Here is a 72,089-nt window from a genome sequence, read left to right as displayed (position 1 = left end):
TCCGCATCTTCAAGCTTGCCTTCCACGACAAGGAAAGTCCCATCCGGACACGGGACGAAGTCTTCAATCTTGTATCTTCATAGTCCAGGAGTCCGGCTGGAGGTATAGTCCGGCTACCCGAACACCCCCTAATCCAGGACTCCCTCACCAGCCGAGGTGACGCCAAAGGATATAGTCCGGCTGGATCATTTTCCTGTGCACAAAAAATAGTGCAAACCGGAGATAATAGTAATAATAATGAAAATAAAAAAATCGTTGCATAATAAATAATTTATGCAAAGTGAGTAATGAAAGAAATATGGCCTGGTGCCGAAGTCAATGTCGATGCAGGGCGTCAGCGTGATGCGGTAAAGGCGTGGCAAAGCCTGAATTCACAGGTCGGTCCGAGTTCTGGATGCGGCGTTCGCCGGACTATGTATGGAAACTGACCGAACCACCATGCGATCGTCATTAATACGGCCACCATTTGATAGACCTGCGTACATATGATGGACAAACCAGAGTAATAATTCCTTGGGAAAAATGAACCCAAGCAAGCAAAAAAAATACTAGGATTAATAGCACCTGGTTTATTTGTTGTAGCAATCCGAAGAAAGGTGATTCCCAAAATTGGGACTCGATCCGCACACCCATTGCCTGATGGGCGATAAAGCGACGGTATGGCGATGCTGGCAAAGGTTGGCTCGCCGAGGCAAAGCCCTCGGTCCAGCTAACGTGACGGAGCTGGTCGGCTAGTGACGCTGAAGTCTCCGGAGTAGGTTGATGAAGAGATGGCGAAGCCCCCGATCCAGCCGAGATGTCGAAGCCTCGATTGTTAGCCGATGAGTCGAAGTAGGTCGGCGTGATGGACACCAGCTTGAAGAAGCAATAGTGTGGCCCTGCCGATGCAGGTCGTGACGTGGTCGATGTCGGCTTGATGAAGTGACCGTGCGGCGATGCCGGTATGCCCGCTCCGTGTAAACCGTGTGGCGGCGATGTTGGTGATGATTTATCCTTCGCGATGCCGGACTCTTGTTCGGCTTGCCGAGATGATGATCCGAAGAAGTTGAGCTCGGCTTAACAAAGTGACGACGTGTCTAGCGCAGGTCGGCAGTCTTGGAGCAATATTGCCGGACTGGCTTAAAAATTTACAGGCACATGTTTTAAAACAACGCACAATACCCTAGAAGAGAATTCCTCTAAAAAGGTTTTCCAATATCACATTCATAAAGAAACATGAATTCGGGTCGGATCTGTATTCGCGCAGAAAACGGATCCGAAAATTGGTTCACTCATCGGAAGTTTCCTGGAGTTTGAACCGTCGGATCGAGCTAAAATTTGGAGGGATGGTAGATATGGGAATTCCGCAGTAGATGAATGGTTAGATCTTCCAAAGGACCTCCGAGCTGGGCTCTGGAGACCACGCCCTAAACTCGTCCAGATTCCGTTCAGATTTGACAGGGCTCTGGTATATCGTAGACTGTCGGAGATTCCTCCATCGAAACTCGATGAAATTTTGCATGGCTGTTATAGACGTAATTCTGCATTATTCCACTGAAGCAATCGCCAAACCGGCGCTCGAGGAGGTGGTGACGGCGAATACAAGTTCGCTGTCCATAAAAACAGCACGGCCGCCCGAGGGCAATGTTGACGTTGAGCCCTCGAGCTCCATGGATGACTCCTCTGTGATCATGATAGAGATCGGAGTTGATGTTGAAGAAGGCCCCCGTCCGAACATGATGATCGGAGATGGAGCATGGTCCTCGGTCGAGCCAAGGTGACCAGTCGAGCTGGCGACGAAGATGCCGGCGTCGCAGTTGACCTGCGGGCGAGCCATTGATCCTTTTGCCGATCACACAGCGGAACTCTCAATGAAAGCACCAATGTCGGTGTCAAAACCGGCGGATCTTGGGTAGGGGGTCCCGAACTATGCGTCTAGGATCGATGGTAACCGGAGGCAGGGAACACGATGTTTTACCCAGGTTCGGGCCCTCTTGATGGAGGTAAAACCCTACATCCTGCTTGATTTATTCTTGATGATATGAGTATTACAAGAGTTAATCTACCACGAGATCGGAGAGGCTAAACCCTAGAAGCTAGCCTATGGTATTATTGTTGTATATGTTCTCTATCGACTAGCCTGGCCTCAGTTTATATAATGCACCAAAGGCCTAGGATAACAAGAGTCCTAGCCGAATACGCCGGTGGGGAGGAGTCCTTGTCTTGATCACCAAGTCTTGTGGAATCTTCCTTATATGCGGCAGCCGTCCGGACTGGCCCCTGAGTATATGGCCATGGGGGTCCTCGGCCCAATGCAACTGATCGGGAGAGGACGTGATGAGTACCCCCTAGTCCAGGACACCGTCAATCTTTGTGGAATATGTAGGAACCAATATGAGCATCCAGGTTCCGCTATTGGTTATTGACCGGAGATGAGTCTCGGTCATGTCTACATAGTTCTCAAACCCGTAGGGTCCACACGCTTAACGTTCAGTGACGATCGGTATTATGAGTTTATGTGTTTTGATGTACCGAAGGTAGTTCAGAGTCCCGCATATGATCACGGACACGAGGAGTCTCGGAATGGTCGAGACATAAAGATCGATATATTGGAAGCCTATGTTTGGACATCGGAATGGTTCTGGGTGAGTTTGGGCATATACCGGAGTACCGGGAGGTTACCGGAAACCCCTGGGAAGTATATGGGCCTTATTGGGCCATAGTGGGAGAGAGTAGAAGGGAGCCTAGGAGGGGTGCCCCCCCCCCCAAGCCCAGTCCGAATTGGGTGGGGGCGGGCCCCCGTTTTCCTCCCCCTTCTCTCCCCCTTCCTTCCTCTCCTAATCCAACTAGGGAAGGGGGGAATCCTACTCCCGGTGGGAGTAGGACTCCCCTTGGGCGCACCATAGAGGGACCGCCCCCCACCCTCCTCCACTCCTTTATATACGGGGAGAGGGGGCACCCCATAGACACACAAGTTGACAGTTGTCTTAGCCATGTGTGGTGCCCCACTCCACAGATTTCCGCCTCGGTCATATCGTTGTAGTGTTTAGGCGAAGCCCTACGTCGATAACTTCATCATCACCATCATCACGCCATCGTGCTGACGAAACTCTCCATCGGGCTCAACTGGATGAAGATTACGAGGGACGTCACCGAGCTGAACGTGTGCAGATCACGAAGGTGTCGTACCTTCGGTGCTTGGATCGGTCGGATCATGAAGACGTACGACTACATCAACCAGTTGTCATAACGCTTCTACTTACGGTCTACGAGGTTACGTGGACAACACTCTTCCCTCTCGTTCTTATGCATCACCTAGATAGATCTTGCGTGTGCATAGGATTTTTTTTGAAATTACTGCATTCCCCAACACAACTACCTTCAGAAAAAATTCTCCATTGCTCTCTCTCTCTCTCTCTCGTGTTCTTGCTCTCAAACCCGCGGATTTCGATCTCTTTACTCGAAGCTCCGTTTCTGAAACTGTTTCGGGGGATTGTTGCTTGGTATGTGACTCCTCCGTTTGTCCAATTAGTTTTTGTTTTAGTTGTTTATATTTTGAACAATTAGCTAGTCTTGGTGCTATTGTAGATGACCTTGCATCACTGGTACGCGTCGGTGCTATACAAACGGTTTTTAACCCCTTTCCGTGATGGCATTTGGGACCGTCGCCAAGTGATGTGTGTGATAGGGTGTCCTTCCCACACGACCCAGAAACCGTCGGGGATATGGAGCAGTGATCCAGAGGCCTTCCAAAATGTAATGGTGTGTGATACAACACACACTAAATTCTTTTGCACGTGTGGTATTGGTGATTAAGCGTTTCTAATGACGCAGCGAAACCATACGGTCTGTCATAATGAACCGTTTGGGAAACAGTATGTAAGGCACACAGGCCAACATATGAACTGTGTGCGATTTGTGCCCCATCGCACACGAGTTTTCTGCGTAACCCGTCTTCCATGCTAGACTCCATCGCACACGTTTGCCAACAATTACCGTCTACAATAATGTTCTATCACAGATGGTTCAGGAGCCCCTTCGCAGACATACAAGTGCTACAGACCGTTTGTGATTTGTTGGGTATCACCGACGGTTGCCGCAAGAGTGACGTATGCTTTTTGTTTGGGATCCCACACATTTCTTGAAAAAATTACGACTGAGATTGTATTTTGCATTGGGCACGGTTTCCTCCTAGTTCTCGTGTGCGATAACGCTATATCACAAACGGTTCCGGAGACCCTACGCACACGTAGTAGCGATGCAAATCATTTGCGATCTGCTGTGTATCACCGATGATTCCGCTACGATTGACGTATGCTTTCCGATGTGGATCGCACACACTCATTTAGTTGAACCGAGTGTGGAGAAATTGCCAGGTTAAAAAAATATCCCATTTTGAATTGGCACGCAAAAAGCAAATCCACCACAATATTCAATTAAACAGATAAACAAAAATATCCCATTTTGAATCGGCACGCAAAAAGCAAATTTGCCACAATATTCAATTGAACAAATAGTGTCCATAAGAAGAACATTCATCAGATTTCGCAACAATTGCAATTGAACATATGGTAGCTAAATTCCAATGATTTGTCCACACATATATGCATTACATAATTAATCATAGTGTACGAAATACGAAGACTTCATCAGATGGAAAACAATGGATCCATGTGTTATATGTTTAGCGGCTAACTCTTACTCAATGTTTTAGGAGAAGGCATGCTGAAATCTTCATTATCACCAGTGGGATTGATGTAGTGATCCAGGAAGAAGTCGTTGATAAATCTCCGAACCATCAGCAATTCACCAGCCGAGAGCGGTTCAGGGGTCCTCGGTTTTAAGATGAGCTGCGGTGTTTTTAAGATCAGAATGTGCCATATGAGTGGAGTAGAAGATATTAATTAAGATAGACTTACTGGTAGTAATTCGCGAGGATCGTCACAACTATCAGCAGATTTGCAGATGGAGATCATGTGTCTGCAAACATAGTATCCACAAAGGTTGGTCCCTGCTTCTTGCTGAGGACACTGAAATTTTTTGTACAAAACTGGTCATGTATTTGTCCTTTTAGGAACAACCTAACTGGTGTTAGATGTATTTTTTTCTTTGGACAAAATAGAAAGAGGTTTATTTAGAAGATTGAACATTTGACTAGCATAAGGAAAGGTATTTGCAGACTGTTGGATAAATTTTCCGAAAATAACGGATTTCGATGTGTTACCGGAGAAACAATCTCGTGCTGCAGAGGTAGTTCCCTCTTGAATAGGTTCCCTGGTGTAGTTTTCCACAATGCGAGCACACTGCAAATGATGATGAATTTTGACAACATCAATTATTGAACCAGATATGAATGCAAATTAATTTCAACATCATAGAATTCAATACCTATCCATGAAATGTTGAAGATGCGTCAGATCCTGAGCGTTTGTTGACTCTCTGAGAGAATCGATGTAGTAAATTGTATTCTTGTTTGAAACAATGAATACCAATATCCAGTGATCGCTACATATTAAGAAAGCCATGAACTTACGAATTATGTCGAAATCTGAAAGACAATAAGTGTATGCATGGTTGTTTACTTGACTTATCGTTCATGATATGGCCAGAGAAATGATTTTGCATGGGACGTGTTTTCGAAGAGACGGACGACCGTGTTAACGGCCCAGTCCCGTAGGTCCTTAGCATGTATTGTTGTGCCATTTGCTAATTCAGGATCTATGAAATATACATCCTCCCTTTTTCTTCTCTACGCGTTCAATCCCCTAAGAGGAATAAAATGCAGTTAGCTCTTTATCATTTACAGCCTTGTATGGAGAAGTTGATTAGAGTTTGTTAAGTACTTACAAAATCAGGCATCTAACAAGAGTGGCATCAAGCACGTTGAAGTTGAAGAAGAGATGTAAGTCCTCGAAACTCACATTGATGGAACCAACATCATGTCGGAAATGATCTCTATTGTAGTGGACTAGCAAAGCATGATGACCTGCTGACATTTGATCCATGCAATATTCATGTAACTCGTGGCAACTGGAGTTGCACTCATCAAAGTATTCACCAATAAGAAATGGTTGGCCATGGACGTAATTGTGTGCTTCAAGTACGCCTGCTTTACTTTTAGCAAGCAACAAACATACTTCTCCATCATCCATGGCGTCAGAAATAATATTACTCCCTGATTCGAACAAGCTGCTGTTAATTTGGTTCTGGGCAATGAGTGCTTTAAGTAAGAGGCAATCGTTCTCTTTCCTCTTCACTCTCCCGTTGCGCTTCCTCATGGTCGTGGGTGCAGCCTTTTTGGCCACTTCCTTCTTGGTACTTGAAGCATTTCTGGCAGAACGTCTGGATGCCTGCAAGGTAGACTATCGAGCAGACGGTGAAGCTTGGACAGACTGCTTAGCAGATGGTTTATCTATGCCAGACCGCTGAGCTAGCGGTGCTACTGTGACGGATTGCTGGGCTATAGGAGAAGAGGCATCGGACTGCTAACCATGTGTTGAAGCTATGTCGGGTTTCTGCGCAGGTGGTGCCAACTTGTTGGTGTGCTAAGGAGGTCGTGCCAATGTGTTGGTTTGCTGAGCAGGAAGTGCTGACGCATTGGTATGCTGATCATGTGACTGCGGACCGACGGACTGATGGGCAGTCAGTTCTGGACCTACAGACTGCTTAGTAGGCGGTTCTGAAGCATTAGACTGCTTAGCAGTCTGTTCCACCAGGTTGGTCTGCTGAGCATGTGCTATAGCTGGGTCTCCCCCCGCTGCTTCAGCGACCGACATCTGAACAGGTGGTGCGTCTTCAGCAGTTGTAGGCCTTGCCACTGGCTGCTTTGGGGCGGAGGATGACATGGCATGTACGCCACAAAGTCGAGCCGGCCACTGATCACAGGTTGATGCATTAGCCTGTGAGAGCTGTTGTGGCAAGGAGAGCGTCACCGGTTGAGGGGCGACAGTGGTTGCTCTTGGCGGGTCTTCAGGGATCTCATCGATGAACTCTATTTCCTTTCGTGGCCATTGGATGTGATGTAACAGTGTTTCTCCCAAGGTCCTTTGCTCATCGAAGTCTCCTAGGACATTCTTCGGGGCAAATTCATTGAATCCAGGCTTTACTTCAGTCACATAGCACTTCACACAGCCCGGCTTCAATGGCACATTGTCCAAGAAGAGGCCATCTTCCAAGAAGGGTGGGCAAACCCAAGTTGTTGCACATTTTAATGTACCTTCATAATGTGTAAGCATGGCCTTCAGTCTGTCTTTCATTCCAGATAGATCAGATATAGCATCATCATGAGCAGCTGCAGTCTCAGTGTCGTTGGGGTCAGCTGATGCACAGCTACTCTTGTGCAGTGTTGTCCTGCAATAAGCAGCATCCTCCATGCCCGCCTCCCCTCCCATCCGCTGGCTATCTGTCAGTGTTAGAGTCTTTTGCATCATCATTGACTCCTCAACATCCTTTCCAACAGCCGGATAAATCTCCTTCCTCAACCTTTCATACAATGCATTATGCTTCATTTCACTCCTCGCTTTTTTCATGCTGAGCCTCTCTTCTTTGCTGAGCCTGAAAGCCCTCTTGTGCGGGACATTAACACCTACACCCCTTGCACGGCCAGGGGGCTCTTTTGTTTCCATAGCAATGGACAGAATGTCATATGGCCCTTAGTTCCTGTAGAACCTTCCAGAGATCTTGGAAGCCTCTAACGTCACTTCATACAGTCTGGCGTCACGTGCGTTTTCAAAGTAATAAGTTCCGTCATCACGCCTCTTTGCACATGCCCGCAAGTAGTCTCTGGCGCGTTCACCCTTGATTTCACTAAAGGATGGATTCCCACCCGCCGCTATTGCTTCTTTGTCCTCTTGTTCCCATATCAGTTTCATGTTGTAGTATCCTGCCACACCCATATGGTGGGGGTGTATGTTCTTCTTCTAAAGTTCTGATTGCTTGAAACTCTTCTCAGCAAACTCTTTAGTTTCCCTGACCCTTTTGAATTATGCCCAGCCTGCCTTTGTAATTTGGGGGTATGCGGGGATTGGGTCCTTGTCTTCACTCAAGTACTTCTTGTACTGCACGTGCCTCCAGTTTCTTTAAGCATCCCTAGCCTTCTTTAGTGCAGCGTGTTCCACCTGCATTCTCCACTGCTCTGGAACGTTGAAGTGATCCATGATCTCCCGGACTATCCTTCGCCGTGTTTCTATGTCAACCTTCCGAAACCCCGGCAGATTAATGTTGAGCCTTGCCCTGCCAACAAATCCACACACACACACACACACTCCTGAACCTCATGCATGCTTTATCTGGTTTAGTTGGAGCCCAAGACTTTACATCAATCTCGGTTACTTCATATACACCTTTAGGCTGGTGTGTGGGCTTCCTTGGAGCGTTCCTCTGTGTCCTGACCAGAAGGGTAATTGCTGCAGCTCTATCCCATTCAAGACTACTTGATCCCTCACAATCTGCTGAAGACCTAGGGTTGTCTGAATCAAATGAAGATACATGGCCTGAAGCATGAGTGTTATCGCTGCTACTCGGCATCTACAGAGAACACATGCGAAACTCGGGAAAGGAGGATAAGCATAAAACTAACAACTTAGTATCAAGCTTTCTAAACATGCCATGCAATAATTTAGAAAATGTACGACTAATTTGTTAAGTTTGTGTGACTCGGGCGCCCGTGATCAGTAAATAGGCAGTAACTTATTGGAACAAATACAGCTTATATGTAGTAAGGAAGGTAGATAATGAACATATATATGCTCTCTGTTATTTTATAAGCAATTTGGTAACATACGGAACGAAATTGGAAGAGGGATTGCGAGGAAATATACCTCACCGCGATGGAGAGCGGTAACTAACAGGCTTCTTAATGCAAACCACAGGAGAAGCGAGGGTTACTGCATCGATATGCTCGAGGGTGGCTGGTGACCAAACGAAGACGGCAAGGCACGGGCTGCCGCGTGTTGGGAACGACAGTGGAGGTAGGCTTGACGCTGAAGAGCGGGCACACAGCCGGGGTGAGCACGGCGGCGCTGGAGAGGGTTCTGCTATGGATCTGGGGGAGGGGGAGCTGGCGAAGGAGATTGGGTGGACTAGTTGAGTAAAACGCGGGCGGACGGTGGGGGTGTTGGGGACTCCGGGTGTTGGCGGCCTAGGTGAAAAGGGTGAAAAATATCCCCGGTCGCCGCGCGCGCGGAAAGGCCTATGCAAACAGTTGCCTCTAAGCGCTCGTGTGCACAAACAGAATAATTTCGTTTGAAATGAAGACATACTAATTTTGAAATGAAGACATGAGTTCATCGTTTTGCCTTTAAATTTTTCCCGCGTAAACCAATCACAATTTTACCACGTGTTTGGTTTGCTGGCGCATTTCAGATCTCGTGTGCTATATGTAAGACATTTTTTGGCATTTACCGTGCATGTTGGCATATAAATCAATTCCTAGCCGGACTGCATTTCCTATCGAAAGGGATGAGGATTGTCGTTCGATCTGGGAGCATCCAACAATGCAGACATATGATCCGTGGGGTTTGGGTTTTGGCCAATCAGAACGCATGACTCAGATCGCACGCGCAGCAAAGGGGGGCATCGGCCACGGTTTGGTAGGCACACAACTTTCGTGTGTGAACCGTGTGCTATTTGAAAATATTTTTGGGGGAGGGGCTATTTTAAAACATTTACATGTGCTGTTGAAAGGGATGAGGATCACCGTTCGATCAAGGAGAATCCAACGGTGCAGACGTACGATCCGTGGGGTTTGGGTTCTGGCCAATCAGAACACACGACTCAGATCGCGCGCGTGGCAGAGGGGGGTGCATCGTCCATGGTTTAGTGGACACGCGGCTTTCATGAGTGAACCGTGTGCTCTTTGAAAACATTTACATTACCTAACATCATATTTTTGTTCGAATGAAAACATGACTTCATCGTTTCGCCTCCAATTTTTTTCCACGGTAAGAAATCACGAGTATAGTGGAGAGTGTCATATACTAGTATCATGAATATACAGTATATATGATACTAGTGTATGATACTACTTTTAATTAATTATAGCGCATAGTATGAGGCTGGTTGTAATGCAGAGTATCATATACTAGTATCATGCATATGATACTAGTACATGATACTATCTTTCTAATGCATAGTATCATATATTAGTATCATGTAGTACTTTATTTATTGCCATGCAAGACACATAGTAGCATAGCATTTATTATGATAAGGTATCATGATATGATACTCAACCCTCTCTTTTTTCATTTAATTCTATGACACCTCATCAAAATTGCCTAGTTGGCATGCATGATACTAGCTATGATACTACCATTACAACCAGCCTAATACATAGAGTATAGTATCATATATAGATCATATTTATTGCCATGCATGACACAAATTAGCATCGCATTTAATATGATACGGTATCTACCTATATGTTACTCTAACACTCTTTATATATATTTAATTCTTTGCCACATCAGCATACTTGCTATTTTCGAGTGCATGACATCGTCAGCTATGATACCACCACTATGTCCAACCTTATATAGTGGGGAGTATCATATACTATATATATAGTATCATGCATATGATACTAATGTATGATACTACGTACGTACCTTCATAGTGCATATATAGTATCATAGAGTAGTATATATCATAGATGACCCTATCTACCTATGTTACTGCTTCTTTGCCACATCATCATATTTTCTATTCCCGAGTGCATGATACCGGCTATGATACCCCCACTATGGCCACCCTAATAAGGTTGGTCGTAATATGGGAGTATCAAGCGGTATGATGCATGCCAACTAGACTTTTTGGATGATGTGGCACACAGTTAAATGAGGAAAGAGAGGGTGTGGTATCATATCATGATACCGTATCATATTAAATGTTGTACTACTTTGTGTCATGCATGGCAATTAATAAGGCAACCTAAGATACTAACTTATGATACTATGCATGCGTGCATTACACAGGTACTGTCATTCATATACTAGTATCATGCATATATACTCCCTCCTTTCCGGTTTATAGGCTTATCTCAAAATTTTAGTTTTTCCATTTTATAAGGCTCAATTTGGTTGTTCCCCATAACATGTTCAGATTCCAAGGTGCATTAAATCATTGCATGTAATTATTAAGAGAAAGTTGACCAATGCATGTACTTTATGCATGCATGTATTGCAATTAATACATTGGAAAACATAATTTTTTGAGGAAAACAAAAGCATTAATTGGGTGTTTTTGCAAACTACAAAAAATATTCCACCACTCACCATCTACCTTGGTTGGTGAGATTTTTGAATTGAGCCCTATAAGGCTGGTTGTAATGGGGAGTATCATATACTGGTATCATGCATATGATATATACTAGTATATGACACTACTTCCGTAATGCATAGTATCATAAGTTAGTATCTTAGGTTGTCTTATTAATTGTCATGCATCACACAAAGTAGTACAACATTTAATATGACACGGTATCATGATATGATACCACATCCTCTCTTTCCTTATTTAATTGTGTGTCACATCATCCAGAAAGTCTAATTTGCATGCATGATGCCGCTTATGGTACTACCATTACAACCAGCCTAAATCGGAAAGGAGGGAGTAATACTAGCTAATCTATGATATACTAGCTACCTCACTAAGAGCATGGTTAATAATACAGCCAAGGGTCAGCTATAAGAAGTTGCCATGTCATATACAACCAACCTCTTAGCAGGCATGTACAATAATAAGTTTTAAATGCGTACTAGTTTATCAATAGTTAGCCCACCTTACATCCTCACAAAGTGTCTTGGGTCTCATGTTGCAGCTGGCTCTACTAACCAAGAGCCTGCTTCTCTTCTCTCCTATTCTCTTTCCTCCAACTAAAGCACATATATATTATTCTATTCCTTATAGCCTGCTTAGACTACCCACAGTGGGAGTAACATATATAGGTAGTAACATCACACGTATCTAGATAAAATAGATGATGTGGCAAGCAATAAATGAAGAAAGAGAGGAAAGTGGTACTCCCTCTGTCACAGTTTAGAAGGCACAGTTAAATTTGCGTGCGTTTCCACAATAGACAAGGTTTAGGGCGCATTGCATTTATTTCTAGTAGCTAATTAGTACTCTGATATACTATTTCTATATGCATGCGTAGTGTGAACGCTATTTTTTAGCACATCCCACAACCAATAGATAACCACCTAGATCCCAGAGAATTTCCAAGCACGCCTTCTAAACCGTGACGGAGGGAGTAACATAGCTAGTTACTAGTAGTATGAGTAACATCACACATCTCAAGACAAGATGAGTCTATAGCCTAATAAATGAAGTGTTGCATGTTACTACACATATGTTACTCCCCACTATAGAGGTAGTAACATAGACTAGTAACATTCTATGTTACTATCCATTGTGGCTAGTCTTATGTCACTCTGTTGTACTTGCTCTAATGCATAGTATCATAGAGTAGCTAGTATCATATGTAGTACTTTATTTATATTGTCATGCATGACACATAGTAGCATAGAATTTATTATGATACGGTTTCATGATATGATACTTAACCCTCTATTTCTTCATTTAATTAATTCTATGATAGCTCATCAAAATTGCCTAGTTGGCATGCATGATACTAGCTATGATACCCCCTTACTATCATCCTAGCAAAGAAGGTGTACAGATCATTTGTACATTGCTTTGTGAGTTTTCATCCGTTTGTTCGAGAAGCGGGGAGAAGTTTCAAACATTTCGGCCGCGAGGTGCGGCCACGGGCGTAGGCCTAGTTGGTATTTTAATTACAGGAAATTTAGATGGAGTTCGGAGATCATCAAAATCGATGTGCGTGCTCTCACGACCCCGTGGAAAAAATTGGTAAAGTTTGGCACAAATTTTGATGACCGCTCCTTCCAAACCAGAGCTTCTCACATGAAGGAACATGGTTTTCCAAAAGGAGACGTGTCAATTCAAACTCCTATGGCCAGTGACTTCATCGTTTGTCCTCATAAAGATTTCCACGGTACGCAATCACCATTATACCATGGGTTTGATTTTCTGGGGCGCATTTCAGGTACCGTTATTTATATTTAAGACATTTTTTAGATTAACGTGCATTTTGTGCATAAAAATAAAATTACAACCAGAACTGCATGTGCTGCCGAAGGGGGTGAGGATCATCGTTCGATCTAGGAGCATCCAACGGTGCAGACGTACAATCCGTGGGGTTTGGGTTCTGGCCAATCAGAAAGCACGACTCAAATCATGGGCGGGGTTTGGTCGGCACACGACTTTCATCAACGAATCATGTGCTATTCGCAAACCAGATTGCACATTTTTGTTCACACATACTGTAGTGAGATCAATTGAGTGTGCTACCTCTATGATATAATAATAATAATAATAATAATAATAATAATAATAATAATAATAATAATAATAACAACAACAACAAAAAACAGTTCATATTCATTGCCTGAGCTGACATCATATCAAGGTCAACATATTAACGGTTCTTACATCAACAGAAAACCGGGCATAACTCACAAATTCAGTACACCCGGCAATTCTAAATTGAACGAATTAAGTTGCAGGGTAGGCATAAGGACTAGTCTTACGGCTTAATTCCCATGTACATGGGGGAACTGGGATCATTAAGTTGACACCGAATGAACTTGGGGTTTTTGATGATTTTACGCTGCTCTGTTACATGGGTGTGTTATCCCTTGGCTGGCAACTCATCAAATTCATCATACTCATCCTCATCGGCAACATCGTCGACACCAAGTACCCTTCTCTTCCCATGCATCGCTAAATGGAAATTCTTATGCAAGGGGCCTTCCACAAAGAAAATCTAGGTAGCATCGCTGGCAAGAATAAATGGGTCCGTGTGATATGCCATCATTGTCCTGTTAACACAGGTCTTCTTGTACTCATCAATCCTTACCTGACCAAGAGGGATCCATGCGCACCTGAATAATGCCACCTTAACTTTCACATAGTCAAGCTCCCAAATCTCTTTGATGGTTCCATAGTATACCCTTTTATCAGCTTCATTTACAGTCATGCATTCTATTCAAACAGAGCTGTTCTGATACGAGGTCTTCTGATCACGTTCCTTAGTGTAGAATGTGTATCCATTTATGTCATATGCTTGGTACGTCAACACCGTAGGTGATGGCTTTTGTGCCAACCACATTGCAATGTCATCAATGGATCCTTGTGCCAAATGATTCTTCAGCCATTCGGCGTAGTTCTTAGTGTGCTCCTTCATCTCCACATCCGATGAAGGCACCATTGGTAAGAAGCTTTGGTGTATCTCTGCTAAGTCTTCTTCGGCATAAGCGATGAGAACTGGGCTGTTAAGTACCGTCAAATGGGCTTTCTCTGCCAATTCTTCGGGTGCAGCCATTTGCGTGCCAGCAAGGACCGGCTTACCTTTCAGCCTTCCCTCGTGGCAAGAGAGGGGCAAACCTATAGGTCTTTGTTCCATGTATTCGGTGCAAAACTCAACCACCTCCTTTGCGATATAACCTTGCAGGATGCTTGCCTCTGGATGGTTTCGGTTCCGACAAAAGCGCTTCAGTATTCCCATGAACCGCTCGAAGGGATACTGATAACCCACAAGTATAGGGGATCGCAACATTTTTCAAGGGTAGAGTATTCAACCCAAATTTATTGATTCGACACAAGGGTAGCCAAAGAATATTCTCAAGTATTAGCAGCTGAGTTGTCAATTCAACCACACCTGGAAACTTAATATCTGCAGCAAGGTATTTAGTGGCAAAGTAATATGATAGTAGTGGTAATGGTAGCAAAAGTAATATTTTTGGTTTTATAGTGATTGTAAAAGTAGCAACGGGAAAGTAAATAAGCGAAGAACAATATATGAAAAACTCGTAGGCATTGGATCGGTGATGGATAATTATGTCGGATGCGATCGGTCATGCAACAATTATAACATAGGGTGACACAGAACTAGCTCTAGTTCATCAATGTAATGTAGGCATGTATTCCGAATATAGTCATACATGCTTATGGAAAAGAACTTGCATGACATCTTTTGTCCTACCCTCCCGTGGCAGTGGGGTCCTATTGGAAACTAAGGGATATTAAGGCCTCCTTTTAATAGAGTACTGGACCAAAGCATTAACACATAGTGAATACATGAACTCCTCAAACTGCGGTCATCACCGGTAATGGTCCCGATTATTGTCACTTCGGGGTTAACGGATCATAACACATAATAGGTGACTATAGACTTGCAAGATGGGATCGAGAACTCACATATATTCATGAAAACATAATAGGTTCAGATCTGAAATCATGGCACTCGGGCCCTAGTGACAAGCATTAAGCATAGCAAGGTCATAGCAACATCAGTCTCAGAACATAGTGGAATACTCGGGTTAAACTTGACGAGCCTGGCATGTACAGACATGGCCTCGGAACACCGGAGACCGAAAGGTCAAATGTGAATCATATAGTAGATATGATCAACATAGAGATGTTCACCATTGATGACTACTCCATCTCACATGGTGATCAGACATGGTTTAGTTGATTTGGATTACGTAACATTTATATGACTTGAGGGATGTCTATCTAAGTGGGAGTTCTTAAGTAATATGATTAATTGAACTTAATTTATCATGAACTTAGTCCTAATAGTTTTTGCATATCTATGTTTTAGATCAATGGCTCGTGCTACCGTTTCCTTGAATTTTAATGCGTTCCTAGAGAAAGCTAAGTTGAAAGATGATGGTAGCAACTACACAAACTGGGTCCATAACTTGAGGATTATCCTCATTGCTGCACAGAAGAATTATGTCCTTGATGCACCGCTAGGTGAAAGGCCTGCTGATATGTCTCCAACGTATCTATAATTTTTTATTGTTCCATGTTGTTTTATTATCAATCTTGGATTTTTTATAGTCATTTTATATCATTTTTTGGTACTAACCTATTGACATAGTGCCCAGTCCAGTTCATGTTTTTTACATCGTAGGAAATCAATATCAAACGGAGTCCAAATGGCACGAAACTTTACGATGATTTTTTATGGGCCAAAAGGAAGTAGATGGGCCCTGGTTGCACCTGGGGGGTGCCCCGAGGGGGGCACAACCCACCAGGGCGCGCCAGGAGGCCCTGGCGCGCTCAGGTGGGTTGTGCCCACCTCCGGTGCCCCCGGACCGCCTCTGTGCTCTATAAATATTAAATACCCAGATATTCCCAAAACCCTAGGAGAGTCGATGAAATATTCATCCAGCCGCCGCAGAGTCCAGAAAACACCAGATCCAATCTAGACACCATCATGGAGGGGTTCACCACTTCCATTGGTGCCTCTCCGATGATGCGTGAGTAGTTCTTTGTAGACCTTCGGGTCCGTAGTTAGTATCTAGATGGCTTCATCTCTCTCTCTCTCTCTCTCTCTTGATCCTCAATACAATGGTCTCTTGGAGATCCATATAATGTAACTCTTTTGTGGTGTGTTTGTTGGGATCGACGAACTTCGAGTTTATGTTCAGATCTATGTTTTTATATCCATGAAAGTATTTGAGTTTCTTTGATCTCTTTTATGCGTGATCTCTTATAGCCTCGTATTTCTTCTCCGATATTTGGGTTTTGTCTGGCCAACTTGATCTATTTATCTTGCAATGGGAAGAGGTGCCCGGTAGTGGGTTCGATCTTACGATGCTTGATCCCAGTGACAGAAAGGGAACCGACACGTATGTATCATTACTACTAAGGATAAAAAGATGAGATCTATATCTATCGCCATATAGATAAACAGATCTTGTCTACATCATGTCATCGTTCTTATTGCATTACTCTGTTTTTCCATGAACTTAATACACTATATGCATGCTGGATAGCGGTCGATGTGTGGAGTAATAGTAGTAGATGCAGGCAGGAGTCGGTCTACTAATCTTGGACGTGGTGCCTATGTAATGATCATTGCCTAGATATCGTCATAATTATTTGAAGTTCTATCAATTGCCCAACAATAATTTGTTTACCCACCGTTTGCTATTTTCTTGAGAGAAGCCACTAGTGAAACCTACGGCCCCCGGGTCTTATTTCTCATATATTTGCCTTTGCGGTCTACCTTTTCCTTGCTTTTATTTTCAGATCTATTAAACCAAAAATCCAAAAATACCTTGCTGCAATTTATTTTATTTGGTGTTCGATCTATCAATATTAACAACTTTATCTCCCATCACACGTCGTTTTTGGCGCCATTACCCGAAAGGGATTGACAACTCCTTTAACACGTCGGGTTGCGGGGTGTTGTTATTTGTGTGCAGGTGCTGCTTATGTTGTGTTGCTTGGTTCTCCTACTGGTTCGATACCTTGGTTTCATAACTGAGGGAAAACCTCTACCGTCGTTGTGCTACATCATCCCTCCCTCTTTGGGGAAGTACCGACGTAGTTCCAGCTGCCATCAAGGAGAATTTCTGGCGCCGTTGCCAGGGAGGATCTTCAACATAACCAGGTTCCTAATCACAAATCTCATCTCCTCCCAATTTACATTATTCGCCATTTGCCTCTCGTTTTCCTCTCCCCCACTTCACAAAAATTTGTCGTTTTATTCGCCTCTCTTGTTCCGTTAGCCGTTTTCTTGCCAGATCTGTTTTTGAGTGCAATCTTGTTGTGTGGTCATCATGACTCAAGAGAACATCAAGTTATGTGATTTCTCAAATACCAACAACAATGATTTTATTAGGACTCCGCTTGCTCCTCCCGCCACTAGTGCGGAGACTTGTGATATTAATATTGCTTTGCTGAATCTTGTTATGAAAGACCAATTTTCCGGTACTCCTAATGAGGATGCCGCATCCCATCTTAATACCTTCATGGAATAATGCGATATGCAAAAGAAAAAAGATGTGTACAATGATGTGGTCAAGATGAAATTATTTCCGTTTTCTTTGCGTGATTCTGCAAAAATTTGGTTCTCTTATTTGCCTCGCAATAGTATCGATTCTTGGAATAAGTGCAAAGATGCTTTTATCACTAAGTATTTTCCTCTCGCAAAAAATATTTCCCTTAGAAACCAGATCAAGAATTTCAAGCAACTTGAACATGAGCATGTTGCACAATCTTGGGAAAGAATGAAAATGATGCTAAGGAATTGCCCAACTCATGGGTTAAATCTTTGGATGATCATACAATTTTTGTATGCGGGATTGAATTTTGTTTCTCGTAATCTTTTAGATTCCGCCGCGGGTGGTACTTTTATGGAAATTACTTTGGGTGAAGCTACCAAATTGCTTGATGATATCATGGCAAATTATCCGCAATGGCATATCGAAAGAGCTCCTACTAGTAAAAAAGTTAATTCGGTTGAAGAAATTTCTTCTTTGAGTGAAAAAGTTGATGCTCTTGTGAAATTGGTTGCTAGTAAAAGTGCTCCTATTGATCTTAATGATATGCCTTTGTCTACTTTGATTGAGAAAAATAGTGATGCCATTGATGTGAATTTTATTTCTCGCAATAACTTCAACAACAATGCTTATAGAGGTAATTTTAATCCTAGGCATTTTCCTAGTAATTCCTCTAATAATTATGGTAATTCCTATGGAAATCAATCTTATAATAATAATAGTAACACCTCTGATCTTGAGAACAATATTAAAGAATTTATCAATACACAAAAAGTTTTCAACACTTCCATAGAAGAAAAGTTGAACAAAATTGATGATTTGTCTAGAAGTGTTGATGGAATTGCTCATGATGTGGAAAATCTTAAGATGAAAATCTTTGTGCCTAAAGTATATGAATCAATTAAAGCTCTATATGTTTCTATGAATGAAAGTAAGAAAAGAACTACTATGCTTAGAGCTAAAAGAGAATTTTTAGAAAAAGCTTTTTCTAGTGATTATTGTTGCAAAGGTGATGAAGATCTTAAAATGATTGGTGTTTCTTCTATTGATTCCTTGTTTAGTAAAGTTAAGAATGTTGAAAAAGGGACTGGAGAAGAGTCAACTTTAGGTAGAAGGTGTCCCAATATTTCGGAGGGTGAAAATCTTGTTGAGAAAATTGGTGAAAGTGGGTTTGGAGAGGCCCAAACTTTAGCTAGTGATGCACCCACTATTTTGGATTACAAATACTTTAATTATGATAGTTGCTCTTTACTTGATTGTATTTCTTTGTTGCAATCCATGATAAATTCACCCCATGCTTATGAACAAAACAAAGCTTTTACTAAACATATTGTTGATGCTATGATGAAAGCTTTTGAAGAAAAATGGAATTAGAAGTTTCAATTCCTAGAAAATTGTATGATGAATGGGAACCTACTATCAAAGTCAAGATTAAAAATTATGAGTGTTTTGCTTTGTGTGGCTTGGGTGCTAGTGTTTCCACACTTCCAAAATCTTTATGTGATGTGTTTGGTCTTACCAATCTTGAAGAATGTTCTTTGAATTTATACTTGGCGGATTCTACTATTAAAAAACCTATGGGAAGAATTAATGATTTTCTTATTCTTGCAAATAGGAATTATGTTCCCATAGATTTTATTGTTCTTGATATTGATTGCAAGCCATCTTGTCTAATTATTCTTGGTAGATCGTTTTTACGCACTATCAGTGACGTGATTGATATGAAAGAAGGCAATATTAAGTTCCAATTTCCTTTTAGGAAAAGTATGGAACATTTCCCTAGAACTAGAATTAAGCCACCTTATGAATCAATCATGAGAGTATCTTATGGATCTCGAACCAAAGATGACAAAACTTAGATCCTTGCTTTATGCCTAGCTAAGGGCGTAAAACTATAGCGCTTGTTGGGAGGCAACCCAATGAATAAATTTATTTTTGCTTTTTGCTTCCTGTTTTTGAGTGTTAGCACAATTATGTTACTGTTATGATTGTGTTTTTAGTGTTTTAATTAGTGTTTGTGCCAAGTAAATCCTTTAGGATCTTCTTGGGCAATAGTTGTTTGATCTTGCTGAAAAAAACAGAAAGTTTCCGCTCACGAAACTAATTTTAATTTTTTACCAGAGAGCGATAAAATACCCATTCCAATTGCAGTAGATCAATATACAAATTCTTCGGGTAATCCTAATTTTTCAGAGTTTTTTGAGTTACATAAGTATTTGAAATAGTCATATTTCTACAGACTGTTCTGTTTTGACTGATTCTGTTTTCTTTGTGTTGTGTGCTTATTTTGATGGCTCTATCGTTTTCTTTGATGAGTTTTTACCATAGAAAAGTTGGAATACAATAGATATAATACAAAAACAAAATATGAATTGGTTTGATACAACACTTATAGTAGTGGTTTATTATTCTTATACTAACGGATCTCACGAAGGCTTTGTTGAGTTTTGTGTGATTGAAGTTTTCAAGTTTTGGGTTATCTTACGATGGATGAAGGAAGGATGTAAGAGCCTAAGATTGGGGATGCCCTGGCATCCCAAGCTATTATTCAATAATTAGCAACCAACTAAGCTTGGGGATGCCCCCGAGTGGCATCCCCGCTTTCTTCCAACAACTATCGGTATTTTACTCGAGACTATATTTTTATTCGTCACATGATATGTGTTTTGCTTGGAGCGTCTTGTATGATATGTTTCTTTGCTTGTTTTATTTTGTCTTTTAAGTTATCAATCCTTGCTGGACACACCTATTTGAGAGAGCAAAAATTATATAATGACTTGTTAGAATTGCTCTTTATGCTTCACTTAAATCTTTTATGAGCTAGGACTTGCTCTAGTGCTTCACTTATATATTTTTGAGCACAGTGTGCTTTGTTATTTTTGAAGAAATGCTCTCTTGTTTCACTTAGATTTATTTGAGAGTTAGTAAAATTTTGAAGAAATTCTCTCTTGCTTCACTTAAATTGTTTTGAGCAAAAGAAAATTTGTTATGCTCATGATCTTCACTTATATTTGGTTGAGCTTATGAAAAGAAACTCATGAAAATTAGTCCCAAAGTGATAGATATCCAAGAAGGATAAAGTAAATAAAATGTCATGAAGATCATTGGACAAAATAAATTTGATTCTTAGTAACAGTTTTGAGATATGATGATGTGATATGTGAGTTATGTTGATGAGTAATTATGCTTTAGTAGGAATATTGGTGTTAAGGTTTGTGATTCCCTATGCATGAACGAAAGTCAATAATCATGCAATGAAAATTATATCCTACTTGTGGTGCATTATTTGATGTTAGTTATGCTTAATGCCTGCTTATGAGATTATTCGTCTCTTGGTTGGTCGCTTCCCAATCTTTTGCTAACCTTCATTTTGCACTAAGTATGACCTCTACTTGTGCATCCAAAGTCCTTCAAACCAGTTTTGCCACATGAGTCCACTATATCTACCTATATGTGGTATTATTTTGTCGTTCTAAGCAAATTTGCATGCGCCATCTCTAATTTTCAAAATAAACTTCTCTTTTGTGTGTTTGTTTCGCTCGCGGAGCGATGAGGGGTGGATAATATTTTCCATGCTAGATGTGTTATTCTCAAGATGAGTGTTTATTCACTTGTAATTGCACGAGAGTAAGGCAAAGGTATTAGGGATGCCCAGTCCCGAAATGCAAAAACAAAAATGAATTTACTTTATGTTGTCAAATAATAAATTCCTTGGAAAGTGTTGGTATGGAGGGCACCTGTGGATCCGGTTAGCCATGGAAAGTGAAAGTTATGGTGGAAAAAGGAATAAACTTTATTTTCTGTTTGGGTACCGCCTATGGCATATCTAGCATGGAAAGTGTTTGGAACTCTAAGTGGTTTTCGTTGGTGGGATGGACACACCTCCCAAAATGTTTTTATCTCAAAAATTTCACTTTGAGCTCTGGCACCTCTACAAATCCCTACTTCCCTCTACGAAGGGCCTTTCTTTTACATTATGCAATTTTTATTTTGAAATTTGAGTCTCCATCTTCTCTTATAAAAGGCACCAACTAGGAGGCAATATGATCGTGCTCAAGTATTGGGTGTAGTTAATATTCGAGTGTGTTTCATGAATGGATCAATGTTTGAGCATGATGGGCTAGGGATAACTTATTTTAGCATTGATATTTTGAAAGACATGGTTGCTTGTTGATATGCTTGAGTATCTAAATTATTATGTCAAAACTAGACTATTGCTTTGAATCACATAAAAGTCCAAATATCCATGCTATAAAGAAAAAGAATATGATATGACTTGATGAACAACACTCCACATCAAAAATTCTGTTTTTATCACTTACCTACTCGAGGACGAGTAGGAGTTAAGCTTGGGGATGCTGATACGTCTCCAACGTATCTATAATTTTTTATTGTTACATCCTGTTTTATTATCAATCTTGGTTGTTTTATAATCATTTTATATCATTTTTTGGTACTAACCTATTGATATAGTGCCCAGTGCCAGTTCCTGTTTTTTCCATGTTTTTTACATTGCATGAAATCAATATCAAACGGAGTCCAAATGGCACGAAACTTTACAATGATTTTTTATGGGCCAAAGGGAAGCAGATGGGCCCTGGTTGCACCTGGGGGTGCCCCGAGGGGGGCACAACCCACCAGGGCGCGCCAGGAGGCCCTGGCGCGCCCAGGTGGGTTGTGTTGGAAATATGCCCTAGAGGAAATAATAAAATGATTATTATTATATTTCCTTGTTCATGATAATTGTCTGTTATTCATGCTTTAATTGTGTTATCCGGAAATCATAATACATGTGTGAATATATAGACCATAACATGTCCCTAGTGAGCCTCTAGTTAACTAGCTCGTTAATCAACAGATAGTTGTGGTTTCCTGGCTATGGACATTGGATGTCATTGATAACGGGATCACATCATTACGAGAATGATGTGATGGACAAGACCCAATCCTAAGCATAGCACAAGATCGTGTAGTTTGTTTGCTAGAGCTTTTCCAATGTCAAGTATCATTTCCTTAGACCATGAGATCGTGTAACTCCCGGATGCCGTAGGAGTGCTAAGGGTGTACCAAACATCACAACGTAACTGGGTGACTATAAAGGTATACTACAGGTATCCCCGAAAGTATCTGTTGGGTTGACACGGATCGAGACTGGGATTTGTCACTCCGTATGACGGAGAGGTATCTCTGGGCCCACTCGGTAATGCATCATCATAATGAGCTCAATGTGACCAAGTGTTTGGTCACGGGATCATGCATTACGGTACGAGTAAAGTGACTTGCCGGTAACGAGATTGAATGAGGTATTGGGATACCGACGATCGAATCTCGGGCAAGTAACGTACCGATTGACAAAGGGAATTGAATACGGGATTGATTGAATCCTTGACATCGTGGTTCATCCGATGAGATCATCGTGGAACATGTGGGAGCCAACATGGGTATCCAGATCCCACTGTTGGTTATTGACCAGAGAGTCGTCTCGGTCATGTCTGCGTGTCTCCCGAACCCGTAGGGTCTACACACTTAAGGTTCGATGACACTAGGGTTGTAGAGATATTAGTATGCGGTAACCCGAAAGTTGTTCGGAGTCCTGGATGAGATCCCAGACGTCACGAGGAGTTTCGGAATGGTCCGGAGGTGAAGATTTATATATAGGAAGTCCAGTTTCGGCCATCGGGAAAGTTTCGGGGGTAATCGGTATTGTGCCGGGACCACCGGAAGGGTCCCGGGGGTCCACCGGGTGGGTCCACCTATCCCGGAGGGCCCCATGGGCTGAAGTGGGAAGGGAACCAGCCCCTGGTGGGCTGGTGCGCCCCCCATGGGCCTCCCCCGCGCCTAGGGTTGGAAACCCTAGGGGTGGGGGGCGCCCCACTTGGCTTGGGGGGCAAGTCCCCCTTCGCCGCCGCCCCCCCTTGGAGATCCCATCTCCTAGGGCCGGCGCCCCCCCCTAGGGGCCCTATATATAGTGGGGGGAGGGAGGGCAGCCGTACCCAAGTCCCTGGCCCCTCCCTCTCCCCTCGTAACACCTCTCTCTCTCTCGTTGGAGCTTGGCGAAGCCCTGCCGAGATCACCCCTGCTTCCACCACCACGCCGTCGTGTTGCTGGATCTCCATCAACCTCTCCTTCCCCTTGCTGGATCAAGAAGGAGGAGACGTCTTCCCAACCGTACGTGTGTTGAACGCGGAGGTGCCGTCCGTTCGGCACTTGGTCATCGGTGATTTGGATCACGACGAGTACGACTCCATCAACCCCGTTCTCTTGAACGCTTCCGCTCGCGATCTACAAGGGTATGTAGATGCACTCCCCTTTCCCTCGTTGCTAGATGACTCCATAGATTGATTTTGGTGATGCGTAGAAAATTTTAAAATTCTGCTACATTCCCCAACAGTGGCATCATGAGTTAGGTCTATGCGTAGTTTCTATGCATGAGTAGAACACAAGTTGTTGTGGGCGTTGATTTTGTCAATTTACTTGCCGTTACTAGTTTTATCTTGATTCGGCGGCATCGTGGGATGAAGCGGCCCGGACCGACCTTACATGTACGCTTACGTGAGACTGGTTCCACCGACTGACATGCACTAGTTTCATAAGGTGGCTAGCGGGTGTCTGTCTCTCCCACTTTAGTCGGATCGGATTCGATGAAAAGGGTCCTTATGAAGGGTAAATAGAAATTGGCATATCACGTTGTGGTTTTGGCGTAGGTAAGAAACGTTCTTGCTAGAAACCTATAGCAGCCACGTAAAAAAACTTGCAACAACAATTGGAGGACGTCTAACTTGTTTTTGCAGCATGTGCCATGTGATGTGATATGGCCAAAAGGATGTGATGAATGATATATGTGATGCATGAGATTGATCATGTTCTTGTAATAGGAATCACGACTTGCATGTCGATGAGTATGACAACCGGCAGGAGCCATAGGAGTTGTCTTAATTTATTTATGACCCGCGTGTCAACATAAACGTCATGTAATTACTTTACTTTATTGCTAAATCGTTAGCCATAGTAGTAGAAGTAATAGATGACGAGACAACTTCATAAAGACACGATGATGGAGATCATGGTGTCATGCCGGTGACAATGATGATCATGGCGCCCCGAAGATAGAGATCAAAAGGAGCAAAATGATATTGGCCATATCATGTCACTATTTGATTGCATGTGATGTTTATCATGTTTTACATCTTATTTGCTTAGAACAACGGTAGCTTAAATAAGATGACCCCTCACATAATTTCAAGAAAGTGTTCCCCCTAACTGTGCACCGTTGCGAAGGTTTGTTGTTTCGAAGCACCATGTGATGATCGGGTGTGATAGATTCTAACGTTCGAATACAATGGGTGTAAGCCAGATTTACACACGCAATACACTTAGGTTGACTTGATGAGCCTAGCATGTACAGACATGGCCTCGGAACACGGAAGACCGAAAGGTCAAACATGAGTCGTATAGAAGATATGATCAACATGAAGATGTTCACCGATGATGACTAGTCCGTCTCACGTGATGATCGGACACGGCCTAGATGACTAGAGGGATGTCTGTCTGAGTGGGAGTTCATTAAATAATTTGATTAGATGAACTTAGTCTAAAAACCTTTGCAAAATGTCTTGTGGATCAAATGGTCAACGCTCATGTCAACCTCAACTTCAACGCGTTCCTAGAGAAAACCAAGCTGAAAGATGATGGCAGCAACTATACGGACTGGGTCCGGAACCTGAGGATCATCCTCATAGCTGCCAGGAAAGCATATGTCCCAGAAACACCGCTAGGTGATGCACCCATCCCAGAGAACCAAGACGTTATGAATGCTTGGCAGTCACGTGCTGATGATTACTCCCTCGTTTAGTGCGGCATGCTTTACAGCTTAGAACCGGGGCTCCAAAAGCATTATGAGCGACACGGAGCATATGAGATGTTCGAAGAGCTGAAAATGGTTTTCCAATCTCATGCCCGGGTCGAGAGATATGAAGTCTCCGACAAGTTCTACAGTTGTAAGATGGAGGAAAATAGTTCTGTCAGTGAGCACATACTCAAAATGTCTGGGTTGCACAATCGCTTGTCCCAGCTGGACATTAACCTCCCGGACGAGGCGGTCATTGACAGAATCCTTCAGTCGCTCCCACCTAGCTACAAGAGCTTTGTGATGAACTACAATATGCAGGGGATGGTGAAAACTATTCCTGAAGTATTTTCAATGCTGAAATCAGCGGAGGTGGAAATCAAAAAGGAACGTCAAGTGTTGATGGTCAATAAAACCACTAGTTTCAAAAAGGGCAAGGGTAAGAAGAACTTCAAGAAGGATGACAAGGGAGTTGCCGCACCCGATAAACCAGTTGCCGGGAAGAAGTCAAAGAATGGACCCAAACCTGAGACTGAGTGCTTTTATTGCAAGGGAAAGGGACATTGGAAGCGGAACTGCCCCAAATACTTAGCGGACAAGAAGGCCGACAACACTAAAGGTATATGTGATATACATGTAATTGATGTGTACCTTACCAGTACTCGTAGTAGCTCCTGGGTATTTGATACCGGTGCGGTTGCTCACATTTGTAACTCAAAACAGGAGCTGCGGAATAAGCGGAGACTGGCGAAGGACGAGGTGACGATGCATGTCGGGAATGGTGCCAAGGTCGATGTGATCGCCGTCGGCACGCTACCTCTACATTTACCTACGGGATTAGTTTTAAACCTCAACAATTGTTATTTAGTGCCAGCTTTGTGAACATTGTATCTGGATCTCGTTTAATACGAGATGGCTACTCATTTAAATCCGAGAATAATGGTTGTTCTATTTATATGAGAGATATGTTTTATGGTCATGCTCCGTTGGTCAATGGTTTATTCTTAATGAATCTCGAACGTGATGTTACACATATTCATAGTGTGAATACCAAAAGATGTAAGATTGATAATGATAGTCCCACATATCTGTGGCACTGTTGCCTTGGTCACATCGGTGTCAAACGCATGAAGAATCTCCATACAGATGGACTTTTGGAGTCTCTTGATTTCGAATCATTTGACACGTGTGAACCATGCCTCATGGGTAAAATGACCAAGACTCCATTCTCCGGAACAATGGAGCGAGCAACCAACTTATTGGAAATTATACATACTGATGTGTGCGGTCCAATGAGCGTTGAGGCTCGCGGTGGCTATCGTTATGTTCTCACTCTCACTGATGACTTAAGTAGATATGGGTATGTCTATTTGATGAAACACAAGTCTGAGACCTTTGAAAAGTTCAAGGAATTTCAGAATGAGGTAGAGAATCAATGTGACCGAAAGATAAAATTCTTACAATCAGATCAGTGGGGAGAATATTTAAGTCACGAATTTGGTACGCACTTAAGAAAATGTGGAATCGTTTCACAACTCACGCCGCCTGGAACACCTTAGCGTAACGGTGTGTCTGAACGTCGTAATCGCATTCTATTGGATATGGTGCGATCTATGATGTCACTCACTGATTTACCGCTATCATTTTGGGGATACGCTCTAGAGACAGCTACATTCACTTTAAATAGGGCACCGTCTAAATCCGTTGAGACGACACCGTATGAATTATGGTTTGGGAAGAAACCTAAGTTGTCGTTTCTAAAAGTTTGGGGATGCGATGCTTATGTCAAGAAACTTCAACCTGAAAAGCTCGAACCCAAGTCGGAAAAATGCGTCTTCATAGGATACCCTAAGGAAACCATTGGGTATACCTTCTACCTCAGATCCGAAGGCAAGATCTTTGTTTCCAAGAACGGGTCCTTTCTGGAGAAAGAGTTTCTCTCAAGAGAAGTAAGTGGGAGGAAAATAGAACTCGATGAAGTACTACCTCTTGAACCGGAAAGTAGCGCAGCTCAGGAAGATGTTCCTGTGGTGCCTGCACCGACTAGAGAGGAAGTTAATGATGATGATCAAGGTACTTCGGATCAAGTTGCTACTGAACTTCGAAGGTCCACAAGGACACGTTCCACACCTGAATGGTACGGCAACCCTGTCCTGGAAATCATGTTGTTAGACAACGGTGAACCTTCGAACTATGAAGAAGCAATGACGGGCCCAGATTCCAACAAATGGCTTGAAGCCATGCAATCTAAGATAGGATCCATGTATGAAAACAAAGTATGGGCTTTGACAGACTTGCCTGATGATCGGCGAGCGATAGAGAATAAATGGATCTTTAAGAAGAAGACGGATGCGGATGGTAACGTTACCATCTATAAGGCTCGACTTGTCGCTAAGGGTTATCGACAAGTTCAAGGGGTTGACTACGATGAGACCTTCTCACCCGTAGCGAAGCTGAAGTCCGTCCGAATCATGTTAGCAATTGCCGCATACTATGATTATGAGATATGGCAAATGGACGTCAAAACGGCTTTCCTTAACGGCTTTCTTAAGGAAGAATTGTATATGATGCAGCCGGAAGGTTTTGTCGATCCTAAGAATGCTAACAAGGTATGCAAGCTCCAGCGCTCCATCTATGGGCTGGTGCAAGCATCTCGGAGTTGGAACATTCGCTTTAATGAAATGATCAAAGCGTTTGGGTTTATGCAGACTTATGGAGAAGCCTGCGTTTACAAGAAAGTGAGTGGGAGCTCTGTAGCATTTCTCATATTATATGTGGATGACATACTTTTGATGGGAAATGATATAGAACTTTTGGAAAGTATTAAGGCCTACTTGAATAAGTGTTTTTCAATGAAGGACCTTAGAGAAGTTGCTTACATATTAGGCATCAAGATCTATAGAGATAGATCGAGACGCCTCATAGGTCTTTCACAAATCACATACCTTGATAAGATATTGAAGAAGTTCAATATGGATCAGTCCAAGAAGGGGTTCTTGCCTGTGTTGCAAGGTGTGAAATTGAGTTCATCTCAATGTCCGACCACGGCAGAAGATAGAGAAAAGATGAGTGTCGTCCCCTATGCCTCAGCCATAGGGTCTATCATGTATGCCATGCTGTGTACTAGACCTGATGTAAACCTTGTCGTAAGTTTGGTAGGAAGGTACCAAAGTAATCCCGGCATGGAACACCGGACAGCGGTCAAGAACATCCTAAAGTACCTGAAAAGGACTAAGGATATGTTTCTCGTATATGGAGGTGACGAGGAGCTCGTCGTAAAGGGTTACGTCGACGCTAGCTTCGACACAGATCTAGATGACTCTAAGTTACAAACCGGATACGTGTATATTTTGAATGGTGGGGCAGTAAGCTGGTGCAGTTGCAAGCAAAGCGTCATGGCGGGATCTACATGTGAAGCGGAGTACATGGCAGCCTCGGAGGCAGCGCATGAAGCAATCTGGATGAAGGACTTCATCACCGACCTAGGAGTCATACCCAATGCGTCGAGGCCGATCACTCTCTTCTGTGACAACACTGGAGCTATTGCCCTTGCCAAGGAGCCCAGGTTTCATAAGAAGACCAGGCACATCAAGCGTCGCTTCAACTCCATTCGTGAAAATGTTCAAGATGGAGACACAGATATTTGCAAAGTACATACGGATCTGAATGTCGCAGATCCGTTGACTAGACCTCTTCCGCGAGCAAAACATGATCAACACCAGAACTCTATGGGTGTTCGATTCATCACAATGTAACTAGATTATTGACTCTAGTGCAAGTGGGAGACTGTTGGAAATATGCCCTAGAGGCAATAATAAAATGATTATTATTATATTTCCTTGTTCATGATAATTGTCTGTTATTCATGCTTTAATTGTGTTATCCGGAAATCATAATACATGTGTGAATATATAGACCATAACATGTCCCTAGTGAGCCTCTAGTTAACTAGCTCGTTGATCAACAGATAGTCATGGTTTCCTGGCTATGGACATTAGATGTCATTGATAACGGGATCACATCATTACGAGAATGATGTGATGGACAAGACCCAATCCTAAGCATAGCACAAGATCGTGTAGTTCGTTTGCTAGAGCTTTTCCAATGTCAAGTATCATTTCCTTAGACCATGAGATCGTGTAACTCCCGGATGCCGTAGGAGTGCTTTGGGTGTACCAAACGTCACAACGTAACTGGGTGACTATAAAGGTATACTACAGGTATCCCCGAAAGTATCTGTTGGGTTGACACGGATCGAGACTGGGATTTGTCACTCCGTATGACGGAGAGGTATCTCTGGGCCCACTCGGTAATGCATCATCATAATGAGCTCAATGTGGCCAAGTGTTTGGTCACGAGATCATGCATTACGGTACGAGTAAAGTGACTTGTCGGTAATGAGATTGAACGAGATATTGGGATACCGACGATCGAATCTCGGGCAAGTAACGTACCGATTGACAAAGGGAATTAAATACGGGATTGATTGAATCCTTGACATCGTGGTTCATCCGATGAGATCATCATGGAACATGTGGGAGCCAACATGGATATCCAGATCCCGTTGTTGGTTATTGACCAGAGAGTCGTCTCGGTCATGTCTGCGTGTCTCCCGAACCCATAGGGTCTACACACTTAAGGTTCGGTGACGCTAGGGTTGTAGAGATATTAGTATGCGGTAACCCGAAAGTTGTTCGGAGTCCCGGATGAGATCCCGGACGTCACGAGGAGTTCCGGAATGGTCCGGAGGTGAAGATTTATATATAGGAAGTCCAGTTTCGGCCATCGGGAAAGTTTCGGGGGTAATCGGTATTGTACCGGGACCACCGGAAGGGTCCCGGGGGTCCACCGGGTGGGGCCACCTATCCGGAGGGCCCCATGGGCTGAAGTGGGAAGGGAACCAGCCCCTGGTGGGCTGGTGCGCCCCCCATGGGCCTCCCCCTGCGCCTAGGGTTGGAAACCCTAGGGGTGGGGGCGCCCCACTTGGCTTGGGGGGCAAGTCCCTCTTGGCCGCCGCCCCCCTTGGAGATCCCATCTCCTAGGCCCCCCCTAGGGGCCCTATATATAGTGGGGGAGGGAGGGCAGTTGTACCCAAGTCCCTGGCCCCTCCCTCTCCCCTCGTAACACCTCTCTCTCTCTCGTTGGAGCTTGGCGAAGCCCTGCCGAGATCACCACTGCTTCCACCACCACGCCGTCGTGCTGCTGGATCTCCATCAACCTCTCCTTCCCCTTGCTGGATCAAGAAGGAGGAGGCGTCTTCCCAACCGTACGTGTGTTGAACGCGGAGGTGCCGTCCGTTCGGCACTTGGTCATCAGTGATTTGGATCACGACGAGTACGACTCCATCAACCCCGTTCTCTTGAACGCTTCCGCTCGCGATCTACAAGGGCATGTAGATGCACTCCCCTTTCCCTCGTTTCTAGATGACTCCATAGATTGATCTTGGTGATGCGTAGAAAATTTTAAAATTCCGTTACGTTTCCCAACAGGTTGTGACCACCTCGGGTGCCCCGGGACCGCCTCTTTGCTCTATAAATACCCAAATATTCCCAAAAGCCTAGGGGAGTCGACGAAATACTCATCCAGCCGCCGTAGAGTCCAGAAAACACTAGATCCAATCTAGACACCATCATGGAGGGGTTCACCACTTCCATTGGTGCCTCTCTGATAATGCGTGAGTAGTTATTTGTAGACCTTCAGGTCCGTAGTTAGTAGCCAGATGGCTTCATCTCTCTCTCTCTCTTGATCCTCAATACAATGGTCTCTTGGAGATCCATATGATGTAACTCTTTTGCGACGTGTTTGTTGGGATCGATGAACTTCGAGTTTATGATCAGATCTATGTTTTTATATCCATGAAAGTATTTGAGTTTCTTTGATCTCTTTTATGCGTGATCTATTATAACCTCGTATTTCTTCTCTGATATTTTGGTTTTGTCTGGCAATGGGAATAGGTGCCTGGTAGTGGGTTCGATCTATTTATCTTGCAATGGGAAGAGGTGCCCGGTAGTGGGTTCGATCTTACGGTGTTTGATCCTAGTGACAGAAAGGGAACCGACACATATGTATCGTTGCCACTAAGGATAAAAAGACGAGATCTATATCTACCGCCGTATAGATAAATAGATCTTGTCTACATCATGTCATCATTCTTATTGCATTACTCCGTGTTTCCATGAACTTAATACACTAGATGCATGCTGGATAGCGGTCGATGTGTGGAGTAATAGTAGTAGATGCAGGCAGAAGTTGGTCTACTAATCTTGGACGTGATGCCTATGTAATGATCATTGCCTGGATATCGTCATAATTATTTGAAGTTCTATCAATTGCCCAACAGTAATTTGTTTACCCACCGTTTTCTATTTTCTTGAGAGAAGCCACTAGTGAAACCTACGGCCCCCGGGTCTTATTTCTCATATATTTGCCTTTGCGATCTACCTTGTCCTTGCTTTTACTTTTAGATCTATTAAACCAAAAATCCAAAAATACCTTGCTGCAATTTATTTTATTTGGCGTTCGATCTATCAATATTTACAACTTTATCTCCCGTCACACGCCATTTCTGGCGCCGTTACCCGAAAGGGATTGACAACCCCTTTAACACGCCGGGTTGCGGGGTGTTGTTATTTGTGTGCAGATGCTGCTTACGTTGTGTTTCTTGGTTCTCCTACTGGTTCGATACCTTGGTTTCATAACTGAGGAAAATACTCTACCAACGCTGTGCTACAACATCCCTCCCTCTCCGGGGAAATACCGACGTAGTTCCAGCTGCCATCACCTACTGCAAGAGTAGATGCTGATGTTATGAACGTCCAGCAAGCTCGATCTGATGACTACTCGATAGTTCAGTGTGCCATGGTTTACGTCTTAGAATCGGGACTTCAAAGATGTTTTGAACGTCATGGACCATATGAGATGTTCCAGGTGTTGAAGTTAATATTTCAAGCAAATGCCCGAGTTGAGAGATATGAAGCCTCCAATAAGTTCTATAGCTGCAAGATGGAGGAGAACATTTCTGTCAGTGAACACATACTCAAAATGGCTGGGTATTATAATCACTTGACTCAGCTGGGAGTTAATCTTCCAGATGATAGTGTTATTGGCAGAGTTCTTCAATCACTGCCACCAAGCTACAAGGTCTTCGTGATGAACTATAATATGCAAGGGATGGACAAGACAATTCCTAAGCTCTTCGCAATGCTTAAAGATGCGGAGGTAGAAATCAAGAAGGAGCATCAAATGTTGATGGTTAACAAGACCACTAGTTTCAAGAAAAAGGGCAAGGGAAAGAAGGGGAACTTCAAGAAGAATGACAAGCAAGTTGCCACTCCCGGGAAGAAACTCAAAGTTGGACCCAAATCTAAAATTGAGTGATTCTACTGCAAAGGGACTAGTCACTGGAAGCGGAACTGCCCCAAGTATTTGGTGGATAAGAAGGATGGCAAAGTGAACAAAGGTGTAACACCCCGGATGTAACTTTCCCAATTTGTACTCCAACTCTTGCCATTTCGGTGTTAAGTTAATTTATTTTCTCGGGTTCGGGTCTTTGTCTCCGTGTGTTGTTGTCGTTGTCATGCATCTCATATCATGTCATCATGTGCATTGCATTTGCATACGTGTTCGTCTCATGCATTCGAGCATTTCCCCGTTGTCCGTTTTGCATTCCGGCGCTTCGTTCTCCTCCGGTGGTCATTTCTACCTTTCTTTCGTGTGTGGGGATTAAACATTTCCGGATTGGACCGAGACTTGCCAAGCGGCCTTGGTTTACTACCGGTAGACCGCCTGTCAAGTTTCGTATCTTTTGGACTTCGTTTGATACTCCAACGGTTAACCGAGGGACCGAAAAGGCCTCGTGTGTGTTGCAGCCCAACACCCCTTCAATTTGGCCCAAAAACCACCTAAACCTGCTCCATCATCTAGAGCGTTCGATCACGATCGCGTGGCCGAAAACCGCACCTCATTTGGACTCTCCTAGCTCCCTCTATGCCTATTTATACCTCCCCCATTCCAAATCCGGACGAAACCCTAGCCTTCTTCGTCTCCACGCGCCGCCGGACAAAATTGCCACCGACGGACACGTCCGACCTGCTCCCCCCGCCGCCACATGTCGCGATGCGACTCACCCGCCGTCCCGGTCCACATCGCCGCGCCGCCGGCCCGCAGGCCCGCGCGGGGCCCTCCCTGGCCCGCGCGCCGCCGCCGCCGCCCTTCTCCATCCTCCCGGCCGCCGGAGCCGCTCGCCCCGTCGCCTGGCGCTCGCCGCCCGCCGACGCCGGTCGTCGCCTCCTCCGCCTCGCCCGCCGACGCCGGCCGCCGCATCCACGCCGCTCGCCGCCTCTCCGGGCCCGCGCCTCGTCGCCGGCGCCCCTCCCCAGCTCGGCTTCTCCATCGCCGGCCGGCGACCGCGGTGAACAGTGCCCCGACCCCGCCTCGATTTCCGCGCCGGGTCAAACCCTAGATCTCGGGGTGATTTTTTCGTCTAAGTCCCGAAATTCCAGATCCAAGTGCTCTTATTCGTAGCTCCATAAATTTGCATCCGTAGCTCCGATTCATGCATATAGCATATCAAAATGTTCATCTCAGAGAGTACATCATTTCATTCCATTGCATCATTTTCATTTGAGTTCATCTTGATGCCCGAAATGCTGCTAGAAGAGGGCTACTTGAGATATTTGTCAGATCTGCTACTCCATTTAGGTTTTTGTCATTTTTGCCATGATTAATGTGTGCATGATATGCCCTGGTGCTCTACATATGTTTTGTTAAGGGTTTTGTCATCTTTCCAGAGGTGCAACCCATGTATTTTTGTGATGTGAGTGGTGATTAGTGCAAGCTTACAAAGTGATGCACTTGCTAATTCTGTTTTCAGGGACTTAGCAATTCCACTAAGTCCTTGATCTGTTTATCTCATGTTGCCATATGTTCATGTTGTTTCCTAGTGATCCGTGCCTCTTTTGGGGATGATCAGTAAGGATGTTTTGTTAATCTTGTAGTGCTCTATCCATCCATGTCTTTGGTTGCAATTATGGAGCACCCTAGCTTGAGTCAATCGAGCTCTACTTTTGCTACTTTGTGAATCTGGGCAGATTGTCAACTTGTTTGCAATTTTGCCGATGATGTTGTAGTTCATCTATGCATGCTATGCTATTTTTCTTGCCATGTCTAGCTTGCATTTTGTGCCTTCTTGATGGATGTATGCCTAGCTTGACATGACTTGCACCGTAGTGAGTGCATCGAGCTCGTAAACATGCCTACTTGATATCTGTTTTCAGCATGCTCCAGTTTTCACTAAGTCTGAAAACTGATTATATTTTTGCTATGTTCACATGCTTGCAATTGTATTTTCTGGTCCTTTTTGGCTCAAGGTCACTAAGGGACTTTTGTTAAGCTCTTTGAGTAGCTCCATGCCATGCTTTATTTTGCCATGTTCAGGTCCTTTAGCATGTAGTTTTGTTGCTCCGAAGAGGGCTACCTGATCTGAAATTCCAGACAAGTGTTAATTTCACTAAGTCTGAGATATGTTTGCCATATGCATTTTTGCCATGCTTGTTTGAACCTGTTAATGGATGAATTGGCCGTAGCTCAGTGCTAGACTTTTGTTAAGCATCTTGAATGCATACCTGACATGTATTTTGTTGTCATGTTTGGGTGCTGTAGCATGTTTATTTCGTTGCATTTAGTTGGCTACTTGCTGTAAATCGCAGACCGGTGTCATTTTTGAATCGCTTGCCATTTCCCAACCGTAACTCCGATTCTGGCGTTCTTTATATCGTTTTCAAGCGATTTCATCTCATCTTTCCAGTGGCACACTTGGATTTCCAAGTTGAGTCCAGGTTCATGCATTTCCTGTCATATCTTGCATTTTGCATCCTGCATCGCATCCCGCATAGCATATCATCATTGCATCATCTTGTTTGATCCTTGCACGTGGTTGATTGTGTCCTTGTTGCTTGTTTGTCTTGTTTGGGTAGAGCTGGGAGACGAGTTCGCTATTGAGGAGCCCATTGAGTTTGCTTTCGAGGATCCAGTCAACTCTGACAACTGTGCAGGTAAGATGATCATACCCTCGAAATCACTACTATCTTTGCTATGCTAGATTGCTCGCTCTTTTTTTATGCCATTGCTACGATGCCTACCACTTGCTTTCAAGCCTCCCAAATTGCCATGTCAAACCTCTAACCCACCATGTCCTAGCAAACTGTTGATTGGCTATGTTACCGCTTTGCTCAGCCCCTCTTATAGCGTTGCTAGTTGCACGTGAAGATTGGAGGTCGTTCCTTGTTGGAACATTTATTTACTTGTTGGGATATCATTATATTGCTATGTTATCTTTATGCATCTATATACTTGGTAAAGGGTGGAAGGCTCGGCCTCTCGCCTAGTGTTTTGTTCCACTCTTGCCGCCCTAGTTTCCGTCATATCGGTGTTATGTTCCCGGATTTTGCGTTCCTTACGCGGTTGGGTTATAATGGGAACCCCTTGATAGTTCGCCTTGATTAAAGCTTTTCCAGCAATGCCCAATCTTGGTTTTACCATTTGCCACCTAGCCTCTTTTTCCCTTGGGTTTCCGGAGCCCGAGGGTCATCTTATTTTAACCCCCCCGGGCCAGTGCTCCTCTGAGTGTTGGTCCACCTGTCAGCTACCGGTGGCCACCAGGGGCAACTCTGGGCTGGCCTACCCGTACCTAGGACAATCTAAGTGTGCCCTGAGAAAGAGATATGTGCAGCTCCTATCGGGATTTGTCGGCACATTCGGGCGGTGTTGCTGGTCTTGTTTTAACCTGTCGAAGTGTCTTGAAGAACCGAGATACCGAGTCTGATCAGAATGTCTTGGGAGGAGGTCTATTCCTTCGTTGACCGTGAGAGCTTGTCATGGGCTAAGTTGGGACTCCCCTGCAGGGATTTGAACTTTCGAAAGCCGTGCTCGCGGTTATGGGCAGATGGGAATTTGTTAATGTCCGGTTGTAGATAACTTGAACCTTAACTTAATTAAAATGAATCAACTGAGTGTGTTACCGTGATGGCCTCTTCTCCACGGAGTCCGGGAAGTGGACACGGTGTTGGAGTAATGTTTGCGCAGGTTGCTCTCTAGTTTCTCGCTCGCGCTTTGCCTCCTCTTCTCGCTCTCTTTTGCGAATAAGTTAGCCACCATATTTGCTAGTCGCTTGCTGCAGCTCCACTTATATTACCTTGCCTTACCTATAAGCTTAAATAGTCTTGATCGCGAGGGTGCGAGATTGCTGAGTCCCTGTGGCTCACAGATTACTATTACACCAGATGCAGGGCCTGATGATTCCGCTCCAGGAGACGCGTTTGAGCTCAAGTGGGAGTTCGACGAAGACTCTCAACGTTACTATGTTTCCTTTCCTGATGATCAGTAGTGGTGCCCAGTTGGGGGTGATTGGGACCGTGTCGCATGTTGGGTTATTTTTTATTTTGGCGCCGTAGTCGGGCCATGAGTGTTTGGATGATGTAATGTTATTCATGTACTTGATTGACGTGGCGAGTGTAAGCCAACTATGTTATCTCCCCTTTATTATTATATTACATGGGATGTTGTGAAGATTGCCTAACTTGCGACATATGCCTTCAGTGCGATTATGCCTCTAAGTCGTGCCTCGACACGTGGGAGATATAGTCGCATCGAGGGTGTTACAAAAGGTATATTTGATATACATGTTATTGATGTGTACCTTGCTAATGCTCTTAGTAGCGTCTGGGTATTTGATACTGGTTCGGTTTCTCATATTTGTAACTCGAAAAAGGGGCTACAGATTAAACGAAGACTGGCTAAGGACGAGGTGACGATGCGCGTCGGGAATGGTTCCAAGGTCGATGTGATCACTGTCGGCACGCTACCTCTACATCTACCTTCAGGGTTAGTTTTAGACCTGAATAATTGTTATTTGGTGCCAGCGTTGAGCATGAACATTATATTTGGATCTTGTTTAGTGCGAGACGGTTATTCATTTAAATCAGAGAATAATGGTTGTTCTATTTTATATGAGTAATATCTTTTACGGTCATGCACCCTTGAAGAGTGGTCTATTTTTTGAATCTCGATTGTGGTGATACACATATTCATAATATTGATGCCAATAGATGCAAAGTTGATAATGATAGTGCAACATATTTGTGGCACTGCCGTTTAGGTCATATTAGTGTAAAGCGCATGAAGAAACTCCATGCAGATGGGCTTTTGGAATCACTTGATTATGAATCATTTGATACTTGCGAACCATGCCTCATGGACAAGATGACTAAAACTCCATTCTCCGGAACAATGGAGCGAGCCAATGACTTATTGGAAATAATAAATACCGATGTATGCGGTCCGATGGGTGTTGAGGCACACGGCAGGTATCATTATTTTCTGACCTTCACAGATGATTTAAGAAGATATGGGTATATCTACTTAATGAAACACAAGTCTAAAACATTTGAAAAGTTCAAAGAATTTCAGAGTGAAGTGGAGAATCATCGTAATAAGAAAATAAAGTTTCTACAATCTGATCACGGAGGCGAATATTTGAGTTACGAATTTTGCCTTCATTTAAAACAATGTGGAATAGTTTCACAACTCACGCCACCTGGAACACCACAACGTAATGGTGTGCCTGAATGTCGTAACCGTACTTTATTAGATATGGTGCGATCTATGATGTCTCTTACCGATTTACCACCATCATTTTGGGGTTGTGCATTAGAGACAGCTGCATTCACACTAAATAGGGCACCATCTAAATCTGTTGAGACGACACCGTATGAGCTCTAGTTTGGCAAGAAACCTAAGCCGTCGTTTCTTAAAGTATGGGGTTGCAACACTTATGCCAAAAGGCTTCAGCCTGATAAGTTCAAAACCAAATCGGAGAAGTGTGTCTTCACAAGATACCCTAAAGAAACAATTGGGTACACCTTCTACCACAAATCCGAAGGCAATATCTTTGTTGCCAAGAATGGAAACTTTCTAGAGAAGGAGTTTCTCTCGAAAGAAGTGAGTGGGAGGAAAGTAGAACTTGATGAGGTAATTGTAGCTTCTCTCGAATTGGAAGGTAGCTAATCACAAAAAACTGTTCCCGTGATGCCTACACCAACTAGTGAGGAAGCTAGTGACGATGATCATGAAACTTCAGATCAAGTTACTACTGAACCTCGTAGGTCAACCAGAGCACGATCCGCACTAGAGTGGTACGGTAATCCTGTTCTAGAAGTCATGTTACTGGACCATGACGAACCTACGAACTATGAAGAGGCTATGATGAGCCTAGATTCCGAAAAATGGCTTGAGGCCATGAAATCTGAGATAGGATCCATGTATGAGAACAAAGTGTGGACTTTGGTGGACTTGCCTGAAGATCAGAGAGCCATAGAGAATAAATGGATCTTCAAGAAGACTGACACTGATGGTAATGTTACTGTCTACAAGCTTGACTTGTCTCAAAAGGTTTTCGACAAGTTCAAGGAGTTGACTACGATGAGACGTTCTCACGCGTAGCGATGCCTAAGTCTTTCTGAATCATGCCAGCAATTGCCGCATTTTATGATTATGAAATCTGGCAAATGGACATCAAAACGACGTTCCTTAATGGATTTCTGAAAGAAGAGTTGTATATGATGCAACCAAAAGGTTTTGTCGATCCTAAAGATGCTAACAAAGTGTGCAAACTCTAGTGATCCATCTATGGACTGGTGCAAGCATCTCAGAGTTGGAATATACGCTTTGATGAGGTGATCAAAGCATATGGTTTTATACAGACTTTCAGAGAAGCCCGTATTAACAAGAAAGTGAGTTGGAGCTCTGTAGCATTTCTAATATTACATGTGGATGACATATTGTTGATTGGAAATGATGTAGAATTTCTGGATAGCATAAAAGGATACTTGAATAAGAATCTTTCAATGAAAGACCTTGGTGAAGCTACTTATATATTGGGCATCAAGATCTATAGAGATAGATCAAGACGCTTAATAGGACTTTCACAAAGCATGTACCTTGATAAAGTTTTGAAGAAGTTCAAAATGGATCGGTCAAAGAAAGGGTTCTTGCCTATGTTACAAGATGTGAAATTGAGTCAGACTCAATGCCTGCCCACTGTAGAAGATAGAGAGAAAATGAAAGTCATTCCTTATACCTTAGCCATAGGTTCTATCACGTATGTTATGTTGTGTACTAGACCTGATGTGTGCCTTGCCATAAGTCTGACAGGGAGGTACCAAAGTAATCCAGGAGTGGATCACTAGACAGCGGTCAAGAACATCCCGAAGTACCTGAAAAGGACCAAGGATATGTTTCTCGTTTATGGAGGTGACAAAGAGCTCGTCGTAAATGGTTACGTCGATGCTAGCTTTGACACTGATCCGGATGGCTCTAAGTCACAAACCGGATACGTATTTATTTTGAATGGTGGAGCTATCAGTTGGCACAGTTCCAAGCAGAGCGTCATGTCGGGATCTACGTGTGAAGCAGAGTACATAGCTACTTCGGAAGTAGCAAATGAAGGAGTTTGGATGAAGGAGTTCATATCCGATCTAGGTGTAATACCTAGTGCATTGGGTCAAATGAAAGTCTTTTGTGACAATACTGGTGCAATTGCCTTGGCAAAGGAATCCAGATTTCACAAGAGAACCAAGCACATCAAGTGATGCTTCAACTCCATCCGTGATTAAGTCAAGGAGGGAGACATAGAGGTTTGCAAAATACATACAGATCTGAATGTTGCAGACTTGTTGACTAAGCCTCTTCCACGAATAAAACATGATCAACACCAAGACTCCATGGGTGTTAGAATCATTACAATGTAATATAGATTATTGACTCTAGTGCAAGTGGGAGACTGAAGGAAATATGCCCTAGAGGCAATAATAAAGTTGTTATTTTATATTTCCTTATTCATGATAAATGTTTATTATTCATGCTAGAATTGTGTTGATCAGAAACCTTAATACATGATACGTTCATTTTGCATCATGTTTACCTACTGTTATTTATAATGTTTTTATGCATAATAATGCTTTTTGGAGTAATTCTAATGCCTTCTCTCTCATAGTATGCAAGGTTCACACAAAGAGGGAGAATAACGGCAGAGTGGGAGGCCAAGGACCAAAGGAGGAACTCTCCTCCCATATAGTGGGGAGCCCAAGGAAGAAGAAGAAGAAGGAGAGGGGATCTCTCCCCCTCTCTCCCGGTGGCGCCGGAGTGCTGCTGGGGCAAGGATCGTGATGGCGACTACATCAATAATCTTGCTATCGTCAACACCAACTCTCTCCCCCTCTATGCAGCGATTTAACACCCCTTCTCCCCGCTGTAATCTCTACTTAAACATGGTGCTTAACTCCACATATTATTTCCCAATGACCTATGGTTATCCTATTATGTTTGAGTAAATCCGTTTTGTCCTATGGGTTAATTATGATCTTGGTTGGTATGATGCTGTCCTACGGTGCCCTCTGTGTCGCGCAAACGGAGGGATCCTCACTGTAGGGTGTTGCAATATGTTCATGGTTTGCTTATGGTGAGTTGCGAGAGTGACAAGCTTAAACCCGAGTAAGTGGGTTATGGCATATGGGAGTAAAGAGGACTTTATACTTAATGCTACAGTTGGGTTTCACGACCTTAATGATCTTTAGTAGTTGTGGATGCTTGCTAGGGGTCCAATCATAAGTGCATATGATCCAAGTAGAGAAAGTATGTTAGCTCATGCCTTTCCCTCATATAAAATTACAAGAATGATTACCAGTACTTGTTATTGATTGCCTAGGGATAAATGACTTTCCTGTTGACAAAACCTATCCACTTTTATTACCTTGCAATTTATTCGTAGTTTCATTCTCGCAAAGTACTCGTAGTTTTATTCTTGAAAAATAGTTTCGTACTTGTTTTAGATAAAGCAAACGTCAAGTGTGCGTAGAGTTGTATCGGTGGTCGATAGAACTTGAGGGAATATTTGTTCCCCCTTTAGCTCCTCGTTAGGTTCGACACTCTTATTTAATGAAGAAGGATACAAACGATTCCCTATACTTGTGGGTTATCAGGTATGAGTATGAAATTATACCTAGGGGTAACCCAATGGATACCCAAAAAAATTAATAAAAAAACTAAACCCTATAAAATTTGGGTAAACCTACAGTAATTAGCATTACAAGCTTACAAACTTGATTTTTTCAAAGTTATTTTGTAATGGAGATTAAGACATTTGTGTGTCAATCGTCATTGTGAAATTTTGATGTAAGTGCAAACCAGATTGTGATGGCCGAGTACCTAACTTTAGTTTTAGGCCCTTTTCTTGTCTAACCTTTATAATGTGAGTGTTATATATTGTACCCACCGAATACCCATTGGGTATAAGATACCCGATGAGTATGGGCATGGGTACCAATTTGTGTCCATGGATATTGAAATCGATGGATATAGGAAACAATTTTGGGTATGGGTTTGGGCACAAAAAGTTTGTACCCTCCCATACCCTACCCATTGCCATCCCTGCCTCTAACAGTATCCGCGCGTGCAGGAGGAACACCGTGTGACAGACTGCTTGGTCCGATTACACAGCCAGCAGTGAGTGGAGGTGGCTAGTTGCAACACGTGCAAAGCCCTAGTGACGATGCAGAACCGACCAGTCGAATGCGTGTGTCGTGCTTATTTTGGTCGGATTACATGAGGGGGCAAAGTATATCTCATAATCCTTGTCGCATGGCCATGCTTATCATCTTGGTCAGATCACACGAGGGGCCCAATGTATATCTCTCCTGATCGGAGGGACAAATCCCATCTTGCTCGACCATGTCTTGCAGCACGGGTTTGGACAAGTCCGAAACCGACCTTTATAACTACCCAGTTACGGAGTACCGTTTGGTCGCCCCAAAGCAGGCCTGTCACCATCCCGAGTACATGCGCCAGCTCAGGTCTTGGAACATAGAACATGTGTTGACCTAGAGACTCACAGATGACCTATCACTATGTCTCATAGTCGCGTATGTCCGACTCGGACCTTATGTGGACTCGGATTCGACTATGTCGAATCTGACCAGATCCTTTCAAGTCCATATTATCCGACTAATATCCAATGCTACATGGCTAGTGAGACCGAGCCATCCACTGTGTCATATGCTAGTCTAGTCGGCTGCACGTCCACACAACCCTTCCGACTAGGGGCCTTTTAGGATAGTCATCATACGATGCATAGTCCCACAAACAAGTCACGTGCTTGCTGATACACATCATTGATAATATTCAAGGACTATCTTTGTTCATAAACACATAGGAAATATCATCATACATGATTGCCTCTAGGTCATATCTCCAACATTTGGGGGCCAAGGGCCTGGTGGACCGGGCACTCGGAGTACACAGAGAGTAAATCCGGACTCCGGGGACCTGGGGGTCCCAATAACAACACATCAATGGTTTTACCCTTTTCCAAATTGGCGCATGGGATGGCAATGTGTATATGTTTAGCATGATCCCTAAAATTTGTCGAGCACCTCGATATCTATTAATAGTGTGGTTTCCGTAGCAATCAGATAAACACAAAAAAACTTTGAGTCTTCAAAGAACCATATATTTTGTCCCTTTCAAAATAGGGGGTCAACTATCTGCAAATGAAATCACTAAAAGACCAATGTACTGGGATAAAATTGAAAACCAACATTAGCCCCACTAACTTTATTGTCACCAACACCGAAATCAATAGGGATAAAGTGCACTTTTAGAGGCCAAAATTCCTTTTCTGGCATGTGTAAGACCTAAGCCTCAATGACACTATTGTTCTTTTTTTTGAACACAATACAGACGCAAGCATTCATATACACGCGCATACACTCACCCATATGAACACACACACGCACACCCTACCCCTATGAGCACCTCCAAACGACTGAGCCGACATATCATTTTGAAATTTACAAAGTAACCGTAGGCACCTCGTCATCAAAGGGAACGTCTTCTTCCACTGAATGCGCATCGCCGGAAATCCTGAAATAAATTCAGGAATAAATGCGAGCACCAGGATTTGAACCCTGGTGGGCTGGGGATACCACAGTCCCTCTAACCATCCAACCATAGGTTGGTTCCAGACACTAATGTTCATTGGGGAAAAGTCTATGAGGGCTATTTGTATTGATACTAGTGCAGACACCACCGCCTGCACTCATGAGTTGGTCCAACAAAAACAACAACAAAAGAGGCATATACCCCGGGGAACCAGTTGATCTTATTCTATCTCCACCCATACTTACATAAGAGTAACAACAATAAAACCTAGACATGTAAATTGTGATAAGTTGAGATGAAAATTGAGAATATTATTAAAAAGAAGTAAAACTCAGCCGCCTACAGCCTCTCACGGCGATTTGAGCTCATGATTTACCCGTAGGATACAACAGGGAGCAGACCAGATTGTTCAGTCGTTCACCACGTCATTTTTACCACACCTCAACGCGTGTCACAGCCCGCACAACATAAATGGGACGCCGCTTCGGAAACTAATCTATGCGTCATGTCGTTAATTGGGTCAAGAAGTAACCCAAATGGTTATGTTCATCATCACATGCTTGGCGGAGGAAAAAATAATTCATCCTCCTTCAGCATCGTTTTGTCCGCCGTATTCGGCACCCATGGGTTTCACCTAGGTTTATTGTTTTTCCATTCCTTTGCATGGTTAGGCACACCTTCAATTTTTTGTTGGTGTTACTGCACATAGGTTGTTCTTCTCCTGCTTTGTCTAGATATTGAGCTCTACTGTTCTTTTGGTGCTTGTTTCAAGAAATTGATGGAGGGCGACCTACTAAGACAGGCAATCCGATGGGTTTCGATATGTTCGGATGGACATGCCTGACCTGAAGGCGCACACATGCCATCTGGACAGGTTGGACAATGCTTCAAGCCACCAGCAATTCATCTTTCATCGTCTCAATAAATAAATAAGTCATCTTTCAGCAAATTGCGGTTGTAGTTGTACTCTTTATGCGTTGCTTTTACTCCCTCCGCATCAAAATATAAGATATTTTTGTAAGCTATTTTAGCCTACAAAACGTCTTATGTTTCGGTACAGAGGTAGTACCTTTTTATAAGTTGTCACGGGCTTAAGACAGTTCTTAAATGAGTTAGTTAAAATTTTCTTTTATTGTATTTATATTTTTAAACATCTTTAATTTTCTATAACATGGCCAGGCGCCGCAATGCGCGCATGTATGTTTAAGCGAGGTGTTAAGACTCCATCATCTCCTTCACTTCAGATCCAAAGTGTTCCTGAAGAAAAGGAGAAATACATTCCATTCAGAGCCGCGGGTAGTTCTTTGTGGTTATCATCTATTTTCTGAAGACATAATGAACAACATTGCCAAGATGAACATTAGTCATTTTCATGGATTTTCCAGCCGTTGGGCTGGCTCCTTCTCCAGTCGCAGCACACTGGGAGACAAATTCATTGTCACAGTATAATTCAAAAAAGAATTTATGCATGATACTACAAACAAACCCCCCTGCATGCATATCATCCTAGGATTTTGCAGGCCAACAAAGCACATTACGTGCATAAATCACCAATTTTCCGTCTTCATTGACCACTAGTTTTTTTAGGACCATTTGACCACCAGTTGGTGTATGTATGTACCTGTGTAATGTACACAACTAGCAACTGAATTTGTTACAAGATTATTAATGGCAGAGGCAAACTGGAAATTTACAACATTTAGACATATGAACCTCACGCAGTGATAGGAAATTGTTTCTCCAAAAAAAGGGACAGGAAATTGGCCGACATACTCGTATTTCTCTCAGCCATGCATTTCAAACTGCCTTTTTTTTAGCCTGTTACAGAAGAGAAGGGAAGGCACAAGGGGGAAACGGAAAAGGAATGGGAGAATCACGGGCTGTAACCCCATGAGGCCTGCCATGGGCTCTCAGTTTGGGCCCAAACTAGCAGCGCGTGTGCGCGCTGGTGGCACCGCGGGACGCAGGGGAGGAAGGAGGAGGCAGGTTTAGTACCACATCGCCCACGGAGGAGGAGCGCGGAGGGCGGATGGCTATAAAAGGAGACCTGCCTCAGCGTTGCAACTCATACCTTTCTCGGCCTTTTGGCTAAGATCAAGTGTAGTATCTGTTCTTATCAGTTTAATATCTGATATGTGGGCCATGTGCTCACAGTGATATTAAATTTATTTTTTGTGGGGGTGGGCCCACCACAGTAGCTTGCTGCTGGGGTCCACACGCGTCGCCTGGGCGTTGCACTGCTGCCCTGGCCCGGCGCACCCCAACCAAATCAATCATTAAATTTTTGAGATCTGTACAAAAGTTAAGTTTCAGTTAGGATAGTAGTCCTAGCTAGTCCAATCAACGAGAGGAGGGATCTTCAGGTATTATTCAGAGCCTCAAACTACAGTTGAAAGAGAATAGGATGGATCCGACAAGGAAAATCTCCACACCTTTGAGGTGCCATTCATCCTGTACGGCGCTGCAAGGTGATTTGGAAGCCACCCTATCCATCTGGTACGCACTCCATTGCTCTGCGACTGAGGAGAACAGCACCCCCAGAGAAAGATGGCAGTGAAGGAAGAGGGCCGGAAAGGAATCTCATCTCTCCTCCTCCGGGGAGGAGAACATCGCCTCCAGCATCACCCAGGTGTGACAGATCTGCTCCAAAGCAAGGTTTAGGTGCCTCATTTTGGTGTGACAGATCTGCTCCAAAACAAGGTTTAGGTGCCTCATTTTGGTATGTTTCTTGGGATGTGGATGTACGTGGACTCAGTTACCAATTTTGGTGAAGATTAAGCTTACCCCGCTGTTTTTAGGCACAAGAGGTTTATATTTCTTGGATAAGTAGAGGGATTTGGGGAGAGTTCTTGATTGGGGAGAGCTAGTTAAGCACAGTTTTTTGCTTGATACAGACAGGTAGGCCTGCATTCATATAATTTACTTATGGTGGCCTACTTTATAGTTTATATATATGTTTATTCAGCTCATAGGTTGGACTCCACTTATACCGTAGAAATGAAGAACATTGCTAAGAAAGAGGGTGTGGCAGCTCGGCTGGTTGGAAAGATGGAAGCATACCAACCTCTTTGCTCGGTTAAGGATAGGAGCGCTCTCTGGTGCATGGCAATGCAAACCCTTTATTGATTTTATGAATCACTTGGTTCATTTATCGAATTTAAAGTCAAAATTCTGCAGTTTCTAGATGCATATATCATAGCTACAGGCTACCTGTGTCTCTGGAATTTAACCACCTAAATTTTTAAAAAGTCGATTTTCACTATATACAATCGATGTATACATGAGAAAACACAAATTGCTGTTGAACTCATAGAAAAATATTGAAGTGCGTATGTGATCATGAGCTCTACATTAGCTATCAAATTTTGATCAGGAAGATGCCAAGAAATTCTTGAATCACTGGACAGAGTTCTTGGGGTATCTCTTGAGGTTATCCTTGTAGTGTACGAAGTACAACCCGAATCTTGAGGTGTATCCAGCGGTCCACTCCCAATTGTCGAGGAGAGACCACACAAAATACCTACGAACATCACAACCGTCCGTCCTGCAGAAATTACAGTATCAAAGATTAACTGATCTGTGGATAGCAAAAGAAGCTTTGACTGGTCAAGGGAAGGTAAAATTATGTTAGCATATTATGGAATCAGCTACATTTGTGAGGTAGTCATTGTGGTAGTTGATCCTTTTTGTGTCCTTGAGGAGAGCGGCGTATCTGAGAATGGGATCATCTGAACATGTTATCCTGGTCGTAGGTCCATCTCTTGGGATCCGGGCTAGTGGGTCCATCTGAGCATATACGAGTTTAAGGAAATGTGGTGGTCTGACGAAATACGGCAAGGAACCGAGATATACGGTCGTCCGCCGGGCGCATTTATGAAAACTAGGTAATGGCAAGGAGCCGAGCCGTTTGACGTGTGCATGCCGTCTGTTCCGAGATAAGCGTCGTCATTATTGCATGCAGGCGAGCACCAAACGACGGGCCACGTGATGTTTCGGGCGACATGCAATCATCCCCAGCTCGGACACAAACTAACCTCTCCATTGCGCAGTTTGTTTTGGGCACGCATAAATCATATTAATCCAACGCGTCTGCGCCTGCCATGGATCTAAAGAACATCTACACCTGGGGCACCTAAACTTTTCCCAAACGCCCAAACCGACAGCCCTGTCGTGAAGCACCGATCCAGCGGGATGCTTTATATACAGCCTAAATATGAGGCGGATATGAAGCGGTCTATGTGAGTTACCCCAGCATGGCCCATGCGTGCCCCATAAATATCCTCATCCGGAAAACCCTAGTCTGCAGTTGATGTGCACTGGGACCCGATCTTTCGATGAGAGAGGATAACTACGATTTTGGGTGGGACTTGACCCTCACGATCCGGCTACCAACCGTACAGGAAGAATTGTACACGACTGATATCCATGGCAATCGCTGAACCAACTGTTGGAGAACGTAGTAATTTCAAAAAAATTCCTACACACACGCAAGATCATGGTGATGCATAGCAACGAGAGGGGAGAATGTTGTCTACGTACCCTCGTAGACCGAAGCGGAAGCGTTGACGCAACGTAGAGGAAGTAGTCGTACGTCTTCCCGGTTCAACCGATCCAAGCACCGTTACTCCGGCACCTCCGAGTTCTTGGCACACGTTCAGCTCGATGGCGCTCCCCGGGCTCCGATCCAGCAAAACTTCGGGGAGGAGTTCCGTCAGCACGACGGTGTGGTGACGATCTTGATGTTCAACCGTCGCAGGGCTTCGCCTAAGCACCGCTACAATATGACCGAGGTGGAATATGATGGAGGGGGGCACCGCACACGGCTAAGGAACGATCACGAAGATCAACTTGTGTGTTCTAGGGTGCCCCCTGCCCCGTATATAAAGGAGCCAAGGGGAGGGGCGGCCGGCCAAGGAGGGCGCGCCAAGGGGGAGTCCTACTCCCACCGGGAGTAGGACTCCCTTCTTTCCTAGTTGGAGAAGGAGAAGTGGGAAAGAGGAGGAAGAGGGAAAGGAAAGGGGGGGCGCCGCCCCCCTCTCCTTGTCCTATTCGGACTAGGGAGGGGAGGGGCGCGCGGCCACCTCTTGCCTCCTTTCCTCTTCTCCCTTAGGGCCCATGTAGGCCCAATAACCCCCGGGGGGGTTCCGGTAACCCCCCGGTACTCCGGTAAAATCCCGATTTCACCCGGGACGATTCCGATATCCAAATATAGGCTTTCAATATATCGATTTTTATGTCTCGACCATTTCGAGACTCCTCGTCATGTCCATGATCACATCCGGGACTCCGAACAACCTTCGGTACATCAAAATACATAAACTCATAATGAAACTGTCATCGTAACGTTAAGCGTGCGGACCCTACGGTTCGAGAACAATGTAGACATGACCGAGACACGTCTCCGGTCAATAACCAATAGCGGAACCTGGATGCTCATATTGGTTCCTACATATTCTACGAAGATCTTTATCGGTCAGACCGCATAACAACATATGTTGTTCCCTTTGTCATCGGTATGTTACTTGCCCGAGATTCGATCGTCGGTATCTCAATACCTAGTTCAATCTCGTTACCGGCAAGTCTCTTTACTCGTTCCGTAATACATCATCTCACAACTAACTCATTAGTTGCAATGCTTGCAAGGCTTATGTGATGTGTATTACCGAGAGGGCCCAGAGATACCTCTCCGACAATCGGAGTGACAAATCCTAATCTCGAAATACGCCAACCCAACAAGTACCTTCGGAGACACCTGTAGAGCACCTTTATAATCACCCAGTTACGTTGTGACGTTTGGTGGCACACAAAGTGTTCCTCTGGTAAACGGGAGTTGCATAATCTCATAGTCATAGGAACATGTATAAGTCATGAAGAAAGCAATAGCAACATACTAAACGATCGGGTGCTAAGCTAATGGAATGGGTCATGTCAATCAGATCATTCACCTAATGATGTGATCCCGTTAATCAAATAACAACTCTTGGTCCATGGTTAGGAAACATAACCATCTTTGATTAACGAGCTAGTCAAGTAGAGGCATACTAGTGACACTCTGTTTGTCTATGTATTCACACATGTATTATGTTTCCGGTTAATACAATTCTAGCATGAATAATAAACATTTATCATGATATAAGGAAATAAATAATAACTTTATTATTGCCTCTAGGGCATATTTCCTTCACCAACTCCACGGCGTTATCGACCGAGCCAACGGTGCGATCGACCTATCCACGAAGGATTTTTCCTGCAAGCAAATCGAAGAACATGCATTAAAATAATAGCCAAGCAATCTCAAAATTGCGAATATGATAGATGGGATTAATCTCATAAGATGGGGTTCCGATAGGATGTCTTGACGGTCGCACTAGCCGCTACGAGCGAAGACAAATAAAAGTAGCAATATAGCTAAACTTCTCTAAACAAAACCCGAATCTAAACCATAACAGTAGCTAGCTATTTATTAAAGCCGTCCACCGCCTTCGGATGTTGATGCGATAGGTCTTGGTGAATACGTCCAAACGATGAGACGACCCATACGGAGGTGTGCACAGCAGGCCGGACTAGTTTATTCAATGGCCCAAAGTTGCTCTCCCAACGCACCAAAAAATAAGGTCTTGGACCCACGTGCGTGGCTGGTTTGGATCTTAGGAGCAAAGTCCAAAACTTGTGTGGTCTTGCGCACTTGGACGTTATGGACCACGTTGCATGCATGTTGGATGAATTGGTGGGAAACACGTTCATGCAATTACTTTTTCTTCTTGTGAACGAACATGCATCTCCATCTTTCATCTCTAAGTGAGCATCTCTTGTTGACTCTCTGGCCCATTCGTTTCTGGGTACAAATAAATCACAACATGAGTGTAATATCATAGTTCTATTTGTTAAATAATATATCCAAAAGAACGAAAGTACCTGGTTAATAAATTGCCGTGTAATATTCGTAGACGTTTCTAAGATAGCTATGTGCACATCATCCTCCCTTCCTTAAAAACAAAGCCGCCCTCGGCTTTTATTTATCTGGAACACATCATATAGCAAAGCAAAAATAGATGCAACACATATAGGTCGTTCCAAAAGCATGAGCTCATGAGGATGAAATAAATTTGTTATAGCACCATTAGGAATATCATGAAAAGTTTGACCCCACACAAAGTCTATGTATGAATTATGGGGATGCAAACTAACTATATGGGTACACTGTATATCTGGATCACACGGTGGGACAATCAACGGAAACATTTCAAAATTGATAGCAAGCATAGTGTGCATAGTACGATCCGTTGATTTAGCTTTCCCATCATTTACTATTTCATCAGGGGTCATAGGAAGCAAGTTGATGGTTTTTCCTTCAAACACAAGAGTATACGAATTTGTTCCACCATGATGAGTAACACTATTATCATATTGCCAAGGTCGACCTAACAATAAAAAACAAGCTTGCATAGGTACAACATCACAGTCAACGTAATCACGATATGAGCCAAGTGTAAATTGTACTCGCACACGACGTGTTACCTTCAACTTACCACAGTCGTTGAACCATTGGATGTAATATGGATGGGGGTGTCTCGTAGTGGTGAGGCAAAGTTTCTCGACCATCTCTATACTCGCCAAATTATTGCAGCTTCCACCATCAATGATCACACGAACGGAATGCCCTTTGACAACAAACTTAGTTTGAAAAAGATTATGGCGTTGAGGCATCTCAGTATGCCCAACCTGGGCACTAAGTACTCGCATGGTGACAAGGCTTGGGTATTGATCTGCCATCGCTGCATTAACATGTATCGCCTCCGTCTCATTCTCCTCGGTGTTACCTACATTATTAGTGGCAAGCATAGCACGTGTATCTTCATCCAAATCACTAGCAGAAGAGTACTCACCATCTTCCCGTACAATGAATGTTCGTTTATTTGGACAGTCCTTCATCAAGTGCCCGCCACCTTTACATATATGACACTTCATGTCCCTTGTGCGTCCAGACAAAGTGGTGGGTGCTACAGAAATTGCTTTCGAAGCCTCAGATGATTGTGCAGCTGATTTTGAACTTGAAGGGTGTGCACCATTGTGCAAGATAGGTGGTGTTGACTCAGTAGTGGATGACACAGTAGGAGAGGGTGACCATGATGAGCGGCGACCTGCAGAAAAATTACCTCGTCCCTTGTTGTGTCGTCCATGTACTTCCCTTTCAGCTTTACAAGCAAAATGAAACAGACGAGTAATAGAGTTGTACTCCTTATAGTCCAAGATATCCTGAATATCACGATTCAAACCACCTAAAAATCTAGCCATCATAGCATCTTCGGTTTCAACTAAACCACATCGCACTAAGCCAGTTTGCAATTCTTGATAATAATCCTCTACAGAACTGCTATCTTGTTTTAAACGTTGCAATTCATTTAGTTTGTCACGAGCATAATATGAAGGAACATAGCGTTGTCGCATAGCTCGTTTTAAACCATCCCAAGTAGTAGGTATATTATTCGCATTAATACGACAATATTCACTCCACCACATGGAATCAAAGTTTGTAAATTCACTAGTGGCCGCTCTAACTCTTTGGTTCTCAGGAATATCATGACATGTAAATTTTTGTTCAACAGAAAGTTCCCAGTCAAGATAAACATCTGGATTATATTTACCATTGAAAGCAGGCATAGTAAATTTAATTTTAGCACTAGGGTGTTCATAATCTCTAGCATCATACCTGGGTTGACCTCGTGCCATACCTTGATGGTTGAAACGTAGTTGCCGATGACCACGACCATTGTGGTGGTTGACCATTTGGTCGTCTTCGGTGTCACCAGAATAATCCTCGTAGTTGTCCCCATGTTGTTCAACGCGGGGAGGAATTTGTTGGTGCTGGTTTATGGTGACGGCATCAGTGACAGTAGTTGGGTGTTGTGGATGACCCATGGGCACACGTCGAGCTCGCGAAATAGGGCAACACCTGCGGAGTTGCGAGGATCAACATTGGTGTTGACGCGGGGTGCAGCCTGCAACTCATCCAGACGTGACAAGATGTCCTGTAGATGTGTGTTGGCAACACCCTGTGCATCCTCGATGGCCTTGAGCCTCTCTTCGGCCGCAATTTGGGCACCCTCAAGTTGGGCGAGACGCTCGCTGGTGACTTTCACATCTGCGGTGAGGCCCTCAAGTGTGGGTTGTTCCTGGGCCATTGTTAGAGAAAGAGAGAGAAAAAATACAGTGTATAATCCCTATCAACTAGTAGGACATGGTGGAGAAAATTCGCTCACACTCAAGCTTAGTATCAAATTCTTACTTGTTCTTACCAATGCAACAGGTGGTGATCGGCGCGTTGGTGTTGGCTTCAAACTATCAATGGAGATTGAATGGAGCGATAACCAGGAATCAGTAAAGCCGGGACCTGTACTTATTGGTAGAAAAAAATGTAGCTTGGCAAAGGCTTCTCAACTCACAATATTAGTGGCACAATTTAGCAAAAAGCAATGCAAGTTGAATAATTGCTCAAACTTCTAGCTAGTGCTGGCAGTCGACTAGTAAGAGATAAAACAATCTAAGCCCAGATACTGAATCAAGTGAATGGAAAGCGATGAAAGTATGATAGCTCTAAATAGCTAGATATAAATGAGGTATAAACACAGTATATGGCAACACTCGAAAATAGATGATAGACAAAGTTGCGAGCAAGTAGCAGCAAAAATAATGTCCAGGGTAGCAAACAGAACAAAGTAGTCCAAAAGAGATGAGCCGGCCTGATCTTTCTTTTTCAACTTTTTTTCTTTTTTTTTCTTTTTTTTCCTTTGGTTTTTTTTTTGCTTTTTTTTGCTGTTTTTTTTCAGGCCGGTTTCTAGCAGAAGATACGTAGGACACAATTTGGAGTAACAAGGACGTAGATTCTTGTTTGTTGGAACTTGTGCTACTAGAGCTTAAATACTGCTAGCTAACCACCAGATAAAATAAGGCACAGTTCTCACGGTGATGCTTACCAGCATGCAAGATCGGAAAGAAAATTAAGGGAACAATACACGTCGGGAAGACAAACACGTGAAAACGGAAACAAACGCCGGATAAAAGAAAAGATTAAACAAATAGATCGGCGCGCGTGAATAGATGGACACGCAAACAACAGGAGAAAGTAAGACATGACGTGTGGTGCGGGATCGTGGCTTTACTGCTGCGCGTGTCACGCAAAGAAAAGGCGAGGAATCCGGTAGCAAAGAAACAAGAATTGAGACACAATCGGATGCAATCAGCTCCTTTTTTTTGGATTTTTTTATAGACAACTAATTGGCGGAACAGAATATTACGGTGGGGAAAAGAAGGATTGATCTAGTAGATATATTTTCCCAAACTAATCTAAACCAGCACTAATAACAGGATGAATGCAACCAAAAATTCAACAAAGCAAATACCAGATGCAAATTGCTAAAGGCTAAAAACGATAGGTGCAGCGGATGAACTAATCTAATTTTTTTTGGCTTTTTTGTGGGTTGTAGGACTGAAAAATAATCTAACCTAATAAAACTGTAAATCTCTCACCGATGAACCTGAAAACTGATACCACTTGATGTGCACTGGGACCCGATCTTTCGATGAGAGAGGATAACTACGATTTTGGGTGGGACTTGACCCTCACGATCCGGCTACCAACCGTACAGGAAGAACCGTACACGACTGATATCCACGACAATCGCTGAACCAACTCCACGGCGTTATCGACCGAGCCAACGACGCGATCGACCTATCCACGAAGGATTTTTCCTGCAAGCAAATCAAAGAACATGCAAGAAAATAATAGCCAAGCAATCTCAAAATTGCGAATATGCTAGATGGGATTAATCTCACAAGATGGGGTTCCGATAGGATCTCTTGACGGTCACACTAGCCGCTACGAGCGAAGACAAATAAAAGTAGCAATATAGCTAAACTTCTCTAAACAAAACCCGAATCTAAACCCTAACAGTAGCTAGCTATTTATTAAAGCCGTCCACCGCCTTCGGATGTTGATGCGATAGGTCTTGGTGAATACGTCCAAACGATGAGACGGCCCATACGGAGGCGTGCACAGCAGGCCGGACTAGTTTATTCGCTGGCCCAAAGTTGCTCTCCCAACGCACCAAAAAATAAGGTCTTGGACCCATGTGTGTGGCTGGTTTGGATCCTAGGAGCAAAGTCCAAAACTTGTGTGGTCTTGCGCACTTGGACGTTATGGACCACGTTGCATGCATGTTTGATGAATTGGTGGGAAACACGTTCATGCTCTAAGTGAGCATTTCTTGTTGACTCTCTGGTCCATTCATTTCTGGGTACAAATAAATCACAACATGAGTGTAATATCATAGTTCTATTTGTTAAATAATATATCCAAAAGAACGAAAGTACCTGGTTAATAAATTGCCGTGTAATATTCGTAGACGTTTCTAAGATAGCTATGTGCACATCAGCAGTCAACCAGGACTCCACTTTAGTCCCCTCTCTGTCCACTCCACTTTCAATCCCCTCCGAACCCAACGATGGCCAGCGACCGAAGTAGAGCTACCTCCGGTGGGGAATCCGGCTCCGACGATGATGTGGAGGAGGTCGCCCTCCGCATCGCGTTGAGGCGTTCGCAGCTCGACCAAGGAAGATCCAGCAGCGGCAGATCTACTTCATCAGCGCCTGGCGCCCGTCGACGTCATCGGCCCGTCCTGCGCGGCGCTCCGCTTCGGGCGCTCCGCTCCTTAAGGTACGCCGCCCACCACCACCCTCTGCTCCGGAATTGGTACCCAGCCACCACTGGGGCCTCGTGCCCGCACCGGAGCCGGCACGTCCAAGGACGCCCGAGGCGCGAGCAACTCGGCACGAGCGGCATCAGGCGTGGGAGAGGGCGGCGGCGGGGGAGGCGTTGTGTGCGCACCGGTCGATCCTGATGTCGCGCTCCTCCATCGGTCCTCCGCCGCAAGAATGCCAATGCACTCCGACTCGCCATCAAGTTGTCGGAGCGTGAGGTAAACAAGGAGGCGACGGCGAAGGCGTAGGCGGCCTGTCATGCAAAGGAGCAAGATCGCCTGCTTCGTATGTTCTCGGGCAAAAGGTGCAACTCCGACTTCGACCTGATGGACAGCTCCAGCTTCGACGACGACGCACCTACGCACGCCCGACGCCTACATGAGAGGGGCATAACCGCGTCGAGGGCTGGATGGTGAAGGGGCCGGCGAGGAAATGATGATTTCTTTCGCCCTTCCCTATTTTATTGACATTTTATCCATGTTCTAAGTATTTGTATTATGAATTTGCACTGTCCGTCGATGAACATTTGATGAACTATGTGCTTTTGTCCGGCGATACAATGATGATCGGGCTAGTTGATCGTGTTTTATACTTTACACATTGTGTTGCATGGGTTGAATGACTTTGGGGTTCCGGATACGAGGAATGCGGGTTTGGAAGCCAACATATGAGGCGTGCCTGATGAGTGCCCGGACGCATCTGGACATTTGAGAGGCCGGATTTGCAAGTCTGGCTGTAGATGCTCTAACTTAGAGCTCAATTATGAACCCGGCCTTGACCCCGAGCCCCTGATTCAGAGCATCATCGTGTAGGGAAAAAAAAGTGCGTCAAGTACATCGCACTAGATAATGCTCATTAGCATAAATTTCGAACCATTTCATAGATAGTTCCATTTCATAACTAAAGGGAGTGCGCCCATCTTACAGAAGCCGGTCGATACTGACTAACACACTGACGATACAGACCAAAAGGGTACGACACCAACGATTAGATGCAGTAGGGGGCGAATACAATATGCATCTGTTGATATCCTACATCGAGATCACTTGAAAAGAACGAACAAAGAAAAGGAAGGAGTCCGGGCATGGGTGCCATGGCCAAATCAATCAAACGAAGTGACTCTTAATTAAGCCGGCCATAATAGGGAGGGACGCGACATTAATTATTCCAAAGAAAAGGAAAGGAGCCTGGTGCCTGCCATGGATGGCTAAATGGTAAATGTCTACCTAATTTAAGGAAGCTTAAAAAGAAAAGGAAGAAACCGAGGTGGTGACATGGCTAAATTCAATCGAACATAAAATGACTATTAATTAAGCCTACCATAATAGAAAGAGGTGATGAATATAGATTGGACCGACACCTTCTCATATGTTTTTTTTTTTAATTTTCCACCTTCTCATATGTTATTGGTGAGGCGTGCATACCTCCTGATCAATTGCACTCCAAATTAGAACGTTCCATAAAATGAATACAATTAGAACGCCATAAAAAGTGTTCTCACGTTTTAATTTTTGTGTCAGTTTTAATGTCTTCTAACTTTTGGAAAATCTTATTCAATTTTTTAAAATCCTTCATGAATCTTAAAATGTTTGTGTAACTTTATTAAGAAACTGTTCATGTATGGGAATAATATTTATATAATTTAAAACATATTCGCCCTTTTCTCGAAAAATCATGTAATTCTAAAAAGTGTTCATGTGCTTAAAAATATATTCGTAATTTAAAAAATACCCATGCCCTTTAAGATATTCCATGTGATTTAAAAGGTGGTTGTGCTCCAAAAAGAATGTTGATGCATTTTGAAAAATAAATATGAAATTTTAAAGTCAATGGGCGTATGAGGGACTAGACGTAGACAATACCTCGGGAAGGGTGGCATTCATGCCCCATCTCGATGAGATTAGGTAAAACAACATTAAACATTCACTTGCAACGGCGTAGTTTAGTGAGAGATGTGAGTGCGGTGGCCGAGATCATCACCTTTGGATTGACCATATTTGCATGCATTCCAAATTTGACCATTGGTGAGGGCGGGAAGGAGGATAAACAACAACATAAATGAGATACTGTATTCAAATAGATAACATGCACCACTGAATTGGTCTTGAGTCATGCTTATTGTGCTAGAAGTATGTGATTCTTTTCTCCCGCTGCAACGGGCAAGTTTGCTAGTAGATTCTAATATGGTGACCATCAAGTTGGCGCCCTATCAGCGGGATGGCAGCAGCCATGACTTGATATGGCCGCCCCATAGAGCTATCTGCGTGAAGATCTGCTGGCTCGTGCGCGTCCAGCCTGATTGATGCCCGGTGCTGGTGAGCAGTAGGTGGTTTGGGGCTTGCGATCGACCTGTGCGGCGGGATTCACGCATCCACGCACTGCTTGATGCATGGGCGCCGGCGGCAACTGAGCTATTCGACGGGCAAAGACCATCCTACCCAAAAAAAAAAGGAAAGACATCGACCTGCGTGAGATCACCTACGGGAGAAAAAAACATGAACCCTAGATGCATCAAGGTGATTTCTGATAGGGTGCTTACGTTGTAATCCACGCACTATGAGAACGAACCGGAGGCGGACATGGCTCCCGATCTGGCAGCGGCGGCGGGGATGGATTAGTGAAGAGGGTGCGGGTCGTACTTATCCACCTACCGACGGGCAGGTCGCCGTTCGCTGCGTCTGTCCCCATACAGCGGAACAGTTTGGCTCAGAAAAACAACTGATCCATCCATACTCCACCCGGTTGATCGTCAATTTAATGCGTGGGTCCTCCCCAACAATAATTTAGCAATACGGGTAGCGCATACTGAAGAAATACAGAAAACGTGTGCATCCCGATGTGGCCCAACTGACTAGATTTCAGGATCAGCTGTGCTCACGACCAGAAACGAATTTTCGGTCCTTGAGGGCCATCTTGAGGGAGATCTATTGCTGTAATCCATCCCTGAAACAAGGGAGTTACTTTAATGTTATGTCGAATGCACATTAGTTACACTATTGAAAACATGCACATCCTTTTCCTTTGTTATGTTCAAAAACTTTGAATATGTTTTTTCTGTCTCTTTGCAGTATTGTAATATTCAGATGTAGCAAATCATATTGTGCATATACTGATATACTTGCCATTTTCAGCGATGTAGACTGTCGGAGGTGTTGTATCTATCATTGACATAGTTCATGAGGCTCCTCATGCTGCCAGGCACAATGTACAACCATATCGAATTGGCTTGCACGTATGGAGGCTAACAAGAGCAATATTCAGTCATGATGCCTGCAGTACCGCTCAAAAAAAAAGTCATGATGCCTGCAGTTAATTTTCAGAAATCCAAATGCAACATTTTTACAACAAAAAATTGTCAGTCTGCATGTTGCTAATGTGATGGTTATTTTATTGCTAATTGGCTTCCCATTTCTGAAAGCTGACAATGTACACATGAGTATGAAGTTAGATTTAAAAAAAATCAAGATACATGAGGGGTAGGAACTGAACTTACGGAGGCTGATGGATCCGCTGTCTGCCAAGGTATCATTCAGCAAGTATTTGATGATAGTGGTATGGTCTTCCTTTGTGTACCATCCTAGCTGAAACTCTTGTGCTCTCTTGGTGGCCTCAACGTCAGCTGTGGAGTTTGAGATAGGCTCGTACCATATCACATCCAATGACATCCCCACCTCTCCATTCTGCTCTGCCTGCATAATGTTGATGCACAGAAACTCAGTCTTCTATTGTTCATTTCAAACTATATTTTAACTTCAGGCCCAAGGGGAAATCACATCAAGGGTGTCTGACCTTGTACTTCTTCCTGTAGATGTATGAAACTGTGGTGTGAGCGAGGATGATGTTCTCAGCGACAATGTATTATGCAAAAAAGAATTTATGCAGGATACCAACACCCCCCTGCATGCATGCATATCATCCTAGGATTTTTTTTTAAATCACCGAATTATCCCTGTTCATTTGTCCACTAGTTGGTGTATGTACTTATGTGTGCACGAATAGCAAGCTTGAAAAACGTTCTTATATTATGGGACGGAGGGAGTACAAGATTATTAATGGCAGGTGCAAGCTGGAGATTTACAACATTTAGACATATGAACCTCAAGCTGGAAATTGTTTCTCAAAAAAATAAGGGACAGGAAATTGGCCGACATACTCGTAGTTCTCTCAGCCATGCATTTCAAACTGCTTTTTTTAGAAAATTCAAACTGCTAGTCTGTAATTACAGGAGGAGAAGGGAAGGCACAGGGCCCAACGGAGGAGGAGAATCGCGGGCTGTACTGCCATGGGCTCTCAGTTTGGGCCCAAACCAGCAGCGCGTGTACGTGCTGGTGGCACCGGCGGGACAGCAGACGAGGAAGGAAGGAAGCAAGCAGGCAGGTTTAGTACCACATCGCCCACGGAGGAGGAGCGCTGAGGGCGGATGGCTATAAAAGGAGACCTGCCTCAGCGTTGCAACTCATACCTTTCTCGGCCTTTTGGCTAAGATCAAGTGTAGTATCTGTTCTTATCAGTTTAATATCTGATATGTGGGCCATGTGCCCACAACGATATTAAATTTATTTTTTGTGGGGGTGGGCCCACCACAGTAGCTTGCTGCTGGGGCCCACACGCGTCGCCTGGGCGTTGCACTGCTGCCCTGGCCCGGCGCACCCCAACCAAATCAAGCAAACTTTTGAAATCTGTTAATTTCGGGTTATGCCATTACTTCCAATGGAAGCTACTGTACTTTATTCTGAACTTTAAAGGGTATTCTGAAGGTGTATCTCAAACCGTGTTGGGTTTTGCAGTAGCCCGTAGAGATCTTCAGGTATTCAGATCCTGAAACTCCCGGTGAAATCCGTTGCATCAAAATTGCCACACGTGAATTTCATTCTTGCTAGAGGTTGTTGGGACAAGTACATCATGGTTGATTTATCTATTGTATGGAGTGACAGCAAAGACAGAACCGTACAATAATTGTATATGTCCCATTCCTCCGAGAACTGGGACGAGAACACCACCCACCCGAAGAGAAAGAGAGGGAGCTATGGCTGTGGAGGAAGAGGGCCGGAAAGGAATCCCATCTCTCCTCTCCTCCGGGGACGGGGAGGAGAACATCGCCTCCAACATCACCCAGGTGACAGATTGTCTCCCCTCCTCATCTTCTGCTCCGAAACAAGGTTTATGGTGTCTCAGTCTTGGACTGTTTTCTTGGATGTGGATGTGCGTGGGCTCCATTGTCAATCTCGGTGAAGATTCGCTTATTCCACTGTTTTTAGGCACAAGAGGGTTGCATAAGTAGAGGATTTCGGGAGAGTTCTTGACAGGGAATAGCCAGTTAGGCACAGGTCTTGCTTGGTAGGGATCAGGAGGCCTGCATTTAAATCATTTATTTACTTATATGGTGGCCTACTTTGTATTTTTGTTCAGCTCATAGGGTGGACTCCACTAATAGAAATGAAGAACATTGCTAAGAAAGACGGCGTCGAAGCGCGGTTGGTTGGAAAGATGGAAGCGTACCAACCCCTTTGCTCAGTTAAGGACAGGAGCGCTCTCCGGTGCGCGCCAATGCAACCCTTTGTTGATTTTATGACTCACTTGGTTCATTTCTTGAATTTATAAGTCAAGGTGTGCAGTTCCTAGATGCATATACATCTAGCTACAGCCTACAGGCTACCTGTGTCTCTGGAATTTAACCACCTAAATGACTGTGATGATGCTCCTATTTTTGCAGTGAAAAGAAAATAGGTAACGAACTGTAAACTATTTCTTTACCAGAGTGCGTGCAATTTTGTCTGCAGGATGATTGAAGATGCAGAGGAGAAGGGCTTGATTTCACCTGGTGTTACGACACTAATCGAGCCAACAAGCGGAAATCAAGGAATTGGAATGGTGTTCATCGCTATTCAGAAAGGCTACCGGTTTATTGCTGTTATGCCTGCAAAATATTCACTTGACAAACAGATGCTACTGAGATTTTTGGGTGCTGAACTTATCTTAACAGGTGAGAACCAGGATCCCCCCCCCCCCCCCCCCCCCCCCCCCTAGAAATGGTCACAAACTCACAGATACTTTGAGTGTCCCTTGTATGCTGGCGGGGAAATTGCTCTTCCATCATCTAACCAAATAGTACTCCCTCTGTAAACTAATATAAGAACGTTTAGATCACTATTTTAGTGATCTAAATTCTCTTATATTAATTTACAGAGGGAGTAGTACTTAAAGTGTCTAAATATTTTTCGATGAATCTTTACTGCAGATCCTGCAAATGGGTATAAAGGAATGATTGGCAAGGTAGAGGAGCTGATGAAGACTATACCAAATTCTCATTGTCTTAATCAAGTCACCAATCCAGCAAACCCAGATGCACACTTCAAATGGACTGGTACTTATATCTGAAATGTCATCTTTTACAAATTACAACTGTCTTTAGTTACCGACTATGACTCTTTTATATTTTCAATACATTCTTGGGCAACAGTTTACTCCATTATCATTTTTTGGAACAAACTTCAGGACCCGAGATATGGAAGGACACAGCAGGCAAAGTGGATATGTTTGTGGCCGCTGTTGGCTCAGGAGGCACACTGACAGGTGTAGGAAAGTACCTGAAGATGAAAAATCCATCCATAAAGATAGTGTGTGTGGAACCTTCAGAAAGCGCTGTAATTTCAGGTAATCCCTTAACCACACTATGTGGTGCTAGTTTCAACTTCTTGTAATGGACTTCCAACCAATCAGAACCATCAATGAATAAGTGCAGATGAACAGAAACATTCAGGATGTGCAATAGTAACCAGAGACATTGCTGTTTGATCCTGTGTTCAGGAGGCTCACCGGGGTCACACAAGATTCAGGGCACGGGGCCAGGGTTCATACCGGAGGTTCTCGACACGTCGGTCATCGACGAGGTCGTGACGGTGAGCACGGAGGAGGCCATGGTGATGGCGAGGAGGCTGGCGAGGGAGGAGGGCCTGCTTGTCGGCATATCCTCGGGTGCAAACGTCGCTGCTTGCATCAAGGTAAACTTACTGTTGATGTACAGCAGGTTACATACACTATCATCTTTGCTGGCTGTGTTAGTTCTGATTTCGCGAGTCTCTGGCAGATTGCGGCGAGAGAAGGGAACGAGGGCAAGATGATTGTTACCATATTCCCCAGCGCTGGCGAGAGATACATGAACTCTGATCTCTTTGCGCTTGTTAGGGAGGAATGTGAGAATATGACTTTTTGATGTCATGGGCAGCTCTCATTAAGTAGAATGGGTGCTATTTTTCATGTGTTCGTAAGTGTCAGCAGAAGGTACAGTGAATCCTCTGTTCTTGCTTTTCAAAAAACAGAGCATGCCTTTGCTTGTTTGAATACATGTGGTCGGATACAGGCTAATTGAATGGAAGAAATCATATGCTGATCTTCATAAGGGCACTCTTATCTTTTCTTGTCCGGCTCAATAATTATCTATAAGGGCCCAGAGAGGCCATTTAATTTAGGGAATATGGTATGTCTAAAAAGTCAATTTTCCTATATACAATCGATGTATACATGAGAAGTCAAAATTGCTATTGAACCCTGTCTAGAAGTCATAGAAAAATATTGAAGTGCGTATGTCATGACCTCTACATTAGCTATCAAATTTTGATCAGGAAGATGCCAAGAAATTCTTGAACCACTGGACTGAATTCTTGGGGTATCTCTTGAGGTTGTCCTTGTAGTCTACGAAGTACAAGCCAAATCTCGAGGTGTATCCAGCGGTCCACTCCCAGTTGTCGAGAAGGGACCACACAAAATACCCGCGAACATCGCAACCGTCCTCCCTGCATAAATTGCAGTATCAAAGATTAACCAATCTATGACTAGCAAAAGAATTTTCGACTGATCAAGGGAAGGTAAAATCATGTTAGCACCTTATGGAATCAGCTAGATTTGTGAGGTAGTCATTGTGGTAGTTGATCCTTTTTGTGTCCTTGAGGGCCTTCTTGAGGGAGATGAAGGGGCTGTTGCTGTCATCCATCCCTGAAACAACAGAGTTAATTTAATGTTATGTCGAAGGTACATCTTTTTTTTTGCGGGGGATGTCGAGGGCACATCAAGTACACTTGATTGAGAATATGCACATCTTTGTTAAGTTCATAAAGCTCTAAAGCGGTTTCTGTTCCATCTCTTCGCAGTGTTTTGCTAATCAAATGGAGAAATTCATATTGTGCATGTACTTTCCATTTTCAGTGATGTAGACAGTTGGAGTGTTGTATCTATCTTTGACATAGTTCATGAGCCTCCTCATGCTGCCAGGCACAATGTACAACCATATCGAATTGGCCTGCATGTATGGAGGCGAACAAGAGCAATATTCAGTCATGACGCCTGCAGTTAATTTTCAAAAATTCAAATGCAATATTTACAACACAAAAATTTCAGTCTGCATGTTGCTAATGTGATGGTTACCTTATCTCCAATTGCCTTCCCATTTCTGAATGCTGGCAATGTACACAAGATGCACACATGAGTATGAAGTTAGATAAAAAAAATAAAGATACAAGACGGGTAGGGACTGAACTTACGGAGGCTGACGGATCCGCTGTCTACCAAGGTATCATTCAGCAAGTATTTGATGACAGTGGTATGGTCTTCCTTTGTGTAGAATGTGGTGTAGTGATTGATCCCCACGAAGTCCAGCGACCCCTTCACCAAATCGGCCTCTTTCGTCATGAACCTCGGCAGCCTTTGTCCGACCCTTGATCTCATCGTCGCCGGGTAATCACCGAAGAAGAAGGGATCGGCAAACCTTTTGACATTACCTCATTTTATCTCAGCAACTCCTAGAAACTTAAAATTGGAACTACTATGCTAGCTTTGTTTATTTTCACTCTACGAAACTGCTAGGTTAGCTCTCTTATTGGCATATCCATCCGTGATTAGATTAATTAGTAGGAAATAGTTAATGGATTTAGTGAGTGAGGCTCACTGACCATCCCAGCTGGAACTCTTGTGCTCTCTTGGTGGCCTCAACATCAGCTGTGGAGTTTGAGACAGGCTCGTACCATATCACATCCAACGACATCCCCACCTCTCCATTCTGCTCTGCCTGCATAATAATATTAATGCACAGAAACTCAATTTTTATTGTTCATTTCAAACTATATTGCAACTTCAGGCCCAAGGGGAAATCACATCAATTTTCAAAGAGTGAAACCTGAACTAAACCAATATATAGGATGTTATGACTTCCGACCGACCTTGTACTTCTTCCTGTAGATGTCTGAAACCATGGCGTGAGCGAGGATGATGTTGTGAGCGACAATGTAGGGCTCGGTGCCGGAGCTCCCTTGCTTGCAGCAGAGGTGGCGGAGCACGGAGCAGCGGCCCGGCGCGTGGATCCCGCTGTCGTAGCCCTGCACCGCCACCGTGTGTGGCTCGTTGAAGGTGATCCAACGCTTCACCCTGTCCCCAAACGCTTTGAAACACGTCTCCGCGTATGCCGCGTAGTCGTTGCTGCATCGGCAGTTTGCATGTTTGGGTTGTTAGACCACCATTGCAGTTAGACCCAAGAAAAAGTTGCTCCAAATCAAGGTGCCTACGGTACACACATTATCTGCCTGTCTAGCAATCCATTGTACTTGTCTTCCAGGGCCTGGGGAAGGTCCCAGTGGTAGAGGGTTACATACGGCTTAATCCCTGAAAGAAAAATACCAGTTCACCTTGTTAGTATGGTCATAACTAATTTGGAATCAGCAGTTATTTTCGATAAAACTTCGACACTGGTCAATAATGTTTTGATCTTCAGATTGTATAAAAATTCACCTTTTGCTAGGAGTGCATCAATGACCTTGTTGTAGTGGTTGATGCCTGCTGGGTTGACCTCACCGGCGCCATCTGGACATAAAAAACACACACAAGGCTATTACTGTTAGTGTGCTGATATGTTAATTTATTTCTCCATAATTTGACAACCCTGTCTATCAGTCAAATTATCAAGGGGCGCAGAAAACTTGTATTAATAATGCATACTTGGGAGAATCCGAGACCATGCAATTGAGAATCTGTAGGCATCCAATCCCATATCTGCCATGAGCTGAATGTCCTCCTGAAGTAGTTAGTTGTTTCAAGGACCATGAGTATATTGTACAACGTGTGCATAATTAAACGCTCATGTTCATATTCAGCGGCACATTCTACGAAATATTATGTATCATCTTGATGCGCTAATCTATAGTGCCTATATTTCCAAAAAGGAGAAACCTGAAAACGGTGGTAGTGGTCAACAGCAACATCGGCATTGCTGAAGTCAAGGATCTTCCCTACATAGGAGAAAAAGGTATTTGTAAGAAGATTGTATCACCATCTTGAATCATAATATGACTGCTAATTTTAGTGGCCAAGGTTAGTCCCATTGCTGAGTAAATACATATTCGGTCATCAGACCTCATGAGCGACCACTCCCCAGTTAATCTATGGTATACTTTCATGTGCCAACAATGCTTCTATTCCACTGGAAAAAATGTTCTATCACAAAACAAAACAATTGTTTATGTTACCAAATGTGTGTGCGAATTTGTCCCAAATTGTAGGTCCTCTTCCATCCACATTGACGGCTCCCTCGTACTACCAACAGAAAAAACATGATTTCAGAAAAAAAACATATACCATAATATATATGCTTATTACTCTAAGAATATTTACACAAAATTTACTCATAGTTGGATTAATACATTGCGTAAGAAAACTAGAGAAGATCCTGGTGCACACCACAGGTCCCCACCTTTTCGATTAAAAAAAGGTCATCTTCCCAAAACTGAGAGAGAACAACCCCCGCCTCTCCATCGAGTGATGCACATTGACCATGTTTAGTCTTTTTTTTTTCAGAATACAATGTTTAGTGTGTTATGTTTTTTCTTCTTCGGGGGGGGGGGGGGGGGGGGGGGGGGGGGGGGAGTAATCTGGCCTCTTCATCATGCGATGCACACAGCCATGTTTTGTGTGTTATGTAGTGCGTGCATGTATTGTTGCTGAGTTCATATTGTGTTCAAGACGGATCGATCAAGCTATTATTCAAGTTCTATGGTAGACTGATTTGTCGAAGCATAAAAAGAAATATGTACTCTAAAAGATAAAGATGATGAGTCAGTGAGTCATGAGTCAGCTTCTTCCAGTTTGTTCATCCAAGACAACTTAGCTATGATTTTACCTCAAAGGGGTCACTTTGCAATCAAGTCGCACTCAGGGGCATATGTGGCTTCCAACCTTTTCTTCTTTTCTTCTGAAGACCATTCCTTTTCAGTGCACCGCGTCAATTATACTCCCTCCGTTCGGAATTACTCGTCCAAGAAATGAATGTATTTAGATGTATTTTAGTTATAGATACATTCATTTTTTTGACGAGTAATTCCGAACGGAGGGAGTACTATTTAATGGGTACGTTTGGCTAATTATTGGATAGTATTATCAAAGTTTAATTCCTAGGTTCCTGCAAAACACTTGGTCACTTGCGCAAGAGTAATTCACCATGCCTCTCATAAAGAGATTGCAAGTGTTAGTGAAGTTCCTACTTGCTTTGAGCAGATAATTCTTGTTTCTAGTCCATGTCGTTAATTAGCGTGTACAAAATTCTAACTCCTGTTTATGCATTGCCTACAACACTGGTCCTTGCGCGCATGTGACAACGCAGCGCCACTGCAAGGTTACTTGCAAAGTAGTCCTAACAATCATGTGTTGCTCATGCACAATCTTCAAATCCAACTCCTATGAGCTTTTATAGAAGTTATCCAGCCTCGGATGTCAACATCCAAACGGGGTGCAAGTGTAACTACCATTCTTGACACTTGAGGGCGTGCATGGACAATGGAGATTTTGTTTGTTGAGAAGTCATCATATTTTATTTTTCAAAGGAGGCATCGACTGTAAACTTTACTAAAAAGACAAATATGAGCACGGGCATATACAAGAGGAGGAGAGAAGGGTGCATGAAACAGCAGCACATGACCCACAAGTCCACAACAAAAAGATAAAAAAGATCATATGCACCAAAATAAGAACGAATGAACTAGCATGGTAAATAAGATAAACCATATTACAATCGGAGAAGATTGATCGTATACAAACAGATCCCATACCACAGAGAAGACAAGGGACGCTCAATCGATTATGTGAAAAGAACACACTAGCCAATTAAGTAACAATAGTGTACATATATAGCTTTATTTAGAATCAGTGAAAGAATTTCACAAAAAATAGAGTTAATCATGCAGAATTAAACCAATTGAGAATTATTACTACCTGGTAGGCGGAGGCGGCTGTGCCGAAGACGAAGCCCTTGGGGAAGCTCCCTCTGGTCAGATTACCATTCCCACTCCCTCTCGTCTGCGCGTTGCATCCCTGCTGCGTCGCCGACGCGGCCAACCACACCACGAGCAGCGGCGTCGCCACGCATTGCCACTTGCATGCCATCCTCTTCCCCGCGCGCGAGCGAGCGAGAGAGAGCGCGTGCGACACAAAGACTTATATATGCATGCTGTGTGAGCTAGTAGATGGCATGTATGTTGCTTACAGGGAGAGAAGTCTCGTGTTGCTTACAAGGAGAGAAGAGTCCCCAAGAGTCTGATGTTTGATATATGTGTGGAAAGTTGGTTAGGAGGGCCAAAGCAGCTAGCAAACCCATTAAGCAAAGTGTGGGGGCAACAAACACTCTCCTAAGCAAGAGGAATGTTTCAGAGACGATGAGTTGCTGTTGCTGAAATGCATACGATCTAGTTAATGCCAGTTGGTGTAGTTGGACGAGTAGATGGATAGATATATATACGTGTTGATATGCACATGTATTTATCCGTTAGTGTACTGTTGGCATCCCTTGCAAGGAAGGATCTGGTTTGAAGGCATGGTGGAGGAACGTACGTACAGTACTGTGTGTTGCCTTGGATTGCGCTTTGTTGTTGCTTTCTGGGCTAGTTGGTGGCCAGACAAGAAGAGAAGCGAAGAGGATGCAGGAAAGATAGGTAAGACAAGTTGGTAGACTGAACGCAACACACTCGTACTCGATTTGGCATGCGCAGTACGAGCAAATACTCTCATCATTTTGTGGCTTGTATGTGTAGTATCCATGTCTTTTCGATCTGTCGGTAAATCAGCCGTCCAATGACGCATCAACAAAACCTCAGGGTTTTCGTTGTTTTCCGAGCTATGGCCTACTTCTTTTACTTCTCTCGATTTTTTTTGCCGTCTCATCAGGCTAGGGTAAAGGTGACAACTCTATCGTCGCCAACTCTTGTATAATTTTGCCATTTTGGGGGGCTATGGCCAAATTTACTTGGCCTCTGGATAGACTTGTCATCTAATGAGCTGTGGGATCATGGTCACGGATCTATTTTTGTGTGCTATACCATGGGATTTTTTTTATCTTTCGAAAATTTAGCCGAGTATTTGTGGGGGTTGCACCACATGCATTGCCACAACAACATCCTTATGATCTTGCTATGGCTTACTTTGCCTGGAAATATGTTATTGGAAATCGATCGTCTGCTCCTTTCGAGCCCATCAGTGACTATATGATCTTGCTAGGACAGTTTATCTTCTTTTTACTAGCAAAGTAGAAGTTATATATGCAACTCCCTCCGTCGCATAATATAAGAGCGTTTCTGACACTATACTAGTGTAAAAAACGCTCTTATATTATGGGACGAAGGGAGCGAAAATTCATTGAAGTGCTCGTCCTCGCATGCTCCTGGTATCTGTGTTCGCTCGTTTCTTTCGGGATAAGAGCAGGAGATGTATTGGTCAGGTATGCATCCCGTATATTAGATACAATTAAACCGGGTTGGGCCCATCAGGCAACCGCGTAGCGCCGTGTCATTTGGAACCGAACAAAGACGCCGTAACCAGCCTGTACCGTATCACGCAGGGAAAGACGGCACATTACGTGCGCCTCCCGGATGGCGGCACCCCCTAGTGGATGGGGTTGAGCGCTGGTTGGAGATTATCATACGGTACAAGTAGTCATGATTGGAAAATACATCAATAATCTTGCCGCACCACGTAACAGAGCCACGGATGGTCGTTACATTACAAGCTCGTTTGCATAATTATTACTCAAACAATTCATAATTCAGTTTTAGCCATGGCTACCCGAGCCCCTACAATACATGAAAAAACGGTCAGATGACAACGAAACCCTCACGGCTGCAATTTGTCTAGGTTTCTTGTATATAACACATGATTTTTTTTGTTCATCTAAGAAAAATATAGCTATATTTGTTTTTAGGACATAAGAAATTTAAGAAAACAATTGCTCCTCAAATTTTTTTTAAGAAAACAATTATTTAGTGAGATGGCAATTTTGAAAAAAATTGGCCATCTAGTACATAATTTCTTTCATGTTCCATTCATATTTTCCAGTCTGAATTTGCCATGTTACTAGTCCAAAATTTTAATGTTTTTCGGCATTTCACAGTACAAAATGTTCTACATTTTGCCTACATATAGACATCTAAAATCTGTTAATTTGCCATGTCACTCATACATGCTTTTCTTATTTTTTTTGCCATGAATTAGAGAACATCTTTTCTAATGTTTGACATGACTTTTGTATAGGCATTTATATAGTTTTTGCCATGGAACCAATCCAAAATAGGTGTCGTGGTTTTAGTTCAAAATTTAAACTAAAATTGTGACACTTATTTTGGATCAGCGGGAGTACTTGTTTGTGTTCATTTATTTATTTTTAATCATGCCAACTTTGTTATGTGCTTATGTTCACTTTTTTATATAGTTTTTGCCATGGACCATGGCAAATTTGTTAACATATGTACCGCTGCAATTTTGTTGCATCTAGGAAAAATGTAGGTACATTTGTGTTTTGCGACATGGCAATTTTAAGATTGGTTGATCTAGTGGCATGGCATTTTCCGAATTTTTTGCTAAGAATGATTGATCTAGTGACAAACTACTTTTTTAGCTAAGTTCCCCATGATCTTTAGAACATTTTCTTTCAAATTTGCCATGGACCACCCGCAAAAAATAACTTGCCATGGACCATGACAAGATTTAACTATGGATGCTTTCTCGTACAACTATGACGACAATTTTATCTTGCATATGTTTTTTATGTGTTGTAGCATGGCAAATTTATTGTATATACCATGGGAAAATGTAGCCAGCTTGAGCCGCGTCCTCGAAATAGTTTTTCGTCCCGCTTTATATATAAAGCAACAACCAAACAAAATAAACTATGAAACACCGTTGTAGCGAATGTTTGAGGGATGGGACTTAGGTGTGCTCGATCGAACCTACCCTAGCGAATGAATCGTTGCTCTAGTCGGCTCTCCACCTGACGAGGGACGATCACGTGTTATGCGCGCGCGTCCGTTGATTAAGTCGTAAGAGTTTGGCTGATGTAATTTGGACGGATCATTATGAAATGAACTTCCGTCGCACTAAATCATGTTTTCTCTGCTGCTACTGCCACTGGTGCAGACCAAAAATTTTGGGTTGTGCAGCCATGGTCAAAGCAAGTGGACTTTCAGGCGCCCTGTGCATGCCGATTACATGGATGGTTGTCAAGATGAGTGTGTGGGCATCCTTGCGCTCGTCGGCCTTGTATGGTCAAACGAGATACACTGACGGCATGCTTACAATCGTCATCGACAGCAACCGCCAACCAGGAAATAGTGTTTACCCCAGACGACTTGCACAAGATTTTTGGAGCGCCATGCAGCAATTGAGATATTCGGGGCAGGGACGCCAAAATCAGTCCTTGAGCAATTGACATCATCAAGTCGACAATGGGGATGAACACGTCTGCTGCTCAAAGCCTCAAGGCTGTCGAAACATGTCTTAGCAGGGATATTTCGGATGAACAAGAAAAATTCGAGGAGTATTTCCTGATTGCATTTCTTAGCTGGCTGCACACACGACAACACTCGGGTAACTTCATCAGACGCCTACCGACCTGCAACGGCTGGTGTAACGGGGCACATGGCCCTGTAGAAAACAAGAGCAAGAGCACGAGCCGGAGCTGCAGTTCCATCGGGCACATCCTGGCCAAGACGCGGCAAACGCAGTAATCAGATCCGACGAACGAGTCGTCATCGTCACATATCAAAGTTTATGAGCGCGACGTTTCAATCGAGGGAACAGTAAACGCCCGCTCGGAATTTACCCATGCACAGTCATACCAATTTACACGCTGACTTACCTCGTCCTGTACCAACGGAACAGCTGCCGGTTGACCGTCCACCCACCGTTATGTGACACGGAGCTGTCTCCGTATGCTACAGTTTGACATGGCGTATCCGCGGTCTCTCTCTACGATCGCATTCAGTTCAGGGTCGAACACGTCGTTGTCCTATTGGCAGGGGCAGACCCAGGATGAAAATGTCCCGGTGTCCACGCCTAAATTACACATATGTGGACACCAAACTATGTTATGCATAAAACTAACATGCTCAACCATTGTAGATATGCAGTAGTAAAAATGCTTATCAAAATACTGGTCTACTTATAATTGTAGTTGATTATATGAAGTTTTTTGCCCAAGTTGAACAATAACGCATAAAAACTTTGAAGACAAGTTTAATCAGCTAAGGCTACACTATTTATGTTTGAACAGGCTAACATCAAAACATAAAAGAAAACATATTGATTGAATTTATAATTACAAAGATGTACTTACT

General features: G+C 43.6%; 2 protein-coding genes, 1 long non-coding RNA gene, 2 other non-coding genes and 1 pseudogene across 7 annotated transcripts; 3 read left to right on the top strand and 3 right to left on the bottom strand.

Moving 5' to 3' along the window:
- Positions 1 to 45,762: 45,762 nt before the first annotated feature.
- Positions 45,763 to 45,959, top strand: LOC125526226. The gene has a single exon (XR_007291635.1). It is a non-coding gene; the product is annotated as a U2 spliceosomal RNA (small nuclear RNA).
- Positions 45,960 to 46,260: 301 nt separating this feature from the next.
- LOC125522553 (cysteine synthase-like) lies at positions 46,261 to 62,856 on the top strand. 3 transcript variants are annotated; one of them, XM_048687601.1, is made up of 7 exons: positions 46,261 to 46,324; positions 60,862 to 60,989; positions 61,233 to 61,435; positions 61,691 to 61,816; positions 61,948 to 62,106; positions 62,260 to 62,453; positions 62,540 to 62,856. In XM_048687601.1, the coding sequence occupies exons 2-7, from the start codon at positions 60,889 to 60,891 to the stop codon at positions 62,663 to 62,665; spliced, it is 909 nt and encodes a 302-aa protein (XP_048543558.1). In that variant the 5' UTR covers positions 46,261 to 46,324; positions 60,862 to 60,888; the 3' UTR covers positions 62,666 to 62,856. The 3 variants fall into 3 exon arrangements, with proteins under 3 accessions (XP_048543558.1, XP_048543557.1, XP_048543559.1); XM_048687600.1 differs by lacking the exon at positions 46,261 to 46,324 and adding an exon at positions 59,927 to 60,568; XM_048687602.1 differs by lacking the exons at positions 46,261 to 46,324; positions 60,862 to 60,989 and adding an exon at positions 59,927 to 60,568.
- LOC125519004 lies at positions 47,065 to 59,987 on the bottom strand (annotated as a pseudogene).
- LOC125522555 lies at positions 57,508 to 58,142 on the bottom strand. Its single transcript, XR_007289822.1, has 2 exons — positions 57,992 to 58,142; positions 57,508 to 57,886 (listed from the first exon to the last, which is right to left on the bottom strand). It is a non-coding gene; the product is annotated as an uncharacterized LOC125522555 (long non-coding RNA).
- Positions 59,911 to 60,107, top strand: LOC125526225. The gene has a single exon (XR_007291634.1). It is a non-coding gene; the product is annotated as a U2 spliceosomal RNA (small nuclear RNA).
- Positions 62,857 to 62,995: 139 nt separating the features above from the next.
- LOC125522552 (beta-glucosidase 34-like) lies at positions 62,996 to 68,094 on the bottom strand. The gene is made up of 13 exons (XM_048687599.1): positions 67,702 to 68,094; positions 65,964 to 66,030; positions 65,668 to 65,726; positions 65,437 to 65,512; positions 65,230 to 65,301; positions 65,016 to 65,103; positions 64,665 to 64,920; positions 64,398 to 64,513; positions 63,990 to 64,213; positions 63,874 to 63,905; positions 63,646 to 63,748; positions 63,336 to 63,444; positions 62,996 to 63,245 (listed from the first exon to the last, which is right to left on the bottom strand). Exons 1-13 carry the CDS (start codon positions 67,870 to 67,872, stop codon positions 63,071 to 63,073), a joined length of 1,548 nt encoding a protein of 515 aa, XP_048543556.1. The 5' UTR covers positions 67,873 to 68,094; the 3' UTR covers positions 62,996 to 63,070.
- Between the last annotated feature and the right edge of the window lie 3,995 nt (positions 68,095 to 72,089).

The sequence above is a fragment of the Triticum urartu genome, chromosome 7, assembly GCF_003073215.2.
Source record: "Triticum urartu cultivar G1812 chromosome 7, Tu2.1, whole genome shotgun sequence".
In the NCBI taxonomy this organism is placed as follows: domain Eukaryota; kingdom Viridiplantae; phylum Streptophyta; class Magnoliopsida; order Poales; family Poaceae; genus Triticum; species Triticum urartu.
The sequence above is the reverse complement of the archived record's forward strand: the minus strand, read 5'-3'. Positions and strand labels throughout refer to the sequence as shown.

Bases quoted from the DNA above. Each gene is read 5' to 3' on its own strand.
- LOC125522552 (XM_048687599.1), bottom strand. From the start codon at position 67,872: ATGGCATGCAAGTGGCAATGCGTGGCGACGCCGCTGCTCGTGGTGTGG. The intron at 65,104-65,229 runs GTGAATTTTTAT...TTTTTCTTTCAG, and splicing joins TGATGCACTCCTAGCAAAAG to GGATTAAGCCGTATGTAACC. The intron at 64,214-64,397 runs GTCAGTGAGCCT...TAATGTCAAAAG, and splicing joins CAAGAGTTCCAGCTGGGATG to GTTTGCCGATCCCTTCTTCT.
- LOC125522553 (XM_048687600.1), top strand. From the start codon at position 60,479: ATGGCTGTGGAGGAAGAGGGCCGGAAAGGAATCCCATCTCTCCTCTCC. The intron at 60,990-61,232 runs GTGCGCGCCAAT...TTTTGTCTGCAG, and splicing joins AAGGACAGGAGCGCTCTCCG to GATGATTGAAGATGCAGAGG. The intron at 61,817-61,947 runs GTACTTATATCT...AACAAACTTCAG, and splicing joins TGCACACTTCAAATGGACTG to GACCCGAGATATGGAAGGAC.